The 72,089-nt window shown below is 33.2% G+C and overlaps 2 protein-coding genes and 1 non-coding gene across 3 annotated transcripts in view; all 3 read right to left on the bottom strand.

The window, feature by feature from the left end:
- Nucleotides 1–1,338, bottom strand: part of LOC127806856 (ethylene-responsive transcription factor ERF118-like) — a 2,298-nt gene extending 960 nt beyond the window's left edge. The window contains exons 1-3 of the mRNA XM_052344402.1: nucleotides 1,241–1,338; nucleotides 730–1,097; nucleotides 1–637 (exon numbers count right to left, since the gene is read on the bottom strand). The exon at nucleotides 1–637 is cut by the window's left edge and continues 960 nt beyond it. Of these exons, the coding sequence (XP_052200362.1) occupies nucleotides 1–433 (433 nt within the window). The 5' untranslated portion in view covers nucleotides 434–637; nucleotides 730–1,097; nucleotides 1,241–1,338. The remainder of the gene's footprint in view (nucleotides 638–729; nucleotides 1,098–1,240) is intronic.
- Nucleotides 1,339–35,671: 34,333 nt separating this feature from the next.
- On the bottom strand, nucleotides 35,672–35,778 carry LOC127807045 (small nucleolar RNA R71). Its single transcript, XR_008024583.1, has one exon. It is a non-coding gene; the product is annotated as a small nucleolar RNA R71 (small nucleolar RNA).
- A 10,416-nt stretch (nucleotides 35,779–46,194) lies between these two features.
- LOC127806433 (alpha-xylosidase 1-like) lies at nucleotides 46,195–52,826 on the bottom strand. The gene is made up of 3 exons (XM_052343727.1): nucleotides 52,509–52,826; nucleotides 51,584–52,266; nucleotides 46,195–48,143 (listed from the first exon to the last, which is right to left on the bottom strand). The coding sequence occupies exons 1-3, from the start codon at nucleotides 52,724–52,726 to the stop codon at nucleotides 46,261–46,263; spliced, it is 2,784 nt and encodes a 927-aa protein (XP_052199687.1). The 5' UTR covers nucleotides 52,727–52,826; the 3' UTR covers nucleotides 46,195–46,260.
- Between the last annotated feature and the right edge of the window lie 19,263 nt (nucleotides 52,827–72,089).

Below are 72,089 nucleotides of genomic sequence, written 5' to 3'. Positions count from 1 at the left end.
TGGCGGCTTCCTCGGCGGTGTTGTAAGTGCCCAACCAGACCCGTTTCCCGTTGAACGGGTCCCGGATTTCCGCCGCCCATTTCCCCCATTTGCGCTGACGGACGCCGCGGTACTTAGATCCGGCTGGCGTCTTCCGGGTCGGGTTTGCGGGTCTAGCTAAAACCCCGGCCTTGTTGACGGCTTTTTCTTCATTGTTGCTCTCTCGGCTTGAACTCTGTGTTTCAAGAGGGACCCTAATCTCCCAAACAACACGCTTGGGTCCGAACGGATTCCTCTCGGTTTGCTCATCGTCAGAATAATCCGTATCCGTAGCGTCCGGATCGTAACAGATTACACGAATTTTCTTCATCTTGAGGCTTTCTTCGGATGAAAACGATTTTTTCTTCGTCAATCTTTTCCGGAGATCAGTTTGATTCAAAGCTCGCTTCGACATATTGCACCGTTCAAAACCCCTCGTAAAGATGCCGGCAAAATCTTTCGGAATAAGAAACAGAATGAAACGATGGGAAGAAGAAAAAAAAGCAAAGGAAAACACTGCTCAGAATAGCTTCAAGTAAGGGGTCCTCTCAAGAACAAGAAGAGATAGAAAAATCGCTTTATGTGAAATCCACCAAAACACACTACTCGAGAACAAGTCCTGCAACCAAAAACCGCACCAGATCAGTCCCCAAAACGATGATAAAAACACCGTAAACAAACAAATACACGACAGAAGGAAAAAATCTGTACCACTTTGGCCTCAAACGCATCGAAACAGTAGGAAAGCGAAAGAGAGATCTCTGCTGGAAGACACAGCAGAGTTGCTTTAGCACGCAGAGAGCAAACAATACAGAAACGAGCGAAATCCAGAGCTTAAGCAAAGCCCCAATCAACGCCAGTTCAGACCTTGCCGTCATAAATCTTCTCTCAGCCTTCCACAAAACCCCTCTTCTCGCTCTAAAAACCAGAAATCCGAAAAGAGAACGGACCTGCGAGCGACATAAATTTATAAATAAACGCCGAGCAAAACCTAGAACTGTTCGGATTACGATTCTATGGCTACGACGAGCCCCTGTCTTGCCCTCTCTACGATATCGACAAGGATACGGCTCCTGTTTCTGCACCAAAACGATTGAAAAAAAAAAAAACGCAAATCTCAATACAGAGATAGAGATTTATATATAAGAAAGAAAGAAAGAAAATATCATCGGAAACATAAATAAGAAAACGAATAAAGAATTGATCCGCCATTAATGAATACCTCGTCTGTCTCCTCCTCCTACCCACCCACCCACTGGCCACTGCCCTTCACGTCTCTGTCACTCTGTGATTTGTATTTCTTTTTCACTTTCCCCAAGCGGTCAATAAGCAGCGCCGGGCCAATATTTATAGCGAAGCTTCATATTTTTTTAATGTATTTATTTAATGCTATTATTTAAATTTGGTAAGGTATATCAATTGACGGGGGATGTTGAGCTGGCATGGGGCATCTCACTCATGATGGATGGATGACCATGCCATCTCATGGTCATGCGTATCATGCATGGAAACGGAGTCTCTATATTTGGCAGATTCCTTACTCACGCGATTGTATGAGTGTTCTTTACGCGCTGCTTGATTGGCTACACGTCAGTGGATCCGGCGGCTGTGATTTAGACGGGTTCCACGCGCCCGCAAGGACTCATGGCAGTGAGATACTGTAACGAGCGACTCGGCCACAGTGTCGAGCCGTTTCGATTTTGACGATTACAGCTAATACTTTACTGGGACACATTTAGGGCTGGGTTTGTTCGGATTTGCAGTTCTGCCACTGATCTCCCTTTTTCCCCAAGCAACCCCTTTTCCCAGCCCAGACTTGGAAACCGATAATATTTTTTAAGGAAAATAATCTTTATTTTGGGGAAACTGATATTCTGTTTTATTGCTGACAGATACACAGATTGACAAAGCAATCCTCTCCGCAGACATTCCATATTAACTTTCTTTCCACACTATCCCTACCTAATTATTGTATTAAGGTTGAAATTTACATTAAGTTTTATCTTTCAAAAAAAAGTTACGTGGTTTGATCGTAATAAATTAAAATTTATATTAATAAATCATGAATTTGATTTCTTATTTTAGTTAAAATCTTCACTTATAATTTATTTTTTCTATCAATATCAAAGACATGAGCGACGAGGAATCACACAAAAATAATAATCGTAAAATTAAAATTTATAATTTTATAATAACTTAATCTTCTTATAATTTTATTTTTAATTAATAGTCTCCTTTTGACTCAAAAAATAAATTTATATATCAAACGAATAATTATAACATCTCAATTAATTTTAAACACTTACAAATAATTCCATTATTATAAATTAATTAAAAATAAAAATACTAAACTTAAATTTGAACTTAAGTAGAGAAAATTGACACTAATTGATAATTTAATAAATAAATATATTTGTAAAGACAAAATAAGAAAATTTAAACAATCGTAGTTGTCGATCAAAACAAAAAAAATTAAAAAAAAATATTATTTAGAAATTACTTTAGATTCAAAAATAAATTAGAAACTAATTTATGTTTATAATTTAAAGATAAATTGAATTGTGCTTGGGTTATAAAGATAAATTGAATTTCTTCACCTCATACCTATAAAGATGTAATTTAAAAATTGATTCCACATTCAAATACTTTTGATAAAAATATATTTAAATAATAAATTTTGAAATTTAAATTATATATTAATTTACCATGTGGTAGATAACGCATTTGAATGGGTAATGTGGATCATTATCCTTATTTGCAAATAATATATTTTTATTGTATTTTATTTTTAATCTAAAAATAATTTTATTAATTGATAAAAGGGTGTTTCTATAGTATCTTTGAGGTACTCACGCTTTTAATTTTGAGACATTCAATTTTTACGGATTAATCATAACCATTGAATTATTTTAAATGTTAATTTGTTTAACACGTTGAACGTAAATTGCGTCATCCAAATTTAAATTACAGATGAGTTTTGGGGATTGTAACATTTAATCCGATTCTTATTCAAATAAAGTCAGCAATTATTTATTTATTTTAATTAGCTTCTTCTTATTCAAAGTTTTTTGAGATATTTACGATGTTGTTTGATTATAATAATAAATTTATAGTATAAAAGCTCGTCTCGATGGTATGCATGAGTGACGTCTTGGATGATAGGTGATTCTCTTGTGATAAATGACTTGTTGAGAAAGAAAACGATTAAGAATGCGGGTGAATATCCCTTATACAAACCATCCAATGTCTTTACTAGGTTCGGTCAATTCACAAGCATCTTGCATGTTGTCGCATGCACACATGGCTTGGTGCCCTCGCGTGAGGTCTATCGGCATAGGGGTCTCTCAGCCGGGGGGTCGTTGTCTCTCGGCATGGTGGGTGGGGGGCGTTGTCTCTCGGCATAGGAGTCACTTGGTGCATGCACGCGGCCACGCGGCCTTATGGTTGCAAGCCTCACTCGGCCACGCGATGGCCGAATGACCCTTACTTGGCCACACGATGGCTGGGCCTTTCCTTAGCCGATGATCTAACCCATCTTCATCACTTGCCCTATTATCTTTCTCTAGCTGTTGACCCATTCGCTCATATGGGTATAACAGTTTACAAAAAGCTTATCTAAACAAAATTCATATTTCGCATGTATCTTCATAATTGTATTAAAATTGTAAAACATATATCTCAATATTATACTACAAATAACTCTACAAAATATTACCGATTCCATTGGGTTATACTATGTTATTTCACATATACTCCTATATTATATCATAAATAAAATTGGGTTATATCATGTTATACCATGGATATTTTTATATTATATCACGAATACTCATACGTTATACCATAAATACTTTTAGTGGGCGTTTGGTATAGGATAAATTTTTAAATTTCTAAAATTTATGATTCTTATGAATGCTCTTAGAAATCTTTGATTCCTAAAATTTATGCAACTCTATATTTGGTTATATTTAAACATTATCAAGAATGTTGTGTATTTTATGGGAATCTTAGACTGCATTTTCTTTATTTTTTAATTTTTAATTTTGAGTTTTGAATTAATTTTTAATTTTCTATTTTGGTAGTCTGTTTTTAGAAAATTAAAAACACGTTTATGTTGTCATTTTAAAAAATTATTTGTCAAAACAGAAAATTAGAAAACGTGTTCTTTTTGAAATTTAAAAAAAAAATTAATGATATTTTATTCAATAAACTTGATTATTCAGTAAATTAGAAATATTTAATGTTAATATATTATTAAAAAAATATATACATTTTAAAGTTAATGAATTTTGTAATATTTTTTTCTATTACAATAATAAAATATGAATAAATAAATAAATATGTTTTGAGTTTAGAGTTTGTTTTGGATGAAAACACTTAAAATAATTTTTGTTGTTTTGAGTTTTCTTTATAATTTTTTTTATTTTCAAAAATACATTTTTAAAAACAGCAAAGAGAACCCGTTTTTATTATTTTAAAAAATTGAAAACTAAAAATAACTTGAAAACAAGAGAACACAACCTTATATTCCTATGTTTAGTTTAAATACAATATTCTTGAGAATTCATATTCTTTTTCCAAAATTACCGTTATTTGATTTTTTGTTAAAAATGATAAATTTCTTCAACTATATAAAATATTGGGATCCACAACATCTTTAGAAAGTAAAAAAAAATGTCATTTTTTTACACATTATGTATATATCTGCGTGTGTATATAAATAATATATATACATAATATATATGTTTATATATAATAAATAAATAATATATATTTATATATTATAAATTTATTTAATATATAACATATAAATATATATATGTATATATATAATATATTTGTATAGGGTTATAAAAGGGTAAGGGATATTTTAGTCTTTTGTTTTGTTAAAAATATTCCCAAATTTATGAGAAACTTGGATTCCCAACTCCCTCCATGGAAATCTTTTGTGAGAAAGTTACTTAAAAATTATTTTTGAAAATCTTATTTCTCAAAATTCTTTTTATGAAAAAGTTGTACCAAATATGGGAATATAGATTTACAACCTAAACATTCTCAGGAGTCTTAACATTTCTCCTATACCAAACGCCTCCTTATATTATGTCACAAAAATCCTTATGTTGTACAGATAAAACAATATTATACCACAAATACTCTTGAGATTACCGTCATTGAGCGGTCCCCCGCCGCTCGTGCTCTCGATTTTTGCATATACCACAAATACTCTTACATTATATAACAGATGTTCATATGTTAGATGTATTATAATTGTGACCCGAAATTTAAATTTGATTATAATTGGGATACATTTATAATTGAAAACTTATTTTCATAGCTCATCAAGATGTATATTTTCGTTAATTATCTTTTGATTAGAATATGAATTTATATAAATTTATATTATGATTAGAATATAAATTTATATAAATCTCTTTTTGTATACATCTATAGATGAGTAATAAATCCAAGGGCAAGGTCATGCAAGCCCCTACTAGGTTAGAATTTTGTTTTCTAAATTTTATTTTTTACAATAATTTACTACTAGAAAAAAAAAGTTATATTATACTTTACTACTAGAAATAAAAAAAAGTAAGTATTGAAGAAAAAAAATATATAATAACCCAGTAGTAATCATCACAACATTTTTTACGCAATTTGCTCATAATTTTATTTTTTTACAATGATGATGCAAAGAAAACAAGTATTGAAGAAAATTGTGAAGCAAAAAAAACAAGTATGGAGGAAATTTATATTGAAGAAAATGAACAAGTTAACAAAGCAAGTGTTGCACAAATTGATGTTGCACAACTTTTTATGGATCTCGGGTTAAGAATTACAATAATGAATTATAATGTTAATCTTTGAGATCAAATTAAAAGAACCTACTTGCAAAGAGGTTTGTGTCAGCCTCGAAATCAAGACAATTCATTCTAACTTGGTTCAATAAATTTGTAATTGGTTGGAATATAGTATAAGCAAAGATGTCGCATTTTGCTTATACTGTTATCTTTTTAAAACAAATAATGGGGAACAAAAAGGTGGTGATTCTTTTGTGAAATAAGAGTTCAGTATTTTTTTTAAAAAAAAGATAAACTTTAAGTTCATGTTAGAGATGTCAATAGTGCACGCAATTAAGCTCGAAATAATTGTGAGGTCTTAATAAATCAAGAGTAAAATATTGAGATAGTTTTTTTTAGACAATTAAAACAAACATTATGTGATAATTGAATTTGTCTGATTGCATCAATTGATTGTGTTCGACTTTTTCTATGGCATTGACTAACCTTTCGTGGTCATGACGAGTCTAAAGATTTAAATAATCAATATAACTTTCTTGAACAATTGCAATTTCTAGTATGAAAAGTCATAAGAAAAATTGTAATTTTTTTTCCATTTTAATATTATCATTATTATCTTATGTTTAAAATTATATTTTTTGTATTTAAGTTCGCCCCCACTAAATCAAAATCTTGGCTTCGTTCTTGATAAATCTATAAATAGGTATCCAATACCATAGAGTTATTGCAGCAATATCATCATAATGATATTTTATTTTTCTGCCCATGATTTTTTTTCAATTTGGGCTTTCTATGTAAAACTTTGGTTTTCATTTGTGTGTTTGATAGCTAAGTTGTGATTTGTTTTTGATCCTAAGGTTTCTTTCAATTTGTGATAATTGTGATCCAGAATTCAAATTTGATTGAGATTGAATCACATCTATAATTGAAGATTTATCTTCTTCGTGGCTATCTTCTAATTATAATATAAATTTATATAAAAAAAATTTATATACATTTATAGATAAGTGGTAGATCTATAAATATGTATCTAATATCATGAAATTATTAAAGTAATATCATCATAATGATATTTTGTTCTTTTTTCTCGTGATTTTTCTCAATTTGAATTTTTCATATAAAACTTTTATGTGTTTGATGGTTTGATCGTGATTTATTTTTGATCCTATGATTTCTTTCAATTTGTGATAATTGTGACTTAGAAATTCAAAATTGACTGAGATTGGAACACACCCACAATTTAATATTTATCTTCTTTGTGACTAATATTCTGATTAGAATATTGATTTATATAAATCTTTTTTTTGTATACATTTATAAATGAGTGGTATATTTATAAATAGATACCTAATACCCTAGAATTATTGTAGCAATATCATCATAATGATATTTTATTCTTTCTGTCCATAATTTTTCCCAATTTAGGTCTTCCACGTAAAACATTTGTGTTCGATTGTGTGCTTAATAGTTTAATCACGGTTTGTTTCTTATCCTAAACTCGTACACCACAAATACACGTGTCATATCATGGATACCTCTATGTTATGCCATGAACACCTCTATATTATAATATGGATACACTTGTGTCATACCACGAATATCTATATTTCATACAACAAATACCTCTATGTTATACTACGAATATTCCTATGTCATAATATGAATACACATATGTCATACTATGGATCCACCTATGTTTACACCACAAATATATATGTCATACAACAAAAACTCTTGTGTTATACTACAAATATCTTTAAATTATATCACGAATACCATTATGTTATTATGCCATGGAAACCATTAAGTTAACCATGGATACCACTATGTTATATCACAAGTATCTTTACATTATAACATAAATAACTTCATCTTATATCACAAATAACTCTACGTTATACCATGAATACCCTATGTTGTACCACAAATATTCATATTATACCTCAAATATACTTATGTTATACAATAAATACCCTTAAGTTATACTATAGATACACTTACATCATATCACGAATACACTAGTGTGAAACTAGAAATATGCCAACGTTATGTCACAAATAGCCCTACATTACCCTACATGAACCCTTATGTTATACTATAAATATCTTTATGTTATACTATATATAGATTCCCTATATTATAACATTGATACCCTATGTTATATTACAAATGCACCTATTTTATATCAGGAATACCTCTATGTTATACTACAAGTGTTCCCATAACCCTAAACCCTAAACTATAGATACAAATACTTTATGCAATGAAAACATCTATGTTATACCATAGATATGCTTAAATTATATAATGAATACCCCTATACAAATCCCTATATTATACCATATATATTTATGTTATATCATAAATACCCCTACGTTATACTACGGATACCCTTAATTTATACCATTGAATATCGCTACCTTATACTACAATTATCACCAAATTAGACTATGGATATCCTTACATTATGTTATAGATATCCCTATATTATACAATTGATACACTTATTTTATACCACAAATACCTCTATATTATACTATATAAACCCCTATGTTAATCACAAATAAATCTATATTATACCATAAAGACCCCTACGTTATACCACAAATACATTTGTGTTATACTACAGATATACCTATCTTATACCATCGTCATAACAACCGCCATCCGTTGCAGGTAATAGAAACACAGACCATTGTCACTCAAACCGTCGTCATCCATATTCGATGCAGGTAATAGGTCGCACACCCATATATCCGATTAACAATTGCACATATTTTTGAGTTATATTACATTGCACACACTGTCAATGTGAGTTAGGGTTTTGCTCACCCATTTTATCGGACGCTGTCAAATTTGGAGGTTTGTTTATGTTAACTGTAGTAATTATGATGTAGGATGGCCGATGATGTGGCTGTCAACCTTTGTATTCATTTTGGTGGGAGTATTGTGAGAAGCTTGGAAAGGTCCAAGTATGTTGGTGGAGAGTCAAGGGAACTGGGGCGATTTGATGTAGACACGTTGTCTTTTGCTGCAATGTGTTGGTATACAACAAACGTGTTAGGAATTAATAGAGTGCAGGGGATATTCTACAAGGAAAATGATGTTTTCTTTTCTATTTGGGATGACTTGTCAATGAGTGGGGTTTGTAACAAGTTAAAGGATGGGGATATTCTTGTCATTTATTTAGTTGGTGGGGATAAAATAGAGTGTTCCACCAAATAATCCTCACCAACCCCATGTGCTCATTGACAAATGCGGAGTTATTGGGGGAGGGACAAGTACTAGTGGCCAAACTAGTGTGCATCAAAAGGAAGGCAAAGTGGGTGAAGCTTTATCTATGGGTGAGGCTTTATCTGTGGTTGAGGTTTTACTGAATGAGGAAGGGATAGAAAGACAAGACAAGGGTGAGGACGTAGATGTGGGAAGGCAGAGCCATGTTCACATAGAGGAGACAGTTGATGAGGAGTTAGTAGAAAGAGAATTTGATGGTGTAGATCTAAATGAGTTTATTTCTTTTGATGAAATCTATGATGTGGGGACTAACTTTAGTGATGACGAGGACGATGAACTTCAAGAAGCTAGGCCAACAGGAAAATAAGACATAGGGATAAGGAAGAGGCAGATGCAATTGCAGCTGCTGAAACCAATAATGGTGAACCAGGTAAATATGTTGTTTTATTTTCATGGCTTAATGCATTACTTTGATATGGTTCTTGTCTTTTAACATATTTGGTAGAAATTGTTCTAGAGTCTTAGGGTACATTTCTCACTAGTTTCTTTGCCCATTACCAATGTTTTGTAGGTGTAAATGAACTTGCAGCTGTAGATGATGCCGCCACTGAAAATGCAAATCCAGATGTTGAGTTGGTAAGTGATGAAAGTAGTTCAGATGGAAAGAGCAACTCCTCACATTACATACCAAGTGATGACCCGGGCAGCTATAATGACAGAAGTAGTAACTTAGGATCTGAAGATGAGTTTGAGGTTCGTCCTACTAGTCGTCAAAGGTTTGATGGTAGCAGTGAAATTCCTCAATTCACTCTTGGTATGACATTTGCTAGCCCTGCTGAGTTTAAGGTTGCTGTATGTACATATGCAATTTTGAATGGAAAACAACTAAGGTGTGTAAAAAATGACAAGCTTAGGGTTAGGTACATTTGTGTTGGAGATTGTAAATTTGTCATATATGCATCGAATGAGAGGAATGATGGTAGCTTTGTGGTGAAAACTTATTATCCACACCATGAATGTGGTAGGGGGGATAATAGAAACAAGTTAGCTAGGTCTTCCTTCATTGCACAACATTTTAGGACTAGAATATTGACTGATCCTGGGATTAAAATTAGGACCCTTAAAACACTATGCAAAACTCTGCTAAAAGTTGAAGTGAATACTAGTGTTTGTAGGAATGTTAAGGCTGCTGTATTGAAGGAAGTAATGGGTTGTTATGTTGAAGAGTTTCGTAATCTTTGGGGTTATGTTAGGGAATTAAGGAAGTCAAATCCAGGCAGTACTATCATTTTGAAAACTTGTACAAATAATACCGAGAAGAAGAACTACTTTGATAGGTTGTATATTTGCTTTGATGCACTTAAAAGAGGTTGGTTAGCGGGGTGTAGGAAGATAATAGGTGTTGATGGATGTTTTTTGAAAGGGGTTTGTAAAGGTATTTTATTAGTGGCGGTTGGAAGGGATGGGAACAACCAAATGTTTCCGATTGCATGGGCTGTTGTTGCTGCTGAGACCAGTGTGATATGGACATGGTTCATTAGGGTCTTACAACATGATTTGCATCTTGGTAATGGGGCAGATTTGGCGATTGTCTCTGACATGCAAAAGGTAACATAACATTCTTTGATAGGTTTTTTTTGTTTTACATTGTTTCATTGTGTATGGTTCATGTTTTATTGTTTCTCTTTTTCTTTTTTCTTCATGCTAGGGATTGACAAGGGCTGTCGCTGATGTTCTCCCACAGGCAGAAGATAGGCACTGTGCAAGGCATATATACCATGCCTTTAATAAAAAATGGAAGGGACAAGAACGAAAACTTGGTTTTTGGTTGTGTTCTAGGGCCCATTTCAAGGAAGATTTAAAAGATAAACTTAAGGATTTGAGTCAGTTGGGGAAAGGTATAGTCGAAGATGTGCTCACATGGCCAGTTGAGAGATGGTGCAGGGCATATCAAAGAACTGATATGAAGTGTGATGTCGTCGACAACAATATGGCAGAGGCATTCAATGGTTGGATATTGGATAGCAGGCAATTAACAATTGTGTCAATGCTTGAAGAGATACGATTGAAGGTGATGCGAAGGATTGCCTCTAAACGTCAATTCGTGGACACTTGGATATCCGACTTGTCCCCTGCAGCTTTCAAAAAGTTGGAAAAAAACAAGCAAAATTCTTGTGACTGGTTTATGGAGTGGAATGGAGAATTTGGCTATGAAGTCAACAATGTTTTCGATAAGAATGACAAACATGTTGTGAATATGAAAGGGTTGAAGTGCACTTGCAGAGAATGGGATTTGTCTGGAATTCCATGTGTACATGCTATTAGTGCAATCTTTGCTGCAAGACAACATCCAAAAAATTATGTTTCTCATTGGTACAAGAAGGATACTTATTTGAATGCATACAGCCACTCCTTGTTGCCTGTGAGGGGGAAGCGATTCTGGGAAGAAAATACTGAGGAGCCTATTGTGCCTCCTGAGGTGAGGAGGATGCCAGGAAGGCCTAAGAAGAACAGAAGGAAAGATAAAGATGAGCCTCAAAAGGGATGGAAATTATCTAGGAGAGGGAGAAAAATGACCTGTCGATTGTGTAAAGCACAAGGTCATAACGCTTATATGTGTCCAACCAAGCCTGCATCCTCAGAGGTAATAATTATGTTATTGAATTCTGATTGTTTTTATGTAATTCATACTTGTTTAAAATATAATAGTTGATATGTTTGAATGGAAGAAATGATTGATAGTTGCGACACTTTTTGTTTGCAGCCTGTGCCAAAACCTGGTAGAAAAAAAGGAAGCACAAAAAGAACAAGTGATACTGCTGTTGATGAGGAGCTGCGAAGAGAAGTGAGAAATCAGAGGTCATCTATGAAGAGAGTAAGGCGACAGATTGGAATGGGACTATTTGTTTTTGAAAGTGGAGCTATGATTGAAAATGTAAATACCTATGTGTGAGTTGAATTCATCTTGGATATAGATTTTGAAAGTGCGTTGAATGATAATTTGTGTTTATGTTTTGCAGCCTGGTCAACCTTCAATGAAGATTTGGAAGCTTCCTCCAAAGAGGCAGAACTCTACTGGTCCATCTTCTGCTGCAAGAGGCTCAACTTCTACATCGACTACCAACCAACTCTAACAGTTAATGAAAATGACAAGTTTCTTGTTGTTTTATGGTGTTTCTATTGTTTTGTGGTGACCAAGTACTGCAACTTGTGTCTCTTTCTGAGCTATGCAATGCTCTGCTAGGTGTTGTTATTTAGGAATAACTTGTCTCTAATTATGATTGGTGGAAAGATACTTGGTTTTATTTTGGCTTTAATGTAACTATTGGCCATATTCTTAAGTCCTTATTCAGGTGTTAAGCAAATCACAGGTTAAAAAATATGAGACTATTTTGGCTTCTTCTACCAAGATTTTGATGGTCGTGCATAACATAAGCATGTTGATGACTATTTTGGCTTTTTCTATCATTGTTTCTGTTGTAAATAATGTGCAAGTAATTAGATGGTTCATGTATATAATGGTCTTCTATGAATGAGGATCCAAAATACAAAGAAATACATATTAGATTGACTGTAGCAAATCATTCAGGAATAATCACCACAATATCATCTTACATAGATATTTCCACAAACACCTAGTGTCCACATTAAATATTGATCATTTACATAAAACAACATATAACACAACCACACATATGACAAATGCCCACTTCAACAGCTTAATCTCCCTCTTCATACCATCTTCAAAATTGTTGCTCTTCATCTTCATATCTTCCAAAACCAGCTTGATCGACACAATGTCTCCAAGTGCTTCATATAAAATTTGATTCATGTTGCTTGAAGTACGCCCCTCTTCAGACGTTAATTCCGGAAATACTTCATCAACCCACATAAAATAATTACACCGACAACCCTAGTAACATAAAAAAAAATATATATATATTTTTAATTTTTTTTTTTACACCAAAATAGTTAAATTGGAAATCACCCACCTGAATTTTGGCACACCCAAAGAACTTTCGATTTGGGTTTTTCTCGGTTTGTGATGTCTTCACAGCTACCTTCATTTTGCAATCACATTTTCCATCAAATTCTCGTCTGCCATACTGCGAAGAATACTGCGAAGATGAAGATGATTCATCGTGTCTCCTTATTCTTCATGAAGCTCACAAGATTTTTTGAAGATGGAGGAAGAAGACAATGACGGCGGTGGCTATTGTGATAATGGCTTCACCAACGGGCGGTGGCTGTTGCGACGATGATCTGAGCGATGATGACGAGTGTGACGACGGTGGTTGATTGCGAAAACGTCGACGATGGTGACTGTTTCAATGGCGGTCGATGGGTTCCTCTGGTGAGATCAACGTAAGGCAGGGGTGGGTCACGACTGTGGAGATGGGTGTAGGGGTGGGTCACGACTATGGGGATGTTAGAGTTAGGGTTTGTTGTTTTTTTTTTTTATAAAAATAGTGATGTGAAATTATAATTGACGTGGCAGTGACGTGGTAACATGACGAGGCAAAGTTAACGCCTCAGTTAACGCCGGTTAACCCAAGGACTAAAAATGAGTAAAATTATTTTATTCAAGGATGAATAGTGAACACAATTTAGTTGATATCCTTAAAGCCATTTTTTTGATTAGTCCAGGGACTAAATAATGTATTAAGCCCTATATTATATTAGGAATACCTTATATTATACTGTGGAAACACCTACATTATACCATGAATAAACTTTTGTTATATCATGGATACATTTAAGTTATACAATGAATAACTTTATGTTATGTTAGAGATACTTCTATATTATACCATTGATATATACTCTTATGTTATATCATTGATATCTCTTATCTTATACGATAGATACACCTATGTTATACCATGAATATCTCTATATTATACAAAAAATATACCTATGTTCTAACATGGTTACCCTAATATTATATCATAGATATCTCTATCTTATACCACAAATACCACTAAATTACACTATGAATACTTCTACGCTATACCATGTCATATCATAGATACCCTTACGTTTTACCATAGATACTTTTATGTTATATTAAGGAAACATTTACATATATTATACCAAAAATACACTTATATTATATTAAAAATACCCCTAGTTATATCATGGATGCTCATATATTATATCATGAATATTCATACTTTATACATTGCATATCCTTAAGTTATATCATGGATACCTCTATGTTTATACTATGGATATATCTATGTTAATATTATACCATGAATATCCTTACATTATCCAATGAATAACACTACGTTGTATCATGAATACCACTAATTTTTAATATGAATACCCTTACATTATACCATGGATATCTTTATATTGTACCACAAATACTCTTATATTATACCATGAATACCGTGACGTTATATTTTTAATATCCCTATGTTATACTTTGAATGCCCATATGTTATGCCCCTATGTCATATCACAAATATATTTTAATTAGTTAATTTTAATCTTGAAACTAAATATCTCTTTGATATTTTTTAATTCATAGTATAAAGTTAAAAATAACAAACTAAGTTTTCTATTTTATTGACTTTTGAAACATAAAATGTTATGACATGTTTAGTTACAATATCAAAATTATATAATTAGAAATATTTTATACAACCAAATAAATCCAAATTTTTTTTATTCTATATTAAAAATAATTTTCATTATAATCTGATTTCAATTTGATCAAACACAAAAACTCATAAAAACACTTTCTCTTAACAAATAAATTTCACCTAACTAAAACAAAACAACATTTTCTAGAAGTCTACTACAACAACATATACTTCAATGGTGAAAAATGTTATAAAAAAAAAAAGTTATTTGCAATAATAAAAATAAGAAAATTAAAATAGTTATAACATTTGGGATTAGGTCTACTTTTATATGAATTGGGTCAAAACTAAATTATTATTAAATTTATACTATCATTAACTGACTCAATTATAAAGTAGAAATGAATCAATCAATTCAAATACCAAATTAGATATGATGAATTGAGTCTTAATTTTAATACCTATAGAGTTATATTAAAAATTCATATCTCACAACTTGTAGATTACTAAAATAAAATATTTTACAATGCTCTAATTTGACATTTGTCTTCTAATTGGTCGTCTTTTCCTTCCCTTTGAAGAATTACAACTAAAATAAAATACTTTATAGTCCTATAATGTTGAAAAGATGGGATTGATCGTTACTCATGTCCTCTTCTTATTTCCATGTGGCTTTTTTGTAAGCATGATTTCTCCCCCCAAAAAACAAATCTTGACAATGATGAGAGGTATCACTTTATTTCTCTAGACCTACTCCTTTTTTGTTTAGGATCTTTATGAGTCTTTTTGGATATGTCAAGTTTTCTTGTATTTCTATGGGTTCTTCGGGAATAATGTGGAATGGGTCTAGCTCATGTTTCCTCAATTGTGACACGTGAACCACTTCGTGCAGATTGGATAGGGTTATATTTAGTACAAGTTTATAAGTGACAAGTCCAATATCTTTTCTACAATACCAATCTCTCCTCTTTTCTTTTTTTTTTTTATGTTGACAAAACACTAGTGCAAAACACTTATTTTTTGGATAAGACACTAATGCTCCCTTTGTATTATTCTTTCAATTATTGTTCTTTTCTTTTTCTATTTACTATTGTTCTCCCCATTTTGTATGTATCATTGTTCTCTCATTTTTTATCAAAATAAAAAAAAAAGACACGATTCATACTTTTCCCCTTTTCTCATGCATAGGATTCAAAGAATATATAATTGATTAAAATAAAGGATATGCGGCATAGTATAAAAAGTATTATTTCAATATTCCCTTGATCGAAACAATTAAGAGAAGATAGTTGTTAATTACAATATTATCAACTCGTATAAGAGTAATCCAATGATGTACGCATTTATACACAAGATTCAAAAAACTTGTATATTTTTCAATAAAGTTCTTTCACACAAAACATCAAGGGAGTAGAGTCCAACTTTCTATATATGCAACTCTCTTTTTCTAGAAACAATTATAAAGATTAAATTCACGCAATGAATTCCACATTAATGGATAATTGGCTTTAATCTCAATTATTTTCATTACTTAAGCAATAAAGGGCCAAAAAATATATAATTAAGCAATTTGCTTAAATAATCACTCATGTAAGCATGAGGCACAAATATCAAATAATATGCTTTGTATGTTTTTAGCAACAAATGCTCCCTCATGATAAATCACTTGACATGCAAAGAAAATCATTTTGTTTTGAATATTTGTTATTTGGGTTCCCCCATTAAGCACTTGAGAGGTTCTCTTGAGATACCTTCCTTAGTTTGCTCAAATATCTTCCCACACATAAAGCACTTGGCAAGAATTGCTGGTACCCATAAGAACTTGGGTCCTTAAGGGTTGGTTATGGAACCTTTTGGATGATTTAGAAAAATGTTAGGAGTTTTGTATACAAGTTCTTTTATGAAAAAAAAAAATTGAGTAGTATAAATAAGAAAATTTGCATCTAATGTAGGTTCATTGGCTAAAATATATGTCATGATGCTCGTTAATGCTCTCTTCTTACATGTGTACACAAATAAATCATAATTGATAAATTTTGTACCTTAGTAAATAGTATTCAACAGGTTATTGCATTCTCCATGCAATTCTTGAGGCCTTTCAAGACACCCAAGATTAATGCTATCAAATTTTAATTCAAGGTCATTAACCTAAAGTTAGGTCTAATCATGTACCAAAAGTTTTCAAAAACAAATTACATCCACAAAATTCGAGCTTTAATAATAAACATAAATTTAACTCAAATAATCCATTTGCATTCACAAGGTTACAATATCAATCACAAATGTAATGACATTTAGCACAATCAAAATCAACCAAATCAAGTCATACAATAACTTTTAGTTCTTAAAAACAAGAATAGAAAATACTATAGTCAATATCATGATCATAAGGTCAAATCAAGCACAAATGGCAAGTAAAAAGAATTCATGTCAAATGAAAAAAAAAATATTAATCAACTTCAATCTAAGAATAAAAACGCAATCTTGTCAAATCATTATGGATAAACACATATCTATCTAAATAATCAAACAAGTTTTTGATCTCTAAATCGTAGTCCATAAATTGATATCAAGTAAGGAATGATTTTTTTATCGTCACCACAAATTTTACATTTAGCATGTAAACAACCATACTAAATGTAAGTATCAAAACTTACTGGTTGCACAAACAATGAATGTCAACCCAAACCAATTCATAAGACACTTATTCACGAATATACATTCACAAGACAAGCAAATAGTACTCCACTGGAAAACATAGTTAGCTTAAGAGGGGATGAATTAAGCCTCACCTTTAATTTTTTTTTCAAGTTAACTAAAACAAAATATAGAATAAAACTTAAAGAATGGAGTACACTGAGATTTTATAATAGTTTGCCTAGCAATCTAATCCATTACCTTGGCTCCTCACCAAGGATTTAATTAGCCAACTTACTTGGGTAGCTTTTGCAAGAGGATCAACTACAAGCCTTTTTACAAATGGTTTTTAACAGGATCAACCACAACCACTAGGTTTTGCAAGGATAAGGTGTAACCTTTACAATTCTCAAATGAATGTGAATAAAAGATATACAAGAGAAGTTTTGAAAGAATGATAACATAATACAATTACTTTTTTTTGAATTACAAAGATGAAAAAAGATAGAAAGAGTAAGCTTGGTCTCTCTTTTATTTCTAAGAATGTGCATGAATAAAGCACACTTGAAGTTCTTTGAGGTAAGCTCTTTTTGAGAGCTCAGATTGTTTGATGCTTTTTTGTTCTGTTGTTGTGTTCTTTTTCATATTCACTCTCGAGCTCTTCATATAGTCTTGACATCTTAAATGCTTTGCTACTTTATCCTTGGATAAAAAATTCTTTCTTTGTAACGACCAAATTTCACTTTAATCAACCTCACAAAGAAATTAGAAATGGATAATTAATATATAAATCATCTCAAAATAATCAATAGCAATTAATGAACTAATCATTAGCGGAAAAGTAGAAACTGCGTGCAAATGCACTATAACGACTATAAATTCAAAATCAACAATTAATTACTCAATTAATTTTGACAATCACTCAAGTGCATACAATTTGTAATCGATTAATTTTGGATTTTACTTAATTAAAAAACATTTGTATTCAATTACATTCTTGATACCAGAGACTTGAATTTTCTCTATGAATTATTACTTGATTGCATTTTTTATTTTAATCGAGTATGCTTTAACATCTACTCGATTACAAATTTGTACATTTAATTACACTAAAAGTCCTGAGACTTGTCAATTCACTTGATAATTAATACTCGATTACAATTTGAATTTAACCGAGTATGCTGAGATATTCAAACTATTATAATTTTTTGTACTTGATTAATCTTGCCTCTCCAAAGGTTTGACATATCTCTTGCAAATTGATACTTGATTACAAAATAGATTCAATTGAGTATTCTTTCATACTTACTCGAAAACAATTTAACTTATAATTAATTACCTTTTATGCAAAAATGATTTACTTGAATATAATATAATTTTACTCGATTGACTAATAACTATACTCAATTGAGTAAGATTAAGCTTACTTGCTTACTCGAGTGAGTTTATACTTAGAAAAATATTGCTCAAGTAAAGAAGTATTTTACTTGATTACAAGTTAGAGTATTACCAATGTGCCTGATGGGGCATACCCACGAGCTTCAGCTCGAGAGGATGATATACGAGCTTTAGCTTGAGAAGATGTTTTACGAGTGTTAGCTCGAGAGCTTGGGTTATGGGAGCTCCAATTCTTGGACATATGCCAGCCATTTCATGGTTGTGACAGGTTTGTATGCAGAACCCTGGGTGCCAGTATGTGTGCCTTATGTGGGCCCCACGTTTCGTTATATGTGCATTGGCGCGTTACTGGTGAATGTGTGTTGTGGTTCTTCATGGCATGGGTTGTATGTGATGTGTGAGTGATGTCTACCCCTAGCCCTGTATCTCTATTATTCTATTATGCTTTTGAGTCTTGTGATTCATTCTTGCTTTACATCATTCCAGGTAAATGAAAGGTAAAGGTTAAGGGTGAGTGTAGCAGTGTCTGACTTGGCAGGTAGATATGTGTGTACAAGGGCATCCCAACCGATGAGTCCTGGGGGAGTTTTGTTGATCATGGGTGCCAGAGGACGTATGTTCCACCCCTTGTGATGCGTCTATATATGCTTTTGTGTTGATAGGGGTTATGCCCTATTTTTGTTATCTCTATGCCTTTTGGCCAATTTATATGTGTTTGTATACCATGCTTCCTCTATGTTAGCTAGTTACCCATGTGGCTAAGTAGTTATGGGGTAGGGCCCTAACAAGTTTGGTATTAAAGTAAGGTTGGGATGAGTCAGTCCTTGTACACTTAGGAATGTCGAGTGGTGTTGGGGTGTCCCGAAGTTGGATCTAGGTATCAATAGGAATTTGTGTTCTAAGTATTTTAATTGTGCAGGGCACATGAGTACACGACAAGGATGTGGAAAATCGCCCACTCGGGGCCAAGGTCAGGCTCCCTTGATGCCGAAGACACTGTGAGACCCTAATGGGGATCTTCAGCAGGAAGTCACCGACATACATGGGACACTAGTGGGCATATTGCGGATAGTCGATGTGTTGGCTGTCAACCAATTGAGGCAAGATCGTAATAATGACAACGGAGGCCAAGCGTCCCACACTGCAGCTCGGGGGATAGATGGTGGTGCCAAAAATGCATTTCTCAAGAATTTTATGGCATTGCAACCTCCTGAATTTCATGGGGAATTGGATATGTTTGAGGCAGATAACTGAATGTTGACTATAGAGAAACATTTGCAAACTATGGGCTGCACCGATTTACAGAAGGCATAGCTCCGCACTTTCCTTCTACGGGGTGATGCGAAGCGCTAGTGGGAGACCGTTAGGCAACGTTACGCAGGGAGAGAGCAGACGTGGGTGGAATTTCAAGAGATATTCAATGCAACCTACATTCCTGACTGGGTACGTGAGCAAAAGACATGAATTTATTGAGCTGGTCCAGGGGAGTACGATAGTTGCCCAGTATGAGACCAAGTTTATCTCTTTTACATAGTATGCACCCAACTTAGTGATGCCAGAGGACAGGAAAGCTAGTAAGTTCCAGAGGGGTTTGAGGTCAAATATCCAGCATGCGTTAGCTGGGGCTAGGACTACAGACTATCCTACTATGGTGTAGCTGGCTTATGCGATTGAGTGGGACTTAAATGAGTTAAGGAGTGAGCTGACAATGCTTAAGAGAATAACAAATAGTGGGAAGCAGAGAAGGTAGAAGTAGGCTTCAATAAGAGTTCAAAGGGACCTCTAGTATGTAAGTTGCGTAGAATGAGACACCGAGAACTGTGTCACGTGGGTCAAGGAGGTTGTTATCTATGTAGGCAATTAGGCATGTATAGATGAATTATCCACGGGTTTTAGGTGTAGCACTCGATAGGGAGATTATCTACTTCCAATGTGGTCAGAAGGGACACGGGGTGAGCATGTGCACGCAGTTGTCACAGTTTGGTGGATAAAGGACGGGAGGATCAGGACAGAGGTTTACTTCGCAGTCGTCGATGCCCAGAGTGTAGGGAGCAACACCACCATTACCACTACCTACAACCCAACACCCCACTACCACAGACAAGCCTCAAGTTCAGAGGTGAGTATTTGCATTAACAGCGATTGAAGCTAAAAGAGGGAATAACACTGTGCAAGGTATTCTTACATTATATGATCATGATGTTCGTGTGTTTTTTATACATAATCCACGCATTCTTTCATAGCACCGCATGTTACGCATTATGTTCCTATCTATCAGAGTTCACTACCAGGCTATTTGTCTGTTACCACGCCAGACGAGGTTGTGTTGTTAGGAAGTGAGGTTATTAGGGGTTGTGAGCTTGGAATGCATTATAAGGTATTACCAGGTAATTTAACGATACTTTCTATTAAGGATTTTGACCTTATCTTTGGTATGGATTGGCTATCGCAGTAATATGCTAAAGTTCATTCTTGTCAGAAGGTAATGTCCTTTGAATTGTCCCAATAACCAACAATTCTATATCGAGGTATTAAGCCAGTAGTTTCGGCCCCAATGATTTCAATTATGAAAGTGGAGAAGTTGAGATAACATGGATGTAAGGTGTATCTCGCCTTTGTGATCGTCATGACAGAAGCGAGGAAGGCAATATTTGAGCTTCTAGTGGTCTGAGACTTCCATGATGTATTTTTGAATGAGTTGCCAAGATTGTCGCCACATAGAGAGATGAACTTCACAATTGAGTTACTACTAGATACCCAAACAATTCCCAAAACTCCATATAGAATGGCTATAAATGAATTAAAGGAATTGAAGGTACAGGTGTAAGACTTATTAGACAAGGGGTTTATTCGATCGAGTGTGTCACCTTGGGGAGCACCAATGTTATTCATGCGGAAAAATGATGGGTTAATGCGATTGTGTATTGACTACCAACAACTGAAACAAGTTATGTTAAAGAATAAGTACCCACTACCTCAAGTGGATGATTTTTTGGATCACCTTTAGGGAGTCTCAGTTTTTTCTAAGATTGATTTGAGATCAGGATATCATCAAGTATGGGTCAGAGATGGAGGCATCCAGAAGTTGACATTCCGTACACGCTATGGCCATTATGAGTTTGTGGTTATGCTACAATTTAGGTTGACGAACGCATTTGTAGTATTTATGGACTTAATGAACTGGGTGTTCAGGGAGTATTTGGAATTTTTTGTTATTATTTTTATTGATAACATCTTGATTTACTTACCGAACTTGGAGGAGCATGAGATAAACCTTAGGATAATTCTGCAAAGGCTTCGGGAAAAGCAACTTTATGCTAAGTTTACAAAGTGCGAGCTTTGGCAAAGGCAAGTTGGTTTTCTTAGGCATGTGGTATCGAAAGAAGGCATTTTGATTAACCCATCAAAGATTGAAGCCATACTTGACTGGCCAAGGCCTACAACAACAACTGAGGTTTGGAGTTTCCTTGGACTCGAAGGATACTATCAATAATTTATGGAAGAATTTACTCGCTTAGACTCACCAATGACCAACTTAACACAGAAATGAGTGAATTTTAACTGGGATTGTTCCTACTAGAGTTGTTTCAAGGCGTTGAAGTGGCGATTGAATACGACACGCGTGTTGGCCATTCCTAGGAACGATAATAAGTTTATGATTTATAGTGATGCTTCCTATATAAGGTTAGGATGTGTGCTAATGTAAGATGAGCGTGTGAATGCCTATGAGTCCATGTAGTTGAAGAAGCACAAGGTGAATTACCCTATCCACGATTTGGAGTTAGCGGCTGTTGTGTTTGTGCTAAAGATTTGGAGACATTACTTTTACGATGAAAAGGTGGAGATATATACCAATCATAAAAGTTTGAAGTATTTGTTCTCCCAGAAGGAATTGAATATGAGACAACGTCGATTGATGGAATTATTCAAGGATTATGACTATGAGATTTTGTACCACCTAGGTAGGTAATGTGGCGGTCAATGAGTTGAGTCCCTGTGGAGCAACAATTGCAACAATGATGGTGCAGGAATGGTTGTTGTTGGAGTATGGGTGAGCTCACTATTTTGGCTTTAAGAGGACCCGTGCTATATTGTGCTTACATAAGTGTTCAGTCAGACTTGATAAATCGAATACGAGAACGATAGTGAATTGATGAGAGGCTGGAGCTAATTTTAGTAGATGTGGCGAGATTCGACCCTATGGGATATAGTTAGAGAGATGACGGCTTGTTGTTATATCATGGGCGAATTTTCATGCCGAACGATGAGACACTTAAGCGGGAGATTTTATCTGAAGCTCACCAATCGCGTTATAACATACACCCAGGTGCTATGAAGATGTATTAGAATTTACGCTGCCATTTTTGGTCGAATGGTATAAAGAAAAGTATAGCAAGGTTGTGTTGTGATGCTTAGTATGCCAGCAAGTGAAGGCTGAGCACCAAAAACCTACAAGGTTACTACAGCTATTTCCTATTCTAGAGTGGAAATGGGATAATATTGCCATGGATTTTGTTTTAGGATTGCCATACTTTGGTAAAGATTACGATGCTATATGGGTGATTGTTGACAGATTGACGAAGTCGATGCATTTCCTACCTATTAAGAAGGCATTCTCTATGAACCATTTAGCTAGCTTATATATTGAGAAGGTTGTGAGGCTGCATGGCATCCTCGTCAGTATAGTGTCTAATCATGATCCTAGGTTAACTTCTCATTTTTGGGCTATGTTACAGAGTGCCTTGGGAACATAATTGACTTTCAGTACAATGTTTCATTCGCAGATGAAGCCAACCATACAGACCCTGGAGGATATGCTACAAGCATGTGTTCTGAATTTCCATGATAGCTAGGGTGATCATTTACCTTTAGTGGAATTTGTGTATAATAACAGTTATCACTCAAACATTGGGATAGTGTTGTATGAGGCATTATATGGCAGACCTTGCAAATCTCATATCTAGTGGATTGAAGTAGAAGATTGAGCATTGCTAGGACCAGAGATCGTTAAGCAGACGATAGAAAAGATTCAACAGGTCAATCAATTAGCTTTACCCCTTCAGCTGGCCAATGTGCATAACATCTTTCACGTCTCCATACTTCAGAAGTATACATCAGACCCATAACACATCATTGACTATCGACTTTTGGATGTTAAGGAGGATACAACCTAAATTGAATTGCCTACCTATATCCTAGACTGTAAGGAGAAAGTACTATCGAATCAGTTTATTCCCTATGTAAAGGTACAATGGTAACCCTACCGATCGAACGAGCCTACATGAGAGTTGGAGAAAGAAGTGAGGCATACCTACCCTTAGTTGTTCAAGTGACTAAGTATGAATTTGGAGGACCAAATTTTTTTAAGAGAGGAGAATTTGTAATAACCAACTAATAGGGTTAGGTTTTCATGTCATCTAAGCGTATAGTGACATTGGTGTTGTGATACATACAAGATGCTCAAGGGCTAGGTAGAAGGAGGTAGCAGTCGATCAGTTCTCTAAGGCACACCTACCCTCAGTTGTTCGAGTGACTATGTATGAATTTGGAGGACCAAATTCTTTTAAGGGGGGAGAATTTGTAATGAGGGATTAAGGGGGTTAGGTTTTCGTATAATCTAAGTTTATAATGGCATTAGTGTTGTGATACATGCAAGATGCTCAAAGGCTAGGTGACAAGAGGCAATGGTCGATCGATTCTCTGAGGTTGTTGACCATTTTGATGAATGCTCAAACTGTCGATCGTTCAACTGGGAAACGAGAAGCTGTCAACAAATCCCTTCAAGGCTATCGAACATTTTTATCCGGGTGCAACTTCCTAGGTTACCCAACTAAGGCAGTGTGAAGTGGATAAGGTAGTAGGAGCTCTTTTAGAAAGCTTTGGCACGTGTGAAGGCTACCACTGACTCCTTAAAAGAGCTGATAATGCATTAGATTGAGGGCATAACAAGTATACGGACGGTGGAAAGAATGAAGAAAAGAAAGAAAAAGGAAAAGAAGAAGGAGATTGCAACCGGGCATGTCTAGCCCTTCTCTTTCACTCTCAAGTTGTCTAAGGCAAGCTCCTTTTCGTTCTAGCCTTTTCCATGGTTTGATTTTCCTACTTTTTAACTATCTTTAGGCTTTTTGAGTTGTAAGGTCCTTTAAGGGGTAAGTTTGTAGTGTTTCTTCCAAACGCTTGAATAAGGTTTGGCTCTCCTTATGTTCTTCATGGAATAATGCCTAACCATGTTGGGATAGGATCCTAGAGGGTGTTGGGGTGTTGTGTGTGCAATTCGGGTGTGTTTACATGCAGATTTTTGGGTGCTGGTTGCAGTGGTTGTCGACTGGTTAGGCTAAACTGTCGACCATTTGGGTGCCTACGGGAGGGAATTGTCAACCGGCTTGAGGAAGTTGTATACCATTTCCCCTACTAACACAAGCTGGCGATCAATGGTTGGAGACTATCGACCACTTCTGCCAATATTTGTTGTTCTGCATTGCACTAAGGCATTGGGTTTCGGGTTTACACTACGGGTGGATCATATGATATGTGTGCTTGAGCACAGACATCGTAGGTTCTCTAAGAGCACTAGCATTGCATCGGGTGTGTATGTCTACGTGGACAAAGCATGGCTTGATGCCTGATTTTATGGAGGCCTTGTATCACGTTTAAGCTTATACCGACATTGCATTCTTTATGTGTTGCACTACATGGTTACCGATACGTGCGATGGATTTAGGATTTATACACGAGGTATACCCATAAACTTCAGCTCGAGAGGTTGGGTTATGGGTGTAATACCTGAAAATTTTTGTGTACTTAGGTGTAATTTTCAAAGTTATTGAGGCAAAAGGGTAATTTTTGAAAGTGATGGGGGTTAAAGTAAAATTTTTGAAAACCTGAGGACTTGAGGGCAAGGGGCCAAAGTGAAAGAGGGCAAGAGTTGAAGGACCAAATTGCAAATACAGTGTCACACTACAATAGCTGGCAGACTCATTGTGGCTACCAGTGAAAAACGTCAAATCAACATTTAGGAGTAGGCTAGGGCCATTATTGGCCTAAGAAGAGGGTTCGGCGCAAGGGAATGATCTTATTAGCCAATGGGTCGGTCGAAAATGCCTATAGATAGCCAAATTCTTGGTTGAGGATTTCATCGAATTTCATTTGAAAAATCCGAGTATTTGGGAAGAAATCGGGAGAAATGGATAAAGGGTTTTTGTTCTCGAAATGAGAAAGAAAATTTTTGGAGAATTTGGTATAGGTTTGAGGGTGTTTTGAAGATTCGTCGAAAAAATCGAGCTTCACCGGAGACGCACTCTAATCAATCGATTTGAGGGTGTTTTGGCCTGTTTTTTCAACCACAAGTGATTTCATTTTGAAAGGAAGAATAGTGCAAGAAGGAAGAAGAAAAACCAAGAAATCATAACAAAACCAGTGGCTGGTGGTGAAAAAAAGACGATCGGTTTAGAGCGCGTGGTTGCAAGTGCGTGAGGTAAGAAAAAAAAGGAAAAATAAAGAAAAACATTGGGGGAAAAAAGGGAAAAAATATGAAAAAAATTGGTCAGGAAAAATATTAAGGCACATATTTCGAGATAGGGCATGAGTTTCAAGAAAGCTTAAACGATTAGATCAATGCAAGTGATTTTTCTAAAAAATTTATACGTGAAATGATTTTACCTAAATTGAGCATGAATTTGATGAGGATTGCTAAAATATATGTGATTTATGTGCATGTTATATTACCTCAGTAATTGTGATATTGTATTGGACATGAAATTATTGGCATATCAATAATTGTGTCATCTATGTTCACCATGGTGGGATGGTGTGTTACCCTAGTAGCGTGACTTGCATTTCCCCAAGTAAGTTTTGCCAAAATGACCGTAGAAGTATCCTATGTTGTGTGTGATTGTTGGGATGACTGTTGAGGATTCCGTGCCAAGGCTAGAATGCAAACAAATGCTACTCTAAGGCGTCGGTTGATTCATGTCCACATATCATACATTCATGAAAATTATTTTAAACCCTCCCTTAGAAGATTCATCTTCTAATTTGGACTTAGTCCTTGGAATATTCAATATTCCAGATGAGACGGGCAGTGAAAAAAGATAAGAGATTGCTAAGATGTGATTGTACTGATAAACACATAATAGTTCTACGCTCATGATTGGACAAGTTTTGAGAATCTTGATAATAAGTGGCGTGCTTTACTACTTATATGTTAATTTGTCTACCGAATATTATAATTTTATTGGTTATTGAGAACAATATTGTACAGTTTGATTTCTTTTGCGATTACAATATCCCATTAGATTTCGATTCTACTTCCGCAAGTATTTAATTTACCATTACTTAGCTTATCATTTGGAATGCTAATTATCTATGTTTAGGGATTTTTAAATAGGGTATTTTGGGAATTTCAAGATGGTATTACGAGAAAAATATATATATTAAAAAAAATCGAAATAGTGACATGCCTTGGAAAGGCGGGTTGTTACAATGAGAGCTCCAGTTCTTGGACATAAGCCAGCCAGTTCATGGCTATGACAAGTTTGTATGTAGAACCCTGGGTGCCAATATGTGTGCCTTATGTAGCCCCCACAGTTCATTATATGTGCATTGGCGCATTGCTGGTGAGTGTGTTGTGGTGCTTCATGGCATGGGTCGTATGTGATGTGTGAGTGATGTTTACTTCTAGCCTTGTATCTCTTTTATTCCATTATGCTTGTTGAGTCTTGTGACTCACTCTTACTTTATATCATTCCAGATAAGGGAAAGGCGAATGTTGCCCATAAAAATATCCAAGAGGCGGGTGAATTGGGTTTTTAAAAATTAATTAATAATTTTTAATTCTTTTAAAAACTCTTAAATTTGTAATTTTAATATGTGGTGATTGCAGTAGAATTAATAACAATAAAATCACACAACCACAAAGAACAAGAGAAATTTATAGAGGTTTTGCTCTAAAGAGCCTAATCCTCTATCTCAAGACTTATCTTGAGGCTCTCATAACTTAGCTTGAGATTCCATTAGGGAGAATCAACACTAGCTTTTAATTGGAATTAGAACCAATATACAATCCCTTGCCTAAGCAAGAACTACTAGCATACTACTAGCAAATATAATCCTCTTACACAACAAGTGAGTAAAATAATTTCCTCACACAACAAGTGAGTAAAAATAACAAACTTACAACTAGAGACAATTACAAATAAGTCACCAACGGTTGAGAATTCCACCAATCAACACACTTTCAGCATTTTGAACATTCTCACTCTTGTTTGAATGCTCTATTAAGTTTGTTTTCTACTTTGAGCATTCATACTTACCTTATATATATACATCTTCCAAACACTCTAGCCATTAAAGAAAATGTTAATATGAAGTTTGAAATTTAAAAAATGTTTAGGCTTTCTCAAACAATAAGAAAATATGTCTCACCTTTAATTCAAAATAAATTTACTTTTTGCATGAGAAATCAAGATTTGAAAATTCAAATATAAACTTTTGAAACATAAATGATTAAAATAAGAAAATATGTCTAAAAGTAATTCTCTTTTAATTCAAAAAAAATTTACTTTTTGCATGAGTAAGAGAAAACATGTCTAAAAATAATTCTCCTTTAATTCAAAGATTTGAAAATTCAAATATAAGCTTCTAAATATAAATGATTAAAACAAGAAAATATGTCTAAAAATAATTCTCTTTTAATTCAAAATAAATTTACTTTTTGCATGAGTAAGAGAAAACATGTCTCAAAACAATTCTCCTTTAATTCAAAATAAATTTACTTTATACATGAGTAAGAAATACATTTATCAAGATATTAAAATTTAAACATAAACTTTTAAGACATAAATGATCAAAACAAGGAAACATGTTTAAAGACAATCCACCTTTAATTCAAAATAAATTTACTCTTTATACCAATTTTTAATTCAAAATAAATTTACATTTTGCATGAATAAAAAATACATTTATATCATAAAAATATTTTTGTTATCATCAAAATCATATTTATTTACCCTTGAACTTAACAACGAAGGTTGAGGATAAGTGTAGCGGTGTCTGACTTGGTGGGTAGATATGTTTGTACAGGGGCATCCTAGTCGACGAGTCCTTGAGGAGTTTTGTTGATCATGGGTATCAGAGGGCATCTATTCCACCCTTTGTGATGTGTCTATATATGCTTTTGTGTTGATAGGGGTTATGCCCTGTTTTTGTTACCTCTACGCCTTTTGGCCAATTTGTATGTGCATGTATACCATGCTTCCTCTATGTCAGCTAGTTACCCATGTGACTAAGTTGTTGTGATCTTCTATTTAGTTTTCTCTTCTTGAGACTCCAACTCGGTTTTACTGGCTTATAAGGTATTCGAGGTAGGGCTCTCACATATAACCATCATATATGACCATATAGAGGTTGACTAACTTCAAATGGTCAAATCATCATTTTCTAACCTTTCACGTCAAGATTGAGATGAAAAAAAAAATTCAAATTCATCCAAATGAATGAAAACTAACTTTATGTGCCATATATAATGAATGCATGTCAAGGTTACATGAGCATGGATTATCATCACATCACAATGTCATGTATGCAAATTTTTACACAATGAGCATGTTTGCACATATGTAAACAATATAAAGGAAATTACAAAATTTTAGAGGTGAACTACTCACCTATTTTTGAGATATATATATATATATGTCTTGTTACTTGTATACGAGTACAAATATTCTAGATTTGGATATCGCAAAAATCTCATGTCTCATTATCGAAATTTAAATATGGATATTTTTTATTATTATTTTTTATATATATACACATTTTTTCTAATTATTATTGTATTCAAAAATTTTAGACTTATTGTCTGCCCTAATGTGCCTATCCATGTGTCTATAGCCTGAATCCCACTCGTCGATCATCTTTAACCCTCTGTTGTTTGCTATCTAGTTATCAAAAGAACTAGTTTTTGGCTCTCTTTTTTCTCTTTCATTTTTCTTTTCCTTCCCATTCTCTACTCCTTCCTAATGATGGATTGCTGCAAAATCAACCACAATTCTATATGTAGCTGAGATTCGTTTAACTTTGGCAAGTTCTGAGATTTCAACAACCCTTGCTTTCTTCCTTAAATCTCTCTCAAAAACCTTCTTACAAGTGCAAATTGATTATTTGTGAACTTTAGAGCAAAAACCCTATCTCAAATCTAACCAACACACTCAAAAAATGGCCTAATTTTTTTAAAGAATTTCGGACTTGTTCAGCCATGGCAGTGACCCTATTTATAGGGTTTTTCTTACCAACCAACCTCTCAAATCCACCAATAAAAGGCTAGTAATTTGTTGGAGATTATAAAGTACTTGAGTACCCTTGTTGTAGCCTATCAAAGAGGTTTGTGTTGTCTCCAATTGATAGGGAGAATCCACCATTTAACTTTTTTGAATTCTCACTTTGGTCCCTTTGAGTTTTTTTAAAGTTTGCACATAGGCTCCCACATGTCTTTGGAGAGTTATACTTGGGCCCTCTATTTTTTTTTCAATTTTCCTCATTTAGGCCCCTAAAAATTGCACTTAGCCCTTGTCAAAATTTTAAATTATTTTGCAATCTTCTAAATTTGAAAATTCCCCTTTGTTCTTTGTTTTAATTAACATTGTTTAATTATTTGTTAAGAAAATTACTATGCCTACCATTATACATATGTATTCATTTATATACATAATTTTATTTTGTTTTAAATACGTACATTTTGTGCGTGTGGGAGTGCGCATGAAAGAGCATTTTTGTAGCAAAAAATTTGTAAAAGCTTTGTTATTTGTTTTAATTAACATTGTTGAACTCTTTGTTAAGAAAAATACTATGCCTGCCATTATACATATGTATTCATTTATATACATAATTTTATTTTATTTTAAATACACTTTGTGTCTGTGCGCGCACGCATGAAAAAGCATTTTTGTAGCCAAAAAATTGTAAAAGCTTTTGGGATATTACAAGAAAGACAATGAAAGAGAGGAGATTGGAAAAAACAAAGGTGATAGGTAGTAGTCGATCTAAGATGATATTTCTAACATAAGTCAACGAAAATGATTCGTGACAATGATTATGGTGGGTGCAAGGTAGAGAAAGATAGAGATATTGGTGAGTGGTAGGTACCACGTGCAATATTGACGAAAAAGGTCACACTGATGATGACAAAGGCCACTATATGATGTTGTTTTTTTGGTAATTTCATATTTTTTTATTTTGTTTTGTTAAATAAGTTTTAATTTTACTTAATTATCATTTAATTAACTTAATTTAGTTTAACTAAAATTTAAGTAATAAAGTCATTAATAGAGATAGTGTGTTTGCAAAAAAATTTAAACTATAAAAACCTTTAAAGTCATTCATAAATCATAGAAAATCTCCCTACAAATAACCCAAATCACAAAAATCTAAATGTAATATATCAAAAAAAAAATGATAATTCACTGTGGAATCCATCATTTAACTTTTTTGAATTCACTTTGGTCCCTTTGAGTAATTTTTTTAAAGTTTGCACATAGGCTCCCACATGTCTTTGGAGAATTATAATATTTTACTCTTGTATTTGATTTTAATAATAAAAAAAAATTAATTTATTTTCTAAGTCATTTGTCAAGAATATGGAGAGAGATATTTTACTCTTGTATTTGATATTTTGGGTTGTTAAATCAAAATTGTTGGTCTCTTAGGGTATGGCCACTCAAGAGGAGGAGTGAATTGAGTGATTAAAATTTTTCTCAATTTTAATAAATATTCTTAATTAATGATTTTATTGAAAAATATATATTTGATAAATATAATAAATTATATTTGAGATTAATAATAAATGTAAACCACAAGATATAACAAAAATAAATACAATGAGGCACAACACAATTTATAGTAGTTCGATATCTCCACACACACCTAATCTACTCTCCCAAGATCTAACCATCATTGGGGTTTTACTAAATCAAAATCACCAAGGTTTTCATATTAGCTTACCTTGGAAACTAGATACACACCTCGATTACAATGGATTCTAGGTAACCACTACACCAAAGTTTTCTCCTTAGCTCACATTGGAAACTAGATTCACCTAGATTTTAATGAATCTAGGAAATCTATACAATCCTCAATAATAATTTAAATATTACAAATAATTTGTCCACACTTGGACACAAATAAGCAATTAAGAACAAATTATACAAGGCAATAATATTTAAATAAATAAATAAATTTGTAACCTCAAATAGAGAAGTTCAGATTTGTCATAGAAGACTTGAAGAACTTTTCTCTTCTTGCCTTGTGGCTCTTCGATGGATGTGTAATAATGCTTCGACAGCCTTGGATTCTTTAGATGTTTTGCTTGAGAGCGTTTGAAAACTTTCGGGTGCTTTGGATATGCAATGTAAGTACTTAGATGCTTAAAAAATGAGTTTGAGGGGTATTTATAAGCATTTTAGCTATTAAAGAAAGGGTTAATATAAAGTTTGAAATTCAAAAAATGTTTAGACTTTCTCAAACAATAAGAAAACATGTCTCACATTTAATTCAAAATAAATTTACTTTTTGCATGAGAAATCAAGATTTAAAAATTCAGATATAAGTTTTTGAGACATAAATGATTAAAACAAGAAAACATGTCTAAAAGCAATATCTTTTAATTCAAAATAAATTTACTTTTTGTATGAGTAAGAGAAAACATGTCTAAAAATAATTTTTCTTTAATTTAAAATTTAAAAATTTAAATATAAGCTTTTAAGACATAAATGATTAAAATAAGAAAACATGTCTAAAAGTAATTCTCTTTTAATTCATAATAAATTTACTTTTTGTATGACTAAGAGAAAACATATCTAAATATAATTCTCCTTTAATTCAAAATTTAAAAATCAAAATATAAACTTTAGAGACATAAATGATTAAAACAATAAAATATGTCTAAAAATAATTCTCTTTTAATTCAAAATAAATTTACTTTTTGTATGAATGAGAGAAAATATTTATATCATAAAAATATTTTTTTAATCATCAAAACTTAATTAATATGAGTAAGTTGGCTCAACAAAAATGATCTATGATTTTAATATATTAGTTGGAGATTAGATAAAAATAAATATTAGGATTTAAAAGAATCTCCTAAATGATTTTTACAAATTGGTTTTGAATCATTGGATAAATGAAGCAAAATGTTTTAAAGGCAAAATACCATGTATGTTCTTGATAGTTGATGTTTTTTCCTTTAATATAATTTTAATGATGAAAATATTTTAATTAGAAAAATCTAATTGCGTTTTAATAGTAAAAAATAATTATTTTTTATGATGAAATTATTTTATTAATTTTTATTAACTTAGTGCTCTAAATTTCTTTTATATGATTTATTAAGCATCAAAATAAAAATTAATCATACAATTAAATGTAAAAAATATTGTTATAAATTTCTTGATGACATTTGAAATATTATGTTTCTATTTGATCAAAATTGTTGAATGAAAAGTAAATCCAATATCAAAATATCTTGTGATAAAATTTTTAATGGCATTTAAAATATTATATTTTTAATTAATTAAAAACATGTTAAATGAAAATTAATTTCTACAATCTAATGCCATAGATTTTATGAAAAATTATTTGATGTCATTTAAAATGTTATATTTTTATTTGATTGTAAATGTTGTACCAAAATTGTTTAAAAGATAAAAAAAAAAAATTACTATGCAAAGTGCTGGCCCCAAGACTTGAACCCATAATCTAGCTGATAAGTGTCTTTTATACACTTATTTTGTTCTATAAACTTAGCATTTATACATTTAATAAGCATGATTTCTATTTGATTTGGTTATATATATAGTTATGTAGATGCGGAGCATGTGTTGAAGACAATTGGAGCAAAAAATGATGATTATGTCGCATTTTTTGAGCTAAAATGGCAATAAAGGCAAGGTCAAAGGTCCATTTGGGGTCGAGGATGATGATGTCGCAAAGCACTGAAAAAATGATGTCATCGGTGAAGTGTTGAAAATCAAAGAGAAACGGCTCACGGTGCTGTCACGCAAGGCATTGTGTGGTAGGATCGTGGTAAGAATTATTTTCTGTGGCTCACGGCCTTATCGCGAAAAGTATTCCGTGATGAAGCCGTGGTTGAAGAAGTATTCTGTGGCTCACAACCTTATCGCGAAAAACATTTTGTGGTAAGCCCGTGACAGGATTTTCATTCTATGGCTCGCGATTTTACCGCGAAAAGCATTATGTGGTAAGCCCGTGACAAGATTTTCATTATGTGGCTCACGACCTTACCGCAGAAAGCATTCCGTGGTAAGGCTGTGGTAAGGTTTTAGGCTTCGCGAAAAGGCCGTTTTGAGCCCGTTTCCTTTCAAATCAAGTAGAGATGGGCTCTCTCAAGGGGAACGACATTGAAGACCTAAAAAGCACTATATAATGAATGATTCTTGAGAGATTTAGGAGCTTTTGGAGGAGGAGAGACGACAAGTCGAGGAAGAAGAGGGAGATTTTCTTGAAGATCTTCGGCTTTTGTTGTATTTTTCTGTTCTTTCTTCTCTCCAACATCATGAACTCCGTTTTTATTATTCTTTCATTGGTTGAAACTATGTTAGGCTAAGTACTTTGTGGCTAGGGTGATTGACGAAACCTAGTTCAATGATGGTTTAATTAAAAGTATTTGGGTTTTATTATATTCTTGTCTTTCGAGTTGATCATTTGTTATGCACTAATTCTGTTTTGATGCTTGGCCACCATTAAAATGTGTTTGTGATTTATATTGCTTTTGAGAGATTCAATATAGATTAGCACTTGGTAATAAATGACATAAGGTTCAATAATAGGTAGAGATACCGTTATACCTTGTGAAATCTTATTTTGATGATCATTGTGGATAAATGCATATTTGTATATTTGCAGATTAATTAGAGATAATTAATCTCATATGTAAGCATAGATTCGATTGACTATCGAGAAAGGCTTTTGATTAACTTAGGATCATCGATTTTCAGCTCAAAGCAAGAATTATAAAACCCGATTACTGAAAGATTAAACCAATTAAAGAACTACGGTGGATTTATGAACCCAGTACATTAGATTTCTACATTCAAAAACCTAAAGAATTATTTTGTGTTTTCCATTTAGTGAGTTAGTTTTAGTTAATATAAAATTTACAGTGAGTATTCTTTTAATTGTGTGTGGTTTATTAAAGCTAATAATGGTTGAAGTAAGGATTAAAAGCTAATCCTCGTGGGAATGATACTCTATTCATCATTATATTTCTTGTTACAATTCCGTTCACTTGCGGGAAAGAATACACGAACAAGTTTTTGGCGCCGTTGCCAGGGATTGGTTATTTTGATTACTACTTTAATTAAGATTAGCTTTAATACTTGTGTTGCTTCCTTTAATTTTTGACGCTGAACTATTTTAGTTTTTGCTGTGTTAGGATTGAAATAGTGCATGTGGCGTTCAAAACGTCTTGATCTTGTTGAGTTTAATCCGGAGATTGAACAAACCTTCAATCAAAGACGTCGTGAATAAAGAGAAAAAATGGGACAACAACAGAGCACTATGGAAGACAATGGAAATTAGCTTGTTCAAGTAGAGCGTACTGTTGAGATCAATGAGAGAGATATCTTGATGGGAGATTTCATGATGCCTCATGTCGTTGAGAACCGGTCGAGCATAGTCTATCCTCCATATGGGCATGATAACTTCCAATTGAGGCCGGATATGATAAATTTGTTCTCTAACAACATTCTATTCTATGGGAGAAGTGATGAAAATCCACACTACCATCTCTCTCGTTTTCTGGAGTATTGTGGCAACTTCAAGTATCAAGGGATCAATGAAGAAGCACTTAAGATGCGATTATTTTCTCATACTATAAAAGATAAAGCTCGAGAGTGGTTGGACTCACTACCACCCGGTGGCATCACTACATGGGTGGATTTGGTTCTAAAGTTCACGCTAAAATATTTTCCATCAGCTAAGATTAGCAGGCTCAAGCATGAAATTTTAACCTTCCAACAAGCTGAATCATAAAACTTTCATGAGATATGGGAAAGGTTCAAAGAGTTGTTGAGGAAGTGTCCAAGCCATGGTTTTCCACTACCAGCCCAAAATCATTATTTTTACGCTGGGTTAACTCCTTATAGCCGTTCAGTAGTGGATTCTACTGTAGGTGGTTCCATTCGAAATAAATCAGCTGGGTAGCTTCATGACCTTTTCGAGACAATGAGTGAGCAGTTTGTGATGTGGCCAGATAGAAACTCACATAAAAGAGTAGCTGGAATGCATGAAGTGGATGTTAACACGTTGATGTTAACCAAAATCGACGCACTATCAAAGCAGATAGAAGCCTTAAAATATTCTTCATCAATTAATATGGTGCAAGGTTCTCTTCTAGTTTGTGTAACCTGTGGAGCAACTCATCAGTCATCCAAATGTCCATTGCTCATTATGGATTCTTCTTTCACAAAGCAAGCTGCTTATGCACAAAATTTTTCACGTCAACAAAATTTCCAACAGCCATTGAATAATCCATTTTCTCAGACTTACAATCTTGGTTGGAGGAACCATCCAAAATTTTCATATGGCAACAATCAAGGCATTCAAAATCCACCAAAACAGGGAAGACCACATGAAGAAAAATGAGGATTGGAAGAAGCGATTTCCAAGCTTTAAGAACGAAGCGAATGGACTGACGCAGCCATTAAGAATATTGAAAATCAGATTGGGCAGCTAGCAAAAATCCTAACAGAAAGGCAACCTTGCATGTGGCCAAGTAATATGGAAGTTAACCCTAAGGAGCAAGTGAATGCGATCACAACAAGAAGCGGGGTGCAGTTGCTGGAAATCCATGTTAAGAGACCTAGTGTGGAAAAAGAAAATGGTACAACTATGGAGACAACTGATCGAGATGATGAGACCGAAGTAGTAGCTAAAAAAGTGAAGGTTGCTCTGCCACCGGTCAAGCCTTATGTTCCACCTATTCCGTTTCCTCAAAGGTTGCGCAAGCACAAGTTGGATAAGCAATTTGAGAAATTTTTGGAGGTATTCAAGAAGCTACATATCAATATACCATTTGCTGAAGCTCTGTCTCAAATGCCCAACTATGTAAAATTCATGAAGGAAATATTATTAAATAAGAGGAAACTAGAGGACCATGAAACCGTCATGTTAACGAAGGAAAGTAGCGCCATATTGCAAAACAAACTACCACTAAAACTTAAAAATCCAAGGAGTTTTACTATTCCTTGTACCATTGGTAGTTTATTCTTTGAACGAGCTCTATGTGATTTGGGTGCTAGTATCAACCTAATGCCTTACTCTATTTTCAGGAAGCTTGGATTAAAAGAACCAACACCTACCACGATTTCTCTTCAATTGGCGAACATAAGTATCAAATATCCGAGGGGAGTAGTGGAAGATGTTTTGGTAAAAGTAGATAAATTTATTTTTCATGTTGACTTCATTGTTTTGGACATCAAAGAAGATTATGATATGCCCTTAATTTTAGGGAGACCTTTTCTTGCCACAGGGAGAGCTTTGATTGATGTCCAACAAGGAACACTTAGCCTTAGAATTTATGATGAGACGGTTACATTTAATGTATTTAAGGCTATGAAACATTTTAATGGCAATGAAAAAGAAGTCTTAATGAGGGATGGCATTGTTCATTTGATAGAGAGATATGATGACCCTAAAGAAAATTGCATGGCTAACTCTTTTAATGAGCAGGAACAAATTTTGGATGCCAAGAACAGGGTCGTGGTTGTGGGCTCTTTGGGAGAGAAACAAAAAGATTGTCCATCCAAAAGAGACAAACTGTGTTCTTTGGATGTTTCTTCTTCTTCGAAATCCAAGCCACCAAGTCATGAAAAGGAAAAGTTGGTAAGGGTGTTGAGGGAGCAAAAGAAGGGGATTGGATTGAAACTTGCTAACATTCAAGGAATAAGTTCATTAAATGGCACCCACAAAATATTGATGGAAAAAGGATTCAAGCCTCCTTGAAGATGGAGGCCTAGTCAAGCTAATGACTTTAAACAAGCGCTTATTGGGAGGCAACCCACTGTCCTATCTCTTTCATTTATAAGCATGTTGCATTTGTTTTTTTTTTGTCTCTTCTTTTCTTTACTTTGAGTTAGGTTAGAGTGTCATTTTTTAGGATTTTTGCACAAAAATAATGTTAAGGTCATCATAACAGCATGCATACTTGGTGTTTGATAAAATGCCCCAAACCAATGTTCACCTGCACATTGCACCTTAAGTTTGGGATTATGAGGTTTAAGTTTGGGGGGAGTTTGGGCATCCATGTGACTCTGTCTACTTCATGTTGTTCTTAGTCATTGTTGCTCTCTCATGTTCAAACTTGTGCATTGTAGGTACATTTTTGGAAGTGATAATGCAGTCGAAGAGTCATCCTACACCAGCTGCTTACAAGGGCAAAGTCATTACCGAAAGTTCCAAATACCTCAAAACGAGCATGTGTTGATCTATCTACCATCACAACCTTGACACTATAGTCCAGGTACACTCCTTAATTTTCTTTCTCTTTGTTCCATTGGGACAATGAAACGTTTAAGTTTGGGGTGAGATTCACTATGGGCAGCTTGCATATGTCATATGGTCTGGTTGTATGGTTTTATTAAAAAAAAAAAATTGTCTTGTTTTGTTTGGTAAACGTGCCATCAATGATGAAGCTTATTTGGTACCATTTTGATGCAAAGAGTAAAGATAGTGATGTTACTCATTTCGTTTTGAGATTCATCATCCATGTTAGACTAATTTGAGCACATGTGTCAGAAGATTCAATGCATAGGTTGACTACACTGCTAGGTTTCCATTTAGACTTTCACCCTTAAACCAACTTTGTGAGCAACTTAATCACCTAACATAATGAAAAGGAAAGTTTAGGGAAGGTTGAGCTATGATGGCAAATGTTGAGGAATGTGTTGACTCCGTGCTTTGTGTGGAATGTGTTAGGCATACTAAGGGAAGCTAGGCAATGACCATAGGTTAGTGATTTAATCCCTATGTCACTATGTCGTGATCAATTTAAATTTGAGCCTGCGTATATCTTATACCTTTCTTTGTAGCCTGAATGACTTGAGTGATTATGCCCGTAGGGGTGTCTTAAAACTTGATGCCCCGTGGTCATCTGGCTTGGGAGTCATCGGCTGAAAGCTCGTTACAAGGGTCATTCTAAAATCTTAATGGAGTGAAGGCTTGCACATAAGATATCAAAAAAAAAAAACGAGATGGAGCATAAAATGCACTCGTTCAAAAAAAAAATTACAAGGCCAAAGAAAAAAAAAGAAAAAGAAATCTCAATAATGGTGCCGATGTTTGTAACTCTTAGGGATTGAGAACACTGGTGGGTTTGACTGTCTAGTGGATGTTAGCATGCCGAAGCATTCAAAATAAAGGAGAGTCTTCACAAACCGAGACAACGCTATTTTTGGCTGAGTCCAACCAAACTTGAACAAGAAAGAAAATAGTGATTGAGAGTGCCTAGAGATTGAATGAAAAGACCAAGTTTGGGGGTGGAGTGAATATCACGAGTGGGAAAGTGTACAGGACCATCAAGGGGTCGGGATACCAACAACCTTATGCATGATATTTTACCTGACAGGATTCGCACACATGCACGTGAAAACATGGAATAGGTTCAAAACATTTGTGTAGCACTACTAGAAAACTCTATGTGAATTATGAATGATACCAAAATCTGAGGCTACCTGGAAGGCTATCCAACTTGTAAGTGATTTTGAAATATTAACTATTCTCTACTTAAGGGGTGATATATTTGAGTCAATAATCTTGCTCGGGACGATCAAGAGTCTAAGTTTGGGGGTATTTGATAAGTGTTTTTTATACACTTATTTTGGTCTATAAACTTAGCATTTATACATTCAACGAGCATAATTTCTACTTGATTTGGTTCTATATATGGTTATGTAGATGTGGAGCATGTGTTGAAGACAATTGGAGCAAAAAGTGATGATGATGTCGCATTTTTGGAGCTAAAATGGTAGTAAAGGCAAGGTCAAAGGTCTATTCGGGGTCGAGGATGATGATGTCGCAAAGCACCGAAAAAATGACGTTATTGGTGAAGTGTTGAAAATCAAAGAGAAACGGCTCACGGTGCTGTCACGCAAAGCATTGTGTGGTAGGGTCGTGGTAAGAATTGTTTTCTATGTCTCACGGCCTTATCGCTGAAAGCATTCCGTGATGAAGCCGTGGTTGAAGAAATATTCTGTGGCTCACGATCTTACCGCGAAAAGCATTATGTGGTAAGCCCGTGACAAGATTTTCATTTTGTGGCTCATAACCTTACCGCGGAAAGCATTATGTGGTAAGCCCGTGACAAAATTTTCATTCTATGGTTCACGACCTTACCGTAGAAAGCATTCCATGGTAAGGCCGCAGTAAGGCTTTAGGCTTCGCGAAAAGACCATTTTGAACCCGTTTCCTTTCAAATCAAGTGGAGGTGGGCTCTCTCAAGGGGCACGACTTTGAAGACCTAAAAAGCACTATATAAGGAATGATTCTTGAGAGATTTAGGAGCTTTTGGAGGAGGAGAAGACAACAAGTCGAGGAAGAAGAGGGAGATTTTCTTGAAGATCTTCGATTTTGGTTATATTTTTCTGTTGTTTCTTTTCTCCAACATCATGAACTCCATTTTTATTATTCTTTCATTGGTTGAAACTATGTTAGGCTAAGTACTTTGTGGCTAGGGTGATTGATGAAACCTAGTTCAATGATGGTTTAATTAAAAGTATTTGGGTTTTATTATATTCTTGTCTTTCAGGTTGATCGTTTGTTATGCACTAATTCTGTTTTGATGCTTAGCCGCCATTAAAACGTGTTTGTGATTTATATTGCTTTTGAGAGATTCAATATAGATTAGCACTTGGTAATAAATGACATAAGATTCAATAATAGGTAGAGATATTGTTATGCCTTGTGAAATCTTATTTTGATGATCATTGTAGATAAATGCATATTTGTATATTTGTAAATTAATTAGAGATAATTAATCTCATATGTAAGCATAGATTCGATTGACCATCGAGAGAGGCTTTTGATTAACTTAGGATCATCGATTTTCAGCTCAAAGCAAGAATTATAAAACCCGATCACTGAAAAATTAAACCAATTAAAGAATTACAGTGGATTTATGAACCCTAGTACATTAGATTTCTACATTCAAAAACCTAAAGAATTATTTTGTATTTTCCATTTAGTGAGTTAGTTTTAGTTAATATAAAATTTACAGTGAGTATTCTTTTAATTGTGTGTGGTTTATTAAAGCTAATAGTGGTTAAAGTAAGGATTAAAAGCTAATCCTCGTGAGAATGATACTATATTCATCATTATATTACTTGTTACGATTCCGTTCACTTGCGGGAAAGAATACCCGAACACTAGCCAAAGCCCAAGACTTAAGTTTGGACAATGAATCACTCTATTTGAAAGTTCCCTTGTGTATATATGTGCCCAAATTAATATATATAGTAATCTGTCGACCAACTCATCTGGATCTATCGACTAAGTTTTCTCAACTGTCAACTAAATGTTTCATTCTGTCGACTAAGCCTTAGGCTCTGTCGACTAACCCTTGTTTCTATCAACTATCTCCTTCAATTTGTCAACTAACAGAATATAGAAATTATTTCTATCGACTAACTCCTTTCTTCTGTCGACTAAGTTTTAAATTGTTTATGAATTTGTAGACTAACTCTCTTCGCAAAAAGCCATAACGGCTAGTTTTTCAAATCCCAACAGTCACAAACGATTATATTTATTTTAAAGCTTTTGGGATACTTAAATACAATTCAATGATGATCAAGAAGAGACTAATGGATGAAAATGAATTGATCTAAATATTAAAAGAAGTGAAGTGAGCTTACAAATTATTCATCTTCTCAATTGTGCTTGAGCTTTATTTTTCTCTCAAAAAAGATAAAATTAGTTTCAACCCTTTGTATCTTATTTTGAGATACATTGTAACTAAGAATGTAGACTCTTAGAACCTCTCTATTATACATTTCATGTTTTTCCTAACTTGTGTAGTTAGAAGACTTACTTGTATAAGTAGGAGGTTGTAATTCCTAGTCTTAGATTAGATGACCTACTTGGTTTAAGTAAGGGGTTTTAGTGAATTGAGTTCAAAATTCTTAGTGAGGAACTAAAGTAGTGGATTAATTTTGGTTTAAGCCAAACCACTATATATTTATGTGCATCTCTTACTTATACTTTTTGTTTCATTTATTATTTCAAACATTTCAATAATTCTCACTTGCAATATATTTTTATTTGTTTTGAAAAAAATTTATGTTTTCAAACTAATTTTTAAATAACTCAATTCATCTCCCATCTTGGGTTGGTGTCATAACATTTCAAACCTATCAAATTATACTTGGGCCTTCTATTTTTTTTTTCAATTTTCCTCATTTAAGCCCCTAAAAATTGCACTTAGCCCTTGTCAAAATTTTAAATTATTTTGCAATCTTCTAAATTTTAAAATTCCCCTTTGTTCTTTGTTTTAATTAACATTGTTTAATTCTTTGTTAAGAAAATTACTATGCCTACCATTATACATATGTATTCATTTATATACATAATTTTATTTTGTTTTAAATACACTTTGTGTGTGTCCACACACGTGCATACACGAGCATTTTTGTAGCCAAGAATTTGTAAAAATTTTTGGGATATTACAAGGAAACAATGAAAGAAAGGATATTGCTAAAAAACGAAAGTGATAAGTAAAGGTTGATCAAAGATAATATTTTCGACATAAATCGACGAAAGTGACTTGTGACAATAATTGTGGTGGATGCGAGACAGAGAGAGATAGAGAACATGGTAAGTGATGGGTACCACGTGCAATATTGATGAAAAAAGTCATAACGATCATGGTAAGGGCCACTATATAGTGGTATTTTTTTTGGTAATTTTTTTTTTAATTTTATTTTGTTAAATGAGTTTGAGAGTTTAATTTTACTTAATTATCATTTAATTAACTTCATTTAGTTTAACTAAAATTTAAGTAATGAAGTCATTAATAGAGATAGTGTGTTTGCAAAAAATAAAAAATAAACTATAATAACCTTTAAAGTCATTCATAAAGCACAGAAAATCTCCCTGCAGAAACCCCCAAATCATAAAAATCTAAATCTAATATACCAAAAAAATGATAATTCACTGTGGAATATAATACCTTGCTAAATAAAAATGAAGATTAATCTGCAGTGCAGCAGCAGCAGCAGCATATATAAAAATATATTCCCCCAACAGGAGTATCATTTAGATCTGTCTTGTGTCTTCCAAACACGGTGCTACGATACCGCTGCAAGAGTAAGCCGGCCACACCCACAAGATCGTGTTGTCTCCGGCAGCAGCAGATCCAAATTCTGACGGCTCAGAATCCGCCACGTCATCGAAGAAACTCAAAGCATTGGAGGCTTGTACCCCCCTCCCCTCCGTACTCTCTCCATATCCACCCCAAGCATAAATAGGCAAAAAGTGGCCGCCATGCCCTCCTGAGATATTTGCCACGACAAAGTCACGTGATCTCGATGCCACGTGATGGCATGCATGACCGTGGTTATTATAATGGCCATCATGATATGATGATTATCATGCCATGGTGAACCATGACCATACATCATGTGCATCATGTTGACTTGTGTGTCAGAGAGAGGGGGCGCAAGTGGGCTACGCAAATTGAGACCAGTGGCGTGGCGCTCTCTCTCTCTCTCTCTCTGCCGTTTCCCGCCAAAGCCGACGTGGACCCACCGGCATTGCGCCCTTTTTCCCGCCCAAACAACGACCCCCCACTTTCACGGTCCAGGCTGCGCCCGATGTTGGACACGTGTATGGGGTCGTGGACAGGTGTCGGGCAAGTAATGGGTCAAATTGATGACGAGGCGGGGCTGGCAGTGTATGTATATGCGGAGAGAGAAAGAAAGTGATTCGAGCCATTTGGCCTTTCCGAAATCCTATGTAACGACCAAACAGTCTTATTGAGAGATTTATACAAGATGTCAAAAGATTAAAATAGTCTCACTCAAAATATAAATTTTTAATGGATGTCACTCTTGGCCCTCGCCACTCCTCTCTCGCTTCTCCCATGGTTGTAGACTGTCGATCTTCGCGCCTCGTCTCACATCACCGCACCACCTCGTTGCCAGCATCGTCGCCTCGTCGTCCATCGTTGGATGGGCGGTGAAGCGATGATGCTGGCGACGAGACAGTGCAGCGAGGTGCGAAGGTCAACGATCAACAGCCATAGGAGAAACGAGAGAGGAGAGAGGCGAGCGACCATGAGAGAAGGAGAAGAGTATAGAGGCGAAAGCTGAGCAAGAGCAATTTTGTCTTTTTGCCCCTTTTCAGTAAACCCGTCAATCATCTTCTCTGGCTTTCTAGACTATCCGTGATATGGATAGTTCATGGGTTGAATTACACAATACATTATAAATGATAAAAATATTTCTCATACTTTATTACGTGTCAACGCCTCATGCAATCTCACCGTCTTGGGTTAAAAAGTATTTTAATCATGCGTTTCATCGTTTTATGTCATCTCACCACCTCATTTCATCACCTTAGACGAGGATATTTTGAATATTTTAATTACATTATATAGTCCAAGGTGTAACCTATGGAGTATTAATAATATTTTTTTAAGTAAAGGGATGAGACAGGGGATGACGTGTCGTTTGTTGCAGTGATTTCATTGCTCACTAGTGCTGCCGTTTTGACAGGTCAGCACGCCTCCCGCCTTACAATACAGTTGAAGTAGGCTCCATGTATATAGCAGCAACATTAGAATATACATACATACATACATAGATTGACGCACTCACACAAAACAAAACGGCAAAGAAAAGATAGAAGCCGTGGCCGCTTGGATTATTCGAAGAAGATTGAAGCTATCGATGCTCAATTGGAGAAGGTTGTGGCTGGCTGCCATTGTCTAATCAATTGGAGAAGGCCCCGCTTAATTTATTGGAGAAGGAGGAGCCGCCACTACTTGCTGTTTCAATTGAAGAAGTTTTTGCCATTTTCTATTTCAATTGTTTGGTGTTTGGTGAAGTATTTTTATTTCTTTTTTTATTATTATTTTGGGTTCCATCTATTATTACACAGGCCATGAAATTTGCGATTGCCAAGAATTTATCTTGAATATGTGTTGTGGATTACGGCAACTGTTATATTGTCCATCCCTTCTCTCTCAATCGGGCAATTGCTATATTGCCAGATAATAGACAACATAGCAGCGCCTATGGATTACTTCTTGATTTTAGATAAAAATGTAAAGAAGATAAATATTATATTTTATTATTTGATGATAGTGAAATTATTGATACAACGTATCAATTTAATTTATCATGATTTAACGATATGAAACAATTTAATTTGATCAGTTTAAATGATTTAATTTTTATTGTTCATTTTTTTTCTCTCTTTTTTTTAAATAATTTTACTTTCAAAACACAATTTTAGCTCAAAAGCAATAAACATATGTTTTACCTTAAAAACATGGCACTATTTTTAAAGATATATCTCTTGAAGAAGTGTGCCAATGTTGATCAAAATTTCATAATAAATATGAATGAATCATCTGTCTCCAATAAAAGGCATAGTATAATAAATTAGTAATAAAAATTATGAAATGTTTAGAGTTACTTAGTATAAATTATTTATTTAAAATGCTAATTTAATATAATTTTATCTTTTTAAGATAAGTAAAATATTTGTTATTTATTTTTAATATACCAATAAAAGCAATTTATTAATCAAGATATATATCAAAAAAGATAAGATAAAAAAAAATATTCTACACTTTTATCCTTCTCAATTTATATGTTAAAACTTATCTAACAATCTTTAAAAAATAAATCACATAACTCCTTATATAATTTTTTTTCAAATATATTTATCTTTCTCTTCTTTTAGATACTTATCTTTCTCTTCTTTAGATAAATATATCTAACCGTATCTTAATACAACATTATCTTACTCATTTTAACAAAAATTACTTTATTAAATACTATCAATATATAACAAACAAAACCTCATTATAAATTATTTGATTAAAATACTCGTGATTTGTTTTCAAAATCTACAAACAGGGTGTTATCCTCGATTACCAAATACTACATTTTCAACGCGACCATGCAACACAACGCAACAATCCCGAAGGATGCTTGAGACTTGTTACAGTTACAAATGGAAGTTGAATGCCATATGCAAGCAAACATGGTGTAGAATGCATGAGCACACAAAAAGGAACAGATTGCCCCCTCTAACAAGGCCTTTTAACTTGAGCAGAGAGAATGGATTACTATTTCAAGCCATCATAACATCAATTAAGAAGCTCTAAGCAAAGGAGGGAGGATTTGAATCCACTCCATTTGGGTTTGCTTCCATGGAAAAGGATGAGCACATTGCTCACAGCCCTTCTCCTCTCCAGCAACAACTCTCAATCCGGCATACAAGGAGGTTTCTTTCCATGGAAAAGAATCTAAGATAAGTAGCACGAAATGGAGGGGAAGAAGAAAGGTTTTGTATCTTCAACCCTTGATTCCCATTTTCCAGGTCATGGTGAACTTCTTACCTAGAGGTATTTCCAGCCCATTAATCTCTACCAAAAGACTCTTCTTCTTGTTGTCACCTCCATCTTCCAGCTCCTGGGGATACTTGAGTTCCTTTGTGCTGAACTCAACTTTGGAAGTATTCACTTGGAGGTTTCCATCTACCTCGACTACAAATGCCCCTCCAATTCCATCCAGTCCCAGCACGGTTACCTTCTCGATGATCCAACCTTTGTCGAGAGCAAATTTGCTCTCCTGCACGTCCGACCACACCTTCACAACTCCCTTATCCACGGTGGAATAGAAGTCGATATAGGTTGAATACCCATTTCCCAGTTTCATTTCTGGAAGCTCGTCTTGGTCGAGGAAAAGGTTTCCCTTGGCTTGTCCTTTGGTGGCCCCTGAGGGGAAGGTCACTATGAGGCTAAAAGGTGTCATTCTTGCTTCCTTAGAAATCATTCCACCCTGCTGCATTGGGAGAATGGTGTTTTCATACAGATGCACATTGATAACATGCAGAGGCGCCTCTAGTGTCAAGTAATGCACCTTGTCTGATACAATGGCCTGTGTCATATCGAACAAGTTGTACCAAGTACCTGGGGGAAAGAGCACTTTAACCTCTGTTTTCCCTTGCTCGAGTACTGGCGACACCATCACGCTGCTGCCTAGCAAGAATTGGGTGCTCAAGCCATAAACCTCTGTCAAGGTCGGGAAAGAGAAAAAGAGTGGCCTGGCGATTGGTGCACCGCTCAGGTGAGCTTCGTAGGTCAATGTGTACAGATATGGGAGGAGCTTGTACCTCATACCCAGAGCATTTCGAGCAGACTCAGCCACCGTCTCCCACTGATAAAGCTCTTGTCTTGGGGAATAGTAGTTTGCGTGGTCCCTTGAGAAGGGATAGAAAGCTCCCAGTTCAATCCAACGGTTGCATAGTTCTTCCGTGGGAGCAGGATAGAACCCGCATATATCTGAACCGACCATTGGAACTCCAAATATGCCAAAGTTTAGCATTGTAGAAATCGAATACTTCAAATCATTCCAGGTTCCCTGATTATCACCAGTCCAATGTGCAGCATAGTGGCCTGAACCAACAAATGTGGAGCGCGATAGTATAAATGGGCGCTTTCCTTCAATACCTAGAAGACCCTTGTGAGTTGCGATGGTTTCAGCAAAACCATACAGACTGTGAGCATCGTACTCCAAAACTCCATTGTAGTGAACCGCACTAGTGGCTATGGTTTTGTACCCTACTGGTACCTGTAATCCTGAAGCATTTATCTTGTAAGGAGGATCATCCCATCTTGTTTTAGTAATGTTCTTGCAGTCCAAGCAACAGATCCAACCAGGTCCGGTTCCAGTTGGGCATTGCTTTCCTTGTGGAATTGTGCATAGACCTGAACAGAAGTTTGAAACTTCATTCATGTCAATCCATAGACCATCCACGGGGACAAGTTTGTGGAACCGCTGAATTTCATCAGCCCACCAGTCAACAGCTTTGGGGTTAAGATAGTCAGGGAAGTTAACAGCTCCAGGCCAAACTTGTGCAAGGTAGGGCTTGCCCTCATACTTGATAAAAACATCATTTGCAATGCCTCTCTGGTAGACACCATAACTAGAATTAACAGCAATTCCAGGATCAATGATGACAATGTACTTCATGCCTTGGGCATGAATTTTGTCCAGAAATGCCAACAGCTTGGGGCGCGGGTAGTTGGTGGGGTTAAGGGTGAAATCCTTGTGCCCATCCATGTGATCATCGTCGTTCCAGATCACATCAAGCGGTATCTTGGCTTTTTTGTAATTCTCAACAACATCTTCCACCACGGAGAGATTGTGGTAACCCCATCTGCATTGGTGGAATCCTGCAGCATAAAAACGAAAAAAAAAAGTAAAATAAATCAGTTGGATATCCATTCTTTATTTTCTACCACATATAAACAAGTCCTAATGTTAACTCCAGTTTCATTTTCTACCACATAAAGTAAATGAGTTGGATAGCAGTTGGAAGTGTAAAGAACAGAGATGATGTAAGAGTGCCCAGGTAGGTTATAGTTCCTTTTCTTTTGGTCCTGTTGGATTCTAAAACCAAATAAATTCAAGAACACATTCAGTGGACTAATTTATGAAATCTATTTTCAGACAATGGATCCCAAAATAAAATTTCACATACAATAAGAAGATATTTCATTAGTTCCAAAAATTGCTGTTATGTGGGATTAAAAAAAAAAAAAAAAAGTGCTTGACAAACAGGCTGAAAAAAATCCATTTATACCCTTAAAAGATTACTAAGAAATATGAATTGTAAAGATTAATTCTTGGAGGGCAATTTGGGTATGAAAGGAATTGCCACATCTTGAAGAGGGAACAGCATCTGGTGTTATCTTCGTGATCAATGTCCTGTCGTGAAAACAATCCTTACAAGGAAAAGATGATATGAACAAGTTTTTCCCTTGCATATTTTTTGAGCAAAGATTTCTTGATTCTCCCAGTGATTTTCTAAAATGATATGCAAATGGGTCCACATCTTAGCTTATCAAGCTGTGGGGCAATTAAGATTTAACTTCACGTGAGATGAAGTAAAGAGAGAAGAACTTTCCTACAGGGTGGGCCTAAAAAAGATTTTTTTGAGAATTAAATCTCGAAGAAGAAAAATTTTGTTGCATTCTGAGTACAGCCATGAAACCTATTGATTAAAGAAAAGATGCTGGTCCCAATGAAAATAACAAAACAAAAAAGAGTAAAGGAATGGGGACCCATCCACCTACCTATATTAGATGATATTTGTATAGAAGCAGTGTGACAACTGGTATGTTTCTAATCAATGAATCACAAGAAAAATAAATTTTTTACCCCACGGCTCATACAATTGGATGGTCCAATTTCAGCTAATACTTAAATCAGTAGCAAGGTCAATGACTAATCACAATGATTATCAATGTGAACGTTATGAATGTTCATCTTTGATTTATGAGTAAAGACCGAAATGAACAGTACAGCTAAGCAGCACCAGTCAGATTAATTCCTCTACTGTTTGCCAGCAATCACTACAAAAACAAGGCCAATGAATTGCACTTAGGTAGGCAAGGAGATTAAAGCATCAGACGCTGAATCTGGACTTCTAAGCCGTGATCCTGAGCAGACAGACATGCTTGCCCCATCACATTGCTCAGTTCACAGTTTCGGGTGTCTAGATCATAAGGTTAAATCCATGACAACCTTCTTAACAAAAGAAACTTGTTCATTTGTCTCTATCTAAAACAAAACAGGTGACTCAATTAAACCCATTAAAAGCTCAAATGGATCCAAGTACTCAATTTCTCTTACAACATACGCGTATGTTTGGAATAAAGAATTTATGATGTAAAGAAAATGATGTGATTTACAGTTACATAGATGTATTCATTTCCTTTTCTTTTCCACTTTCTCCTACAAATTCTATTTCAAATCATAACATAAAACTTGCTTGGGAGGACTAACTTGCCTCTTCACATTGATCATTGCACTATTTGGGTTCCTAAACAGTAAAGGCCAGTTATGTTCCATGTGATAAGGAGGGATAACGACATTACTTTTCATTCTAGATTTGGTGTGACATTAAGTGGTGGGATAGTGTCTTTCGACTTAAGCTCATATCCCATGCACATGGGGTACACATATATCATCACGAGGTAGGGGAGAAGGGGGGGATGGGATGCTATTTGCTAGGGTAAAAAAACCCTTTTGGAATAAAGTCTAAATTTAACATGTTATTCTAATAATTCACCCGTTATGGCCATAATATCCACACGTATATGCATGCATGTGTATATATGTAATATTATTGCATTAGTGCATATACAGTATAATATTTATTTAAATATGTCAGCGTATGATATTTACATACAATAATAAATAATGTTATAATAATATAATTGAAAATACATAATATCACAATATTTTACATGGTTATCTTTTTTCGGTAAGTTATATTATATAGTTGTCACAAATTAGCATATAATATTTTTATATTAAAATAGTAAATATATAACTGTAATAATAAAATTTATAGGTTATAATTATGATTTTATTTTAACTACAAGTTATAAAATCGAACATTACAGACCATTATTTAATTATGGTATCATTGTAACTATATGATAAAATAAATAGTATTGCAATTTTTATTTTCATAATACATAAAAATTATAATAACAGTATTATATAATTATAGCATAATTAAGCATTCATAGCCTGTAAATAAACACAAATTGTTTAATGTGTTAGCATAAAAAAATTAATAGCATAAAAATATAATCACATTATAATAATCCAAAACCCAATTTCCATACTTATGACATTACTACAATGTAATTAAATGCAAAGTAATTGTGCCTAACTAGGATAGCGTGTGTGTGTTGTAAAATAAACATATGATTTTTTTTTAATTTTATTTCTAATCTCAAATGCATGTAAACAAACACATTTAGCATTCACCCTATGCTTGCCAACCGTTAACATGGTATCTATTTCTTCAATATATCATCCCCTGGTATATTATCTCCCAGGATATGGTATTTAAATTTATCTTAAAAACCAAAAGTATACTAACAGTTAAAAGCTACAACGAGGTCTTTGACAAACGAAACTAATTCATTTCACCACTCCAATGAATGAGATAAAATTAGGCAAATGAAGCAAGTTTCTTTCTTTTTCTCACCTCGATAAAAGCTAGTTTGACAGGTTTACATAGTGAAAACCTGGACATAATACGAAGCACATCAGTTTTCTAACCTCTGCTTGGATTCAATCATAATACCCCACTTAATCAACTTCCTTAAGCTTAACTCACAAGCTCCATTTGTTGAGAACCGGTTCAGCTTAAGATTGATCACTTCGATTTTTCTGATGACTGATACATACAAAGGGGAAAGGGTGGACCTAATAGCATTCTCTTTCAATGACAACTTTTTAGCCCGACCAAGAGACTAGAGTTTTTATGTTTTGTCTTTGTTAAAGGGACGGTCCCCCTCACCCACTAACAAGCCAACTCACTTCTCGGATCTCAAAAGCAAATAAAAGCATAATTGAGACTCGTGAGACAGGAATTCAATATCTGAGACTCTTTAGTATTATCACCTGTCACTAAGCTTAGCTTAATTAAAACCAATGGTAAAAAGTTCTAATGACGACTTAGGTTTAAATATGATCCACCCAATCCACCTAAATTTTTATATATTTATTTAGTGCACTGACTAGTAAAGTTTTAAAAAATGCCGGGTGGGGGGGGGGCGCGGTGTTAAGATTACTAGAAGGTGGGACTGACCGAGAGCCCAGTAGGGCATGGGAGCAGGGCGGCCAATCAAGGCGGTGTACTGATCGACAACCTCCAGCGGCGACGGTCCGGCGAAGAAGTAAAAGTCGAAAACACCCCCAATCACTTTGTACGTCAACGAGCTCCCTCTGTAAAACACATCCATCCCGTTACTGTTCATCAGCAGCACCGCGTGTGCATAGGCATCCCCACCCACATTCCTCAAATCCATGTAAACCGGGTGCGACCCGTATAAATCCGTGTTCAGATTGATCGCCGACACATCCGTCGTGTACAGCGTGTACGGGTCGTTCGGGTTCAACCGGATCCCGTGCGGCTGTGTGTTCTCCCCCAGCCCGTACAGCGCCGCGTCCTTGGGCAACCGGGTGGATATCTCCAGGTACTGGTCCTTGAACACCAAGTCACTGTACGGGTCGGATTCATCGGAGCTGGAGTTAAAGAGGGTCTGGCCGTTGGATCGCCGCTTCACCGCGAAACCGAACGGGTCCGCGGTGTAGCAGAATATCAGCTTCGACCCGGAGTACTCGGAGGCGGCTATCGGGTTCTTTCTGGACCTCCCGATTGTTTGCTTCAATGTCGGCGGCTTCTCTCTCGGCAAGAGTTCGTACGGCACCTCCCACCTTGGCTTCTCCGCGTCTGTAATGTGAACCCGCAACCGCTCGCCCGTTTCGTGCCTGAAAATGAGGAGGAACAGAGAATCAGAAAGATCGGACGGTGGCAATTAGAGCGGTCCATCACAGACCATGGAGCAGCAATGCAAGGCAATCAAGTGTTCACTTAGTAAATTTATTAATCACCCCCCAATGAACTTCCCGAAACGCTTGTGGTTGAATTTGGGACTCGAAATCCCAAAATCAATCTCATTATCTATCATTAAACTACAATTATAATGTAATAATTTGAAAAGTTAAATTACTTGACATAGAGCTGCAAATGGGGGATATCAGGGCCGTAGATGGTATTCTTCTGCTTGACTTGGAGGTGGCCCACGAGGCCGCCGTCAGGGGACTCTTCAATGGAGATCAGTCGGTAGCCCTTGCCAATCTTGGGCGGGGCTGTGGAGGCTTTAGCCGCAGCTGCACCAGCGACCCACAGAATCAGAGCTAGGAAGATGAAGCAGGAAGAAGTGGCCATGGCTAAGAAGGCGGAGAGCAGAGTGGCCACTGTCTGTTTAGGGTTTGAATATATATATAGAAAGTGAGAGTGAAGTGGAGGACGAGGGCAGTCATCGGATACATGTGAGGTGGGATTAGGTTTTGCTGGAATCGCGGTACCTTCTTGCATGTGATTGATCAGGTCCGTCGGGCCCCACTGTTCTGAACCCACCCTTTTCAATCCTCTCTGGTCCCGCTTCGATCTGTATCTTTGATTGCGCTAAGTTCCGTCGGCTTTCTTTACGTGCGATTTTCTTTCTCAGATACTGTTAACTTTTCTCTCAGAATACCGTATATGGTTCCCTTTTAAAAAATTTCATGTTTTTATGGTAAAGGTGGTAGTTCAGTTAGTTACTGTGAGTTCCCCCTCTTGAAAGGTTAAGTGCTTGAATTTCCCTGTAATTTGATGATTTTAGATTATAAGATTCACAAATTTATCAAATTCAGACCTATAACTTTGTTAAATAAAATTCTTCATGGGATGAGAACTCTTGCACGATTTTCTCTATTCGTATTCTCAATTATGTAAAAAGGAATAAATTACAAGTTGGATATTTAACATTTGTGTGGAAAATTAATCAAACTCACGACCCATCAAACTACACCGACATATAGTTCACCTTTTGCCATCTCATCTATATTTTGGGGAGTAAATAAAATTCTTCTTAGAGATTTACTCAAGTGGTACTAGAAAAAAAAAATTGAGTAGATAAATGAATGAACAAAAAAAATGATGTATTTATGTAATAGAAATGATTTGAACACTTGCTAATATATATATTAGCAAACTAAATTATTAACTCAGATAATAACTTTGACTCATCCAATACCAAACTAATGATTTTGAATAATTTAACCGAACTTATTACTATCTTGTTTGACTGATTCAACCTAATTTTGAACTAATTCAACTAATTGTGCTGATGATTCATGAGATATCTTCTCATTTTGTTGGGTTATCTTTTAGTTTGAATTTGTTGACTCCAAGTCTTCTTGTTCAGTCAAACTCTCTCCATTGATTTTGAAATCATTGTGAGGATTCACAATCTTATCATTCCAAGTTTTTTTGGGATTCTTCATTTCTCTTTTGATTTTCACATTTTTTGTTGCTAACATGTGATGTATCACTAAAAATACGGATGACTCGACGAATCATCTTATAAAAGGTTTGCATTTAAGGGTTATTACCTAAGTTAAATAAGTCATCAAATGTCCAAATCTCGTGGAAATTGTAAAAATTAACCATGTCTCAAAAAAAAAATTATTTTTAGCCACTTTTCTGAAAAAAATCGTTTTCAGCCACTTAAACAAACTAATTACTAAAAATAGCCACTTTTCAGTTTTGACTCAATTTTAACCCTGTCAATTATTTTTGTAAGTCTGTCATTTTTTTATAAGTTTTAATCCATCCAATTTTGACCCTGTCACATTTTCAGTTAAGTACAATTTTAAAAAAATAAAAAAAAAGTGACTATAGAGTGTAATTAATTTGTTCGAGTGGCTATAGAATGTAATTAGTTTATTTGAGTGGATGAAAACGATTTTTTTCAAAAAAATAGTTGAAAACAATTATGTACATTTATTCCAAATCTCTAGATAACCTATTGGTGTCCCTAAAAAATTGTATGTTTTTAAGGTTGATTGAAATTGTAATTAATACCTCGTAAAATGTACAAGATTATAGATTTAATTTTTTTTTAAATTCCTCAATCTCAATATTTTTAATTATCTTTTATGTACAGTTCCAAACTTAACTTTCGATGTGGAGTGAGGTATTTGTGTTGACGTGAGAATAGTAGATTAGGAAGTATTTTTTGTTTTTTAAAATAGTAGTAAATTAGGGAACAAAAAATCTTTTACTCTTATCATGTCACATAAGAGCTACTTGATATATATAATTAGGGTTGTGTAAATAATTGGTTCGATTATTGAATTGATTGAAATTTACTAACCGATTAAATTAAACCAAGAATCAAAATCGAAGATCGATTAATCAAAAAAATTAAACTAATTAATAACTAAAAAAATCAAACCCAAATCGTATCAACAGAATTAAACTAATTAAATTGAAAAAATACAAAAAAATCAAAATAACTAATAGGAAATACACAAAATAGAAGAAAATAACATTATTTTATAAACATCAAAATAATATTATTTTAAAATTTAGTCGATTCGGTTAATTTGATTATTCCAATAAAAAAATCGAATAGAAAATCAAAAAGTTATATTTTGAAAAAAATTAACAGAATCAAATTGATACAAGAAAAAAATTGAACAGAACCAACAAGTTAATCGATTTGATTCAATTAATTCAAGTAAACTAAATTTTTAGTCTACCTATAACACCAATGATTCTAAGAGAGTTTTGGCATTATTTCTGAGGCTTGAGGCTATAATTTGGAAAATAGTTCTATTTCAGCAATATCTTAAAAAATAATTTGATGTAAATAACATTTTTTTTGAAGGGTAACAAAAATATTTATCAATTTTTCTTGAAAATCTGAAAATTGAAATAGTGTACAACTTTGCGTATCATGCTATAACAATGAAATACAAATTTTCAACAATAAAATTGTACAATTTTGTTTCTTTATTTAATTAGAGTAGTTTTATAATTATCATAATATTTCTATTTTATTGTTTTAATAGTACTTCTTGCAGTCAAATTAATTTTTTTTTTTGCTTTTCTATAAAATATTCATGACATTTTGGCGTACTACAAGACGGTAGTTCTAAAGCCTTTTGATTTTTGATAATAAATTTATAACCTACTTTGAGTTTAGTTAATATCAAATACGGGAAAGGTATTTGGTAACATAAATTTCGCTTCAACTCAATTTAGTTAAGTTAGTTTGGGAGTTTGAACTCAACTTCTAATGTTTTTAGTATGTTAGGTGAGTTTAAGTGTTCATTAGATAATTATAATTAAAATTTAACTCAAATCAACAATTTATCGTATTATTTAATTATTTTGTTTTGTTTTTATCTCCTACTCTGAATAGTCCTTATATGTGTAGTATTTGATTTTTGAGAAAAGTCGAATTAAACCAAGACCCCAAAAAAATTAAAAATTGAAACGAGATCGAATAGTTCGATTTTTTTTTTTTAGTTTATGTTATTGAAAAATATAACCTTTTTTTTTTCCAAAATTTGAACAAAAAATTGTGATAATATGATCAAAATCAAACACTATATATATATTTTTTAAGTATTTCATAAAACAAAAACTCAGCCCGTCTACAGTTTTATATTATGGCGTAGTCTAAGCCTCAAAACTAAAATTGAAAAAAAAAAATAATTCCAATCTACCGATATATATACATTCCTCTTAACATAAAAAATATATATACAAAAATTAAGAAAATCTTCGTATGGCTTCATTTTAAGGTTAGAACTCTCTATCTTCGTATATTTTAACTCCCTAAGTATTAAATAATTTTTTGACACGAATATTAGTATTTGTGATCAAACAATATTTTTTATCTTAAGAATAACACATAACAATGCAAAGAAATAGTAAGAGGTATTTGCCAAATTTTGACAAATAGTAAGAAACTAAGAACTAACTATATTGTAAAATCCTGCATGCAATTGCATAGAATTTAAATACCAGTACAATCAGTGCCAACTGGAGGCATAGGTCATTGAGCCCTATGCTTCGGGTCTTAGAAAAGAGGGGCCAAAATCACTAATTTTGAGCATTAATTAAATTTTTTTATTTTTTTATATACAAAATCACTAATTCTATTTCATAATAATTTTTTTTATTTAAATTCATACTCTATTTATTTTGTTGTTCTATTTCGATGAGAAGGCCCCCAACTCCTTAGGTTCACAGATTATCTTTCAAATTTCAATCTTAGGTAATGAATTGTGAGATATCGTTTAGATGAGTAAACTCTCTAAACTTGGATCATTTTTTAATATTGGACAATAAATAGTGAAGTGTCTAACTCTCCCAACTCTCAAAGTCCATGGATCATTTTCTAATATTAAACAATGAATAATGAGTTGTAAACCAGTAATACAATAAAAAAGGAAGCAAAAAGTGGTATTATTTTAGGAGGATAATTTTATAAAAAAGATTCTTTGAATAATGAAAATTTCATTTGAAGAATTCACACTCATCTAGGCATTAAAGAAAAAAAATAAAAGTAAATTGATGATTTTTTAATTTACAAGATCTGATTGTGAACTCTTTATATTTTTTGCTTATTTAACTATTACGTTTCAGATCCTTTTCTATTTTTTATATTGTTAAATACAAAAAAATACTTTCTAAACTTAAATATAAAAATTTAATTAGTGATTTTACATCTTAAAAGTAAAAGAAATTAAATTTTAAATAATTTTTAATATTTATTTATACTACCAAAATAACTTTTGTTTGGAACCATTAATATTGTTAAGATGGGGTTAAATATACCAATAATCACTCAACTTTGCATTTTATTATTATTTGGTCATTAAACTTTGAAATATTATCTGTTAGTTACTAATATTTTAAAATTGTTACTACTTAGTCACTGAATTTTAAAATATTACCTGTTAGTTATTAATATTTTAAGATTGTTTCTTACTCGTCACTCATTAGTCACTGAACTATAAGTTCACGAGTGACGAATGAAAAATAATTTTAAAATATTAATGACTAACAGGTAATATTTTAAAATTTAGTAACTAACTAGTAATATATTTGAAATATCAATGACTAATGGATAATATTTTAAAATTCAATGAACAAACAGTAATAAAATATAAAATTAAGTGATTATTAATGTAATTAACCGTTAAAAGGCCTAATAAAGAATAACAATATGCTCTTTCAGTTAAATGGTAATAATCCCCTGCGTGTTTATAAAAACGTTGAGAATGGCCCGCAAAAACGTCGGGAATGCTCACCGTGGCATTCTTTTCCACATTTTTTAAGAATTACTGGCAAATGTCGGTGCCCAGAAAGACTTTTTCTCCCTCATATTAATGTTTTAGTAAATGCCAGAAATGCGGGTCACTCAAATTATCTTTCATCAAAGAAAATAATATTACATGTGTTCTTTTCTTTTTTAAATTGCCTATCAATTATATTCAGAATTTCAGATAAATTGCTCCTATACTTTATCGAATTGTGTCTATTTGATTTGAGCACTCTCTTAACTTTAAATTAGACAAATTAATTTAAAAAAAAAAATTAGTTTCCACACGCTATCTATTACTAATTGCGTTTAACCCCTTGTATGGAATGAATGAGTTTCATGAAATTTTGTATAATTCATTTTCGGTTTCAACTCTTTTATGTGTGGAATGAAAAAAGTAATAATGGCATTAAATTCAAGTATATATTAAACCAAATTCTAGCAAGATAGGTGAACTTTAATGTTTATTTAGTTCTAATTTCTATTTCTAATTCTATAATTAATTATTTAGTTAATTTCTAATTCTAAAATTAATTTTAAAATTTAATGTATATATGTAACATCCCGCATCGAGCGATGGGAAAGACCGGAACAACTTACCCTAATGGACCTACTCGAACTTCCCAAATAGTCACCTATCCTTGAGTTTCCACAACTCAAGCACGCTTAACCTTAGAGTTCTTTACCTGCATTCAGCCCAAAAAGTATCCAGCTGGTGTTGTTTCTTTCCTTACTTATTCTCGATATATACTACTATTCTCTGGGCTCCTTGGGGTATTACATTCTCCCCCCTTAAGCACATGACGTCCTCGTCATGTGACCTATAACTGGTTCCAGATCTTCTCCTCTTGGGGGCTACCATCCTAGAAGCCTACTAGAAGCCGCTCCTTGTACAGACCCTCAACCCCGGCACCACTCCTCGCCCTCATCTGACCGCCTTCACCTAGGGTCGGTTTTGATATCACCTATAACATCCCGTATCGAACGATATAAAAGACCGGAACAACTTATCCTAATAGGCCTACGCGAACTTTTTAGGGGGTCACCCATCCTTGATCTTCCCCATCTTAAACACGCTTAACCCCGAAATTTCTTGCCTACATTTAGCCCAAAAGGTCCTGGGGTTATTTCTTTCCTTATTTATCTTCGATATATACTATCATTCCCCGAACTCTTTGGAGTATTACAATATATATACATCCAGAATATAAAAATTTCTATATATGTTTTTTTAATAAATTTTTTTTTTTATGTATACTTTAAAAAAGTTTTTATTTCAAGGGCTGTGAATACGCTGATATCATTAAGTACTATGGTCTTAATTGAGGTGATTAAAAATTAATTAGCGTAAACGCGAGCAAATTCATGTGTTAGAACAGCGTCGCCACGTGACATGTGATGTGCGTGTGAGTATGAAAAGGGACAAGAAAATAAAAAACACCGCAATTATCGCAATTATAATACACTTTGAATTACTTACTGAGATGTCTGAATAATTTGACTGATGGGTCAACTAATAAAGTCATCTGTCATCTGTCAGATAAATCCTTGGATTAATGATTACATCAATTAATTATTAATAATTTTAATTCTGAAGAGTGAAAGAGAATCTAATGTCAATAAACGTCGGCGTTTGATGCATGACAAAAGATTACGCTAATTACTATAATAAATTAATACTATTATAGTAATTTGGAATCTCTTCAGTCTAATATAATTGGTTTAAATAAATATATTAAATATTAAATGTTAAGAATTATGGGTCCGGTAGGGGCACTGCCCCGTGCCCTTGTCTTTGTCGCAAAAGTAATATTTTCTTGCTGGTTAAAGAAAAAGTAATATCTTTTCAGTAAGAGTCATAATTTCAATTTGTCACGCTTTTATATCTCTCTCCCTTTTTTGTTTTTTACTTTAGGAAAAATAAAGCAGTACTTTTCAGTAGAGTGTTCAATGTTTAGGTACACGATGTTCGTGTTGTGTGTTTACTTGTTATTTATAATTAGGTAATATTAATAAATTATAATAAATATTATCTTGTTTTTAGATCAAGTATATTTATTATATTTTATTTTAATTTTTAAATAATTCTATTACTTGATTAAATATTTCAAATATATAATTATTATTATTTAATAAATTTATTTGAAAACTAAAAAATAATTAATAAATACATCTTATTATTTAAAAAAAATTATTAAAAGGCTTAATACATATGATGTCCCATTATTTAATTTATGATGTTCAAAATATCAATATTTGAAATTTTAATTTTTAAAAAGTATTATTTTAAATTCTTTTCATAAGAGAACGTTAAACATACATATGAACATGCTCGTTTTCAATGCATGTATGGACACGTCTGTTTTCATAAATGACATGCTACATGGATGATTGATTTGCTATATTTTCATAATTTGAATGATTTATTGTACTCATTTAATAATTAAAAAATATAGCATTTAGATCATAATACGCAAAATATCAAAACTTTTATCTCAATTATTAAAAATTATTGTTTTAAATCCTTATCTTAAGACACAAAAGAGAATATAAACAATAGAGTGAGAAAGTGATGGAATCAAGTTTAATTAAAAAAAATAAAAAAATAGAGATTAATTATTTTATATTTTGTGATTGAGAATAGAAGAAAAAAGTTTTTTTGAGTTAGTGATTCAAATATTTAGATGTTTGAAATTTAAGATTTTTTTAAGTTAGGAGTAATTTGGTCTTTTGCCCTTCAAGATAAATTTTAATCTGATGTGATTCAAAGTTTTTTATTATGACATAACACTTTTTCTTTTCTATATGTATGTTTTACGTGGTGTAAATAACAATTTTGTTTATTCTCGATCGAGGTAAGCACTTAAAACAACAATTTGTAATAATTGAGATACGAAATCTTGATTTTTTTTTACATTATGGATCAAATACTATATCTTTTTATTGTTGATAGAGCACAACAAACCAATTAACCTATTTAAATACTATCAATTGGTCATCCACATGGCTTGTTGTCCATGTATTCATACACATACTAACGTTCGATTACTGTAAGAACTTAAAATAATAAATTTTAATAGTTGATATACAGACTTTTAATGTTTTGCCCATCACAAATTAAATGTTATATTTTTTAATTGTTGGGGAACACCGTATATATTAACCTATTTTTATAATTTTAATATTATTTTTTGTTATATAGACAATGGTATGGCTAAGCAACAATTTTTATTTTTAAATAAGATACATCTAATACATCTTGTTTAATATCAAAATAATTTTATTAGTTCACCCTTTGAAACTTAAGATGAAGCTAACGCACATACCTCATTTTTTTATATTAAAATGTTTTATAAAGATATATGTAATATTGATGGATGTTGATTTTTTACTTTGATTAATTTTCAAATTAGTTTAGCGTTAAACTTAATTACTGCAACTCTAATAGAATAAATGACACCTTAAATATTATAGTGATTATTATGTTAAGGTTAAAATTATATTATATAAAAATATTACGTAGACATTTAAATTTAATATTTTAAGTAATAATTTTTTAGAATCAAAAGGTGAAATTCCTTGTCCCGTAATTTAGTTCCAATATTTTTACAAGGGGTTAAATTACGAAACCTAATAATGAAATTCGAACATAAAATTTTTCACCAACTATATAGCGGCTAAATTCAGAACTCTTTGAAATTAACACACGTACGATTCCAATCACTATGCTATTACGTGGGGGCAAACCGAAGAGTGTTCTCAATTTTCAATGCTTTTTAAAGGTTCCACTGGTAGGGATAGGATTGGGGGAAGATAAGCTTTGGATTCCTAAGTTACAGAAAAAGCTCAAATCTCTAATGCATTTGATACGAAATCCAATTTCGAGGCTACATCAAATCTCTAGCTAATGCATTTAACATTATGCTTCTTATGCACGGTTAAAAGTTGTTCCATAGTTTTGAAAGTTCATATTTTGAAGTTAAAAATAATTTTTTAACATTCAAAATTTCAAACATCAAATCTAATATTTATTTAAAGTATCATTTGTTAAAATAAAAAAAATAAAATTATACCAAAATAAAATTAAAATGATTAAAATAAAATTAAAAAATATTTTAAAATTTTTATCGGACTGTTTGTTAAATTTTTTAGAATGTGAGGGATATGGATTATTTTTTCTTATTTGTAAGATCTTAGATAAATTTATATGAAGGGACAGAGAGAAAAATTTATCTGAATAATTTTAGATAAGAAATCACGTGATTTCTTTTCAGTGAATTTTCAGATAAATTTAACAAATATAATGAAAAATACTTTTATCTTGAATGCTTTTCATATTCTAATTTTTTTCAACCCATATCTTGGTTAACAAACACTACTAGTAGCATAATGTTAATGTTAATCTAGGGGTTATATCACAAATATCAACTTTCATGTAAATCAGTGAATTGAAATATGATTGCGCTTTTGCACTCTAAATAAGTATTTGGTGAGTAACTAATAGTTGACATTACAAATATTAGCACCTGCATCAAAAACCAAATAATATTTAGGGAATGAATGAATTAACAATAATAGAAAGTGTTCGTTGTCCTTTCTAATTTTTTTTTAAATGAGTAATGGGTGTCTCCGTCGTAAATGTCAACTTTCACCTCAAAAATCTTTTAATATATATATATGTAAACTATATATTAATATGTAGTTTACATATTAATATATTAATATTATTTTTCAGCAAAGTGAAGCTCTTTGAAGAATGTAAATATATATTAATATGTAAACTATATTTTTTCAATAAATGTAGCATTTAAACTTAACTTTTCAGATTGAATATTATTTTTCTCTAACTGAAACGTTTTTTCCGACACACGCTGACGAGAAAGGGCCCACTTTCTTAACTATGAATGGTTGTCGTTTTATAGCAAAGCAAACAAAAAAACTTGTCGTTTTATCTTTCATGTTTAGTAATTTCAACTAACAAAATTTCAATAAATTATGAGTAATGTTATTTATTATTTTTATGATAACCGTTAAGAGATAATAATAAATATATTTTATTTTTAGATAATGGGTATCTATTATATATTATTTTAAATAATTAAATAATTTAATTATTTGAATAAATATTTTAAAATATGATTATTTATTAACTAATTAAATTATTTAAATACTAAAACATAATATAATAAATATATTTTATTTAAAAATATAATATATTTATTATTATCTTAAAAAAATTATTAGCATTATGCATACATTATTTATTCATAATGACTTTTATTATATTAGCCATAATATATAATGCCATCTCAATAATTAAAAAACATGGCGTTTAATTTTTAATGTATAAAATACTAAAATTTAATATTTTAACTATTAAAAATTATTGTTTTGAGTTCTTACCGTGACAAAATATTAGGATGTGTGTGAACGCGATTGTTTTCACGAGTGACACGTCACGTGGATGACTAAGTAGTAATATTTGAATACACTTACTGGTTTGTTGTGCTCCCTCATTAGTTAAAAAATATGGTGTTCGATGCTTAATATATAAAAATGTTAAATTTTTTTATCTCAACTATTAAATATTATTTATAGAAAAAATTATTACTTTAAGTCATTATCCTAATTAAGAGTAAACAAAGTTGTTATTTACACCACGTAGAACATACATGTAGAAAAAAAAGGTGATATTTCATGAAAAAATCATGTCAACAAGACATACTAGATTAAAATTTATCTTGATGGAAAAAAGACTAAATTACCCATAGGTTAAAAAAATCCTAAATTCCAAACATCTAAATGTTTGAATCACTAATCCAAAAACTGATACCTTTTTCTATTCTCAATCACAAAATATAACAAAACCAATCTCTATCATTTCTTTTTGTTGAACTTGATTTCATCACTCTTTCACTTTCTTATTTATATGCTCTTTTATATATCAAGGTAAAAAATTAAAGTAATAATTTTTAATAATTAAAATACATAATCTTGATATTTTTATACATTAAAGAACAAACTCTATAATTTTTTAATTGTTGATAGAATACAACAAACTAATCACTTTATTCAAATACTGTCAACTTATTATCCACGTGGTTTGTCACTTTATGAAAATAGGTGCATACAGGGGCAAATCCAAAAATTCTATATAGAGGAGGCTGAATTTTTTTTTTTTTTTTTTGAGATATAGAGCTGCATATCATAAATTTTAGGGTGAGTTATAATTTTTTTTTGGTTGAGTTATTATTAAAAATTATTTTTTTATATTAAAAAAATTAATTTTAATAATGGATTGCCCTGAGCTCTAACCTAGAACAGCTCACATGTGGATCCGTCACTAGGTACATTCATAGGCCCTTTAATGTTTTGCCACGAAAAAAATTTAAAATAATAATTTTTAATAATTAAAATATTAAATTTTAATATTTTATATATCATAGATTAAATATTATATTTTTTAATTATTGACCAAAATGCGTCTATATTAAGCCATTCGGTACGTCCGATTACGCTATAGGCTACGTAGACCTGGGCCCACATGCATCAAATTGTTATTATTTGGCTTTATTTGGATAATGTTTCAATTGGTCATTACGTTCTTCATCGCATAACATTTTGGTCATAATTGTCTCCGTGAAACGTGGAGCTTCCCAAGCTGCATTGCACAATTTAATAGATGTGGCAATCAAAGGAGAGAAGCAAAACAAAATTAGCGACCTGCCAAAAATACCGCAATGCTCGGCTCTATAAATTTTGAGAGAATGAAATTGGAGACAATTGTGTTTAAATAATACTGAATCAGATGCGTTAATTGAGACACAAATTGCTCTTGAAGCAATTGATTGTTACGCTACTTTCATTGTCGACGTTCGAAATTGATGAATTGTGATTCATTTGTTCGTGCTAAAAAAATAAATACGAAAGAGAGGAAGAGAAAGCACTCAATGAAATTTTTACGTGGTTTAGTCTGAAGATACTTAGTCCACGACTGTCTCTCTGGTTATTTTGATAGAATAACAGTATGTTATTATTATTTTTTTTCATATAATGGCTCTTGACCCCTATTTATAGCATGAAGTGTTTATAATTTGAATAAAATTTAAAATGAAAGAATAGTATCACGAAGATAATATTTCTTTATTAACTCCACATAATCGGGAACGAATCCCACTTTTTATAGGAATTTGATTTATCTTAAATTGGGAAGGTTGACTCCTATGATCGTTTCCGATAAATTCGCTATTTCGTTATTATGCGAGCTGAGTAGTCTGACGGTGTATCCTACATTTTAAGACTTTCCGTAATTTGACTTAGTTGAAGTGACTAGCGATCTTGTCATGACATCTTTAACCCGGGTAATGACTTGCGACCTCGCCATGACGTCTTCAACGTGGGTCTTAGTGGTCTTTAGAGAGATGGGTCGATCCATTGGACTTCTTCTAGTCCATAAAATCGGCCTAAAAAATACCTGTAACACATAAAATACACCATTTGTTACAAAATAAAAAAATCTTTACATACTTGTAATAATTTTATTTTGTATTTATATTTATAATAATTCGATAGATTCTTCCCATCACAAATTTTAGAAAAAAAAATTCAAAATTGCCTCCAAGATACATGTCAAATGATTAGACCATAATAAATTGAGATTCACATAATAAGTCATGGATTTAATTCTTTATCTTATACACTAAAATAAAATCTCTACTTGTGATTTATCTCTTCTATCAAATCGAGGACATGAATAATGAAGGCCGCACAAAGATGGTCATTCTAAAAAAAAATTCAAAATTGATCAAAAAGAATTCAAAAGTGCCATTATATCACCCAGAAAGTAGAACTGAGTCTCAAGAATTTTGAGATTAAGATAATTAATTTAATGTGTCAAATAAGATAGAAAAATTCACAAAGTTAGATAAGGTAACACCCAAATCATGACTGATAATTAATTAATCGTCACCTCAATTATTATTATCAATTAAAAATAGAATTGTACAATATTTTGGTCAGGACACTACATACCATACTACATGGTCAAGACTTGGAACCCATAATGGCTCACGTCTATCCACGCGAACTTCATTAATTATTGATAAAATTTTACGCATCCTCAGTCCCAATAATTCAATTACTTTTTCTATTTTATTTGCTCAACACGTCACTGATTCCAATAATTAATATTCAAATAAAAATATCTATAATCTATTTTTTTAACTTCTTTTATTAAAAATGAGCATGTTTCAAACAAAATACTAAAATTAAAATAATTAAACTTGTGTAAAAATCAAATCAAAATGAATCTATGGGATAAATACGATTCGAAAAACTAAATAAATATAAAAAAATTAAACTGACTGAAAAAATAAAAAATAAAAATTATTTGACTAAGAATAAGTATTATTCAAATAAAAAAATATTACTAGATTAACGATAATTTTTAGTCCATTAACTTTTGTCAACAAATTTCAGTTGAGAAATATTATTTGATTAAAAAAATTATTATTAAAGTAAGGATAAGTGTTATTTGAAAAAAAATATTAAAAAAAAAATTAATAGATTAATCTTTGTGAACACATCTCAATTTAGAAATATTGCATGATAAAAAAGATTTATTATTCGAGTAAAAATAATATTAGTTGATTAAAAATAATATTATTTAATTAATTTTTTTTACTCTAATAAAAATGACATTTCAATTCATTTAATTATTTTGATTTTTTTTTAATAAAGAGATGAAATTGAATCAAAATAACTAAAAATTCAAATTTAAAATCGAACTGACCCCATCTACAAATTAAACCAAATCAAACTATAAATTTTAATTAATTTAATTTAACCTAGTGAATCCAAATTGATAAGCTGGAGAATGAATTTAAAATGTTTATACAAAACAGTATTCCTTTGCTTAAAAATTATGCAATGGACGGACAGAAGTCAGAAGCGGCAACGTGAAACACGGAGGATCCCTCGTCAAAGTTTAATTAATATAATATATAAAAGATTCAGCAACAGTGAAGTTGGAACAAATGATTCAGAATCGAGTCTCACCAGCAGCAGTATGAGAGCAATTTCTTAAATGAGGGAACTCTTTGTGCGCAGTGTGCACTGGTCTAGCTGCTGTTAGTTGGCTGAATCACTATGATTAACTTCCTCTCACATTCCTGTCAGGTCGGGAATAAGGTTATAGGTGTCAAAAGGGCCGGCCTGGCCCGGCCCGAGTCGGCCCACGGGCTTTTTAAACGGGTCGGGCCGGGCCCGGGCCCTTTTATCATTGATAGGGCCCGGCCTGACCCACGGCCCCCCTTCAAAGGGGTCGAGCCGAGCCAGCCCGTGGGCTAGAGGGCCGGGCCGGGCCCTTAGCCCACGGGGCCTAACGGGCCGGGCCGGGCCCTTTTTTTTTTCTTTTTTTTAAATAATTTTTTTAAAAATAATACATATAATATATACATATATAAAAATTAATTTGTTTCTTTTTAAAATATTTTCTATCTTAATTCTTAAGTTTTAAATATTATTTCATTATTTTATATGCCTTATAATTTTTTTTGTGAATTGATATAAAAAATAATGTACATATAAAAAGGAGAATGTTTATTTATAATTTAAATATATAAAAAATTTAACTTAAAATTTTTAAATAAATTAATTGATGGTTATTATTTATATATATTGTGAAATTAAATTTTTTAATATCTAATATTAATAATTACTAAATAATAACAAAATTAAAAAAAAACCATTCCGGCCCGTATGAACAGTAACGGGCTGGGCCGGGCGGCCCGGGGGCCGCCTGGCCCTTTTGACACCTCTAAATGAGGCGTTTGGGGGAGCGATTTCACCTTTCGAAACAAATATATAAAAGATTAATTATTATTATATAATCAAAATCCCATAACCAAAGTCTTATCTGACTCTTGTAGGTCTGTACCGTTACCTCATTTATTTATTTACATAATAATTGCACTGTCACGTGCAACCCCACGCCCTCCTCACGCATTTCCAGGTTCAGAGCACGCGTTCTTCTAAATATAATTTGATTCTTAAAGTTAATAGTTTTTAAATTTTATATTTTGTAATAAATTAATTATTATATTTTAAATTAATAAATTTTTATTATAATTCAACACCTCTTTTAATTTTTTTTATTAAATTTTATTAATAAAAAACTAACTTGATATATATTAATATAAATTAAAACACTATTATAATCAAGTGATTTTGAGATTTATGTATGTTGTATTTAGAAAAAGGAATCTAATCTCAAAGAAAGAGGTCCAAAAGCCTATAAGAAGAAGAAATTCACGAAAATAAGTCAAAGGTGTATGAAGTTATTGGATGATCAAGACTGAGGAAGTCATTGGATGATCAAGACTAAGGGACATCAGTCCAAGCGACTTAGATCGAGAGGCCTCACTTGGTCAGAGCCTCTCTTGATGCCTTCTGAAGACTCTCTCGAGAATTCATGAGTTACTCGGGAATTGTTATTTGCAAGATTCTCATGGTTCACTTAGACTCAGAAGTCTCTTTTTCAACCATGTGAGGGACCTTTCTAGGAAATTGCAAAGCTCAAGAGACTTGATCTTCAAATACTATTCACACAAAACTGTGATAACTGTGATAAACAGAGTTAATTCTACTCTTGATATCATTGCCAACAAATCCAAAAGAGAGCTTGAAATGCCTTTCGAGAATTGTGACTCTCCTTCCATTTGTCAGTCTCCTCTTTCTATATATAGAAGACTCCTTCTCTAACAAAGCTACACTCACAACTTTACTTAGATTGTCATTTTACTTGCTTTTTGCATTTTACACTTTGGACACAAGATTGATTTAAATATCGAAGAGCCTGTGTAAGAGACTCACTCGTGCCCCTAACTAATTTCTTTATTGTAGGTCTCTTAAAGACTACATTTGAGACACTAAATTTATTGTTGTATTATGACAACAATAATATTAATCTATACTATGCTAATTTTCATTAATAGAATTTGGCGAAAAGTAAAAATATAAATCAAATTATAACAAAAATTAAAATTTAATAGTTATAGAACAAAAATTAAAATATAGTGATTAATTTGTTAGGATGTATAAAGTTTAAGAAGTAATAATAATGTAATTTACCTTATAATTTGAGTTGGGTCTAAATAAATGATGCTTTTAAATTGAAATACATAGGGTATTATTTGAAATAGAAGATTCTGCTCAAATTCAATTGATGTTGGATTTATAAAAATACTTTAAATTTATTTTTAATAGATTTATCGCAATATAAATATGAATAGGATAATGTTGACCATACCTCTATTATATACTGTGAAGGAAGACTATCCAGATGGTCCATATGGTCCCATTGTCCGTGAATAGAACTTGATTGCTGTGCTTGTGAGGTTATATTCGGTTGGACCAAATGAGGTCAATATTATAGAATCTATCAAAGATCTCGTACGTGGGATGAGTATTTGTTTTAAAACTAGATGGAATCGAGACCAATTTCATAGAATTCACACTATAATTAGTGTTCTTTTCTTATCAAAGGGAGCGGTAGAAGATGGGATCGCAACAGCAGAGAGTGGGGTCTGGCGACGGGTCTATTTGGAAGTAGCTAGCACTTGCAAGCACTCCAACGCTCGAATGAGTGAGAGAGTAAATGAAGTGACAATGTATCGATAAATCAAAGAGTAAAACATATATTGACTCTAAAAAATATTGGTTGATATAGAAGGAGAAGTCGTCCTTTTGCATGCATGGATCGTGCGTTTACAGGTGATGGGATTGAGTGTCCGGCGCTGGTGTGGGTTTTCAAGTGACAGTATGGTATCGACGAGACCCTCATTAATGAGGATGAGATTTAAGCGGACGCGTGAATACTCAGTATAGGGGCTGTAATGATGCTGCTACAGGATAACGTAGGGCTAGGGACGGGCTAGATTGGGGAGTGGGAGTTGGGTTGAGATTGGGTCGGACGGTCCAATTACAAATTTATTCTTAATAAAATTCAAAAATTACCAATCGAGTCATCTCACTTTCTTTTTCTTAGCCATTGCCGCCGACCACCTCTTCCTCTTCATCTTCTTCTTCTCACTCATTGACCGATGAACACAACAAGTGCTAGGTTTCAACAATGTCACGATTTGGTCCTACTTTGACTCTTTCTGCCAAGCTTAGGACTTGTTTAACGTGCCAACTGCAGTTGGAGTGAACAATCATGATTTTTGCAATCTGTTGGAAGCCTTATCTTGTTAGCCTCTAGTATAAATAGGGGGTGCAATTTGTTTAATAAAAGACAGTAAATCAATTTCACTTAAGCCTTAATGCTTCATGGCTCAAGCTAGCTCACTTAGCTTTTTTTAACTCTTCACAATCTACAAACTAAGCAAGAGACTTCCAGCTCCTTTTCTCTCTTTTCTTGCATGGCAGAAATTTGGTATCAGAGCTAGGAGTTCCCAAAATGCTTCCAGCTCCCAGAACCCAACCACTTTAGAAATGTTCTAGTAGTTCAAAGAATGCATGTTGCGTCATATGCAGCAAATGGTTACTACCATTGCCAATTTCGTCTATCGAAGGCCCGATGAAGAATCTACCACCTGACAATGCCGACAACGAGATAATAGCTTTCGTCACAAACCACAGACAGTGTTAACCAACCTCGGACTGTAAAACTCGAATTTCCTAGGTTTGATAGAACAGAGGATCCCATAATTAATTTGGATCAGATGAGTCGAGCAGTTTTTTTAATACCATTGAACCGAGCTAGCTTCATACCACCTAACGGAGATGCCTACTCATGGTTTCAAATTAACTATGATCACAATGAATCAATGATGTGGGAGGCTATGAAGGATAGTGTAATGACTTTAAAGTGGGTCTAAGTGTTTTATTACTTAATGTCGATGTAATAGGATTTTAAATGTGAGTCTAAGTATTTTAATACTTGATGATAAATCTCTTTGATGACATAGAAATAATTTTATTTTGTGGTTCATGTAATCGTGAAAATACTTATATAAGTATAATTTTTTATAAATTGGAAAATAATGAAATGGATCCCAATTAATTAGTTAATGAGTCTATGGGTTTATCAGGTGGGTTATGTAATAGTTGGGTTGGGCTTGGCCCAATGATAAAAGAATTTAAATTTTTATGTGAATAAGAAAAAAAAATTAAAATAAAGATGTGTGTCGAATATCAAAATTGCCCTAAAAAGATTTTCTATAATGAGATAAAGGAGGGGCAAATCAGTCTTTTTGGGGGAGGGGTGATAGCATGCATATTTATGCTATATTTTGGCATTTCACCTCAGTCTTATTACGCCATTTGAAGTAATTTTTACTGATCTTTCATAGTTTCTATTTTATTATACTTCAAATCGTCCTTACACTATTTTCTATCTTACTTCTATGGATCCAAGCTTGCTTAGCTTTAGGGAATATTGGATGGGCTAGAGAAGCAGCTAGAAAAGACTTGAAGTGGTTCATTTCGGACTTCATGAGGGTAGGCCGGCCTTGGGCAATTGCGAGACTCATCTAAAGGAGCTTGGGCTCACTTCCAAGGAGCAGATTTGGGTTGCTCGATTTTGCTGTTTTAGGCTCACTTATCTCTTTTCTGTTTCTTCTCTTTTCTGTTGGACTAGGCCCAACCCTAGCCTTCCTAGCTCTTCCTTTCTTAGCCATGTATTTAAGGCCTCTTAACACTTATTTCCAGGGGGAGGGAGAGGAGAAAAGAAAGGAGATTCTGGCCATTTTTCTTGTTGTTAGCATTTTTCTGTTTTCTTCATTTTGTCTCCATTTTGTCTTCCTTGCTGTAATGAAAGGCTAGAGCTATTGTAACTAGTTGTGTATCTTGAACCCGTGTGGAATCTGAGTCCCGGATGAGCTGCAAAAACCTAGTTTGTTTGTTTTAATCTTATTCATTTCCATTTGGTTTAGTTTGAGCAGATTTTCGAATGCATGGAGTTCATGGCAGGTTTGTGTGAATTTGCATGGATTCATTTTTTGTTAAATGCTTAAGAGAACAGAGTGTTGTAGTCGGTTTGTATAACATCTCGGAAATGAATATAATGTGCTTGAATGGTTGTTCTTGCATAGCTCCGGATGGGTTGAATAGAGAGTGAATGGTTGCATTTTGTTTATAAGAGATTTTTGTATTCATTTTGTTGTTCCAATCATTCTAATCCTTGGACGGTTGTTGGGGATGCTTTAAGTTTGATATCCGGAGATTAAAACATCTAACAAGCCAAGATTTATAGGTTGGACGAGGAAGATTTCACAGAGGAGACAAATACACAGCTGGTTGCATTTCATTTACTGATTTTCATCTATCCTTGTCTTTCTGTTTTGTTACTTAGTTTTCTGTTAAACCCCCCCTAAACAAACTGTTGTTTATATTGGTTCTCCTTGTTGGTAGAAGAAAGTGAGGCTC

The sequence above is a fragment of the Diospyros lotus genome, chromosome 7 (assembly GCF_014633365.1).
Source record: "Diospyros lotus cultivar Yz01 chromosome 7, ASM1463336v1, whole genome shotgun sequence".
NCBI classification, from domain to species: Eukaryota; Viridiplantae; Streptophyta; class Magnoliopsida; order Ericales; family Ebenaceae; genus Diospyros; species Diospyros lotus.
Note: the sequence above shows the minus strand (reverse complement) of the source record. Positions and strands in the feature narration are given on the sequence as shown.

Coding starts and splice junctions, on each gene's coding strand:
- LOC127806433 (XM_052343727.1), bottom strand. CDS start 52,726: ATGGCCACTTCTTCCTGCTTCATCTTCCTAGCTCTGATTCTGTGGGTC. Junction 52,267..52,508: donor CATTTGCAGCTCTATGTCAA/GTAATTTAACTT, acceptor CCTCATTTTCAG/GCACGAAACGGGCGAGCGGT. Junction 48,144..51,583: donor CATGCCCTACTGGGCTCTCG/GTCAGTCCCACC, acceptor TTTATGCTGCAG/GATTCCACCAATGCAGATGG.